Source organism: Solanum dulcamara, chromosome 2, assembly GCF_947179165.1.
Source record: "Solanum dulcamara chromosome 2, daSolDulc1.2, whole genome shotgun sequence".
Taxonomy (NCBI): domain Eukaryota; kingdom Viridiplantae; phylum Streptophyta; class Magnoliopsida; order Solanales; family Solanaceae; genus Solanum; species Solanum dulcamara.
Window position 1 is genome coordinate 74,779,185 of NC_077238.1, and position 59,720 is coordinate 74,838,904.

Here is a 59,720-nt window from a genome sequence, read left to right on the forward strand (position 1 = left end):
TGTGATGGTTGTCGGATAAGAGAAACTCCCATTTAGGTCTTAATAGTGCTCCGAGTCAGTTGAGTTGAGTGGCTTATGAGTTAGTCCCGTCTAAACTATTCTTGTTAGACTTAGGACACTTGAGTGAGTTGTCATTTATGTATGAGTTGAGACCCTGAGTTGATGTTGATGTTTCCTTGATGTTTGTTTCATCCGGCCATTTTACATACTCGTACATTCCATGTACTGACGTCATTTGGCCTACATCATTTCATGATGCAGAGACAGGTACTAGAGATCATCAACCGGCGCTCCGTTGAAGATCCACATACACTCCCAGCTAGTTGGTGAGTCCTCCTAGTTTCCGGAGGATGTTGAACTTTATTGTATAGCTTTGTTGTAGTTTCCTTTACTTTGATTTCTTGGTAGCCATGGGCTTGTCATTTGGCACCTCCTAGACTTTGATAGAGGCTTCATAGACTAGAGTGTGGGGAGGTTGAACTGTTATTTTGAGGAGTGCTATTATACTTATTTTGTTGAGTTAAATATGATTGGCCTTCGACCCCCACATTGTAAATAGCATGTTCCTTCCTTTGAGCGTATATGACTGAATGACGGAATGATTGAGTTAGGCGGTTCACTTGACGGTCAGAAATGACTTTCAAGTGCCGGTCACGTCCAGGGTACCCTCTCGGGGCGTGACATCAGCACTGAAGAATGTATTTATTACACTTTAAATTAATTCAGGGGGTAATAGAACTCATTTATACCTAACGATTTCGATTATAGTTGAAGGGGGTACTTGTGTATTATCCCTTAAATATATAATCAACTTTTTACTTTATTTGATTTTAAACTTATTAATTTGAATATTAAGTTTGATTTAACTTTGAAGCTATCGAACCAAATTTTGGTAATAAAAAAATGAAGAAGAGTATATTTCGTCCAATTTAAGTATATTTACATTTTCAAGTCAGCTTAATATATTTTTTTTGTCTAGATAAGAATAAAAAAATAATTTCTTTTTCAGCGAGTTATCTTCTTTATCATATTAATAAAAAAAAATGACAAATGTGTAGTTATAATTTTAAAAACTAAATAACCAATCAAAGGTGAAAAGAAAAAAATATTGAAATAAAGTAAAAATATATTGGCCCGCCTGTGCAACATCCTTGTCATTTTCCGAATCTGCCTTCTATCGATATTGAATATGTCTTTACCTTGTGGCTGACAGGAGTAGGACACTTCTGTTTTCACCTTTTGGCTTGTGTTGGACAGCTTACCATTCTTTCTTGCAACTTAGAGGAGAAATCAATCAGAGAAGAGAAAACTAATGAAACAAACTAGGTACCTAATTGTCTTGGATGACTTATCGGATATTGCAACATGGAATGAGCTAACAAAACCTTTTCAGAAAAGAAGTAGAATTATTTTAACAAGTCGGAAAAGGAAGTGGCTTTACAAAGGATGACACCACAGTGATCCTTTTTATCTTCTATTGCTCACACCAGAAGAAAGTTGGGATTTATTAGGGAAAAGGGTATTGCCCTGATTTCTCGCATAATTACAATCAGCAGATTCTAAGAGAAACTGAGAATCCATTGCACCCCCATTATTCAGCAGAGCAGATTTGTTTTCCAAGATTGGATGTCCTTAATGAACTCGAATAAGTTGATGCAAATTTTGCTGGTGAGGACTGGGGAACAAGTTGATGCAAATTTTGCTGGTGAGGACTGGGGAACAAGTTGATGAACTCGAACTCAGTGTGATCTGTACTTCCCTTTGAGCTTGAAAAAAATTGAAGCTTACAAAGTTTGATCTTTCATCCAATTCACTATCAGGAATTGCCACACTGCCCAACCTTGAAAACTTGAGTCTAAAAACAGCAATCATAGATGGAGGGAAAGAATGGAACATGGAAGAATTTTCAATTTAAGAAACTGAAAATTCTTAAATTGGAGAAGGTATCTTTTTCAGAATGGCAGGTTGGAGAGGAATCCTTTCCCGTGCACAAGGAATTACAAATGGAATTGTGTGATGAGCTTATGGAGATCCAGGACAGTTTAGGGGATATTTCTTATTTTTGGCTTTTGTGACATCTTTACATCTCCTCACAATCTCCAGAATGAGTACCATTTTCAAGAAAATCATGAATTTGTTTGCTGCTCCAAAAGTATAATAGTCCCAAATTAATGCATTTAGGGCAGAACTAGCCCAGAAAACAGCAAGATGGACACCGTCTTTTTGATGTTATACTGCGCATATTCTGTTACGTGAACTACAATGACTAATGCTAGAGCATACACTTGGTTACTAGAATTCAATTACAAAGCAAATTCAGATCAGCAGAATCGAGGTGTGAAGACGATAATATCAGCAAATTCAAGTAAAAACGCAGAAGAGGTTCTGTCTAAAGAAATATACAAACTGAGAGAATGTGCATGCTTGCTGTAATTAAATACCTTTCAAGAACGATACTACAAGATATTTTGGAAAAATTGTGATCAAAGAAGCTCGAGTTATCACAAGACATTCAAAACTGTACAAGTAATCAGTTCTTTGTTCATTCGTATTCAATTCTTAGGTATTGATCAGGCACTAAATTACAGACATTCAAGATTGGAAGCACAACATCTCCCATAGGATGAATTGAAACTCATCGAATAACAGATTAAGAAGACAAAATTTGGGTATGTGCAGAAATTATCATATATTCCAACTTTTTTGTCCTAATTCTTGAATCATTTACGGAATTTTCAACATTAAACTTGAAGATCTCCCAATTTATACAGGCCTAATTGAATCACGAACCTTACAAATTAATTTGAAAATAAACTTTGAAAACCTAGGATGCCAATATAGCCCAATTTCATCACCAACACCCAATTCGCGATCATTGATCAATCTCATGCATGATAGAGAATAGTTATCATTATGCAGCTTCCTAAAAGTAATACTTTCATCTTCATACTTCTTAGTGCCATTCTTCTCTGTTGAATCCCACAAGTCAACACGCACAACGTTCCCCTTCACCAAACTTCTTGCCAGCTCCAACTTCCAGTATGGAAGAATGCAGTCAAATGTTACAAAAATTGAAATCCGAAGCTCTCCAAAAACGAGATTTTCATAGGTAATCTTTTTCCTCATGATTTTATTTGAATGGATTATCAGGGTAGGGCCTGTCTCTATTAGCTCTCGAGTCACTACCCATGATGTGTTGTTAACTTCTTCTTCAGTTTTTGATGGGATGAAATTGTAAGAGAATGTCTTCTTCCTACAAACCTTAGAAAGCAATTTGAACACAAACTCTTGAAGCCTACGATCCCAACAAAGCGTAATTTCATCACCAACACCAGCATAGCGCATTTTTTTCCCCACCAACATTTACCCAGGGAAGTAAAAAAGAAAATTGCAACACTTAAGCAACTAATTAAGAGTAGTGCAGTTGTGATTAGCTGAAGTATATTAACAAAAATCCTAACATTGAGGAGAGTAACTCTCCCTTTAGGTTAATTTTTACCACTTTCTTCTTTTGTTTTACCGTGCATCTATGAGGACAATTACATAAACCTCCTCTTTTTTTTTTTTACTATGAAACATTATTAGCACTCAATTTACATAAAATTATATGAATTTACTATGATTAATTAATTTTTTAAAAATAAGTTCTAATTAATTATAATTGAATGAGATAACCCAAATGCAAACACATATCATGGACTAATTGATGCACACAGAATCTCCTCTTGCTAGCAAAACCAATTTGTGTATGTATGTTTAATATTATTTAGTCTATCGATCACATCAAGGATTGTGGTGAGATGGATAGGATCTCTCATTTCTTAATCAAAGATCTCGAGTTTCAACTGTGGAAATAGAACAAATTTTAATAAAGAACGTTTCACCTTCAATTGATCTTACACAAGTAATTCGATTAATTTGAGCTCCAAATCAGCTATCAGACAATAAATCAAATTTCTTTTTTATGTATGTCATTCTTTGAGTTAGACCAAGAGTAGTACAGTTGTGATTAGCTGAAGTATAGTAACAAAATCCTGAGGAGAGTAATCATTACCTGTGCTTTAGGTTAAGTTTTACCACTTTCTTTTTTTTGTTTTAAAGTGAAACCCAATTGTCTGTCTAACTATTTTAATCTCAAAGCAAGACAACATTTAGTCATAATATATGTAGTGCTTTTTTAATATCCGGTGTTTGATATTCGATATCGTATTGAAGTTCAACTAAATTGAACTCGTGTTGCATAGTGCCGATTATAGAGCCCATTCAAAGGAAGCCATTTTTACCAAGAATTTTCTGTATTCAAGACTCGAAATCAATATCTGGAAGAGCAACTCCTTTAATGGTTCATACGTAGTGCTTAAACTTAAGTTTATGTAGAAAATAGTTTAGTGACTCGAAATCAACATCTGGAGGAGCAACTCCTTTAATGGTTCATACGTAGTGCTTAAACTTAAGTTTATGTAGAAAATAGTTTAGTGACTCGAAATCAACATCTGGAGGAGCAACTCCTTTAATGGTTCACACGTAGTGCTTAAACTTAAGTTTATGTAGAAAATAGTTTAGTGGCTTTGTTAATCAACATCTGGTTAGAGGAGGAGTAACTCCTCCAATTTGTTGATTTACTTTAACTTTTTATCATAAGTTTAGCGACTTCGTGTGTGATTAACTAGCTAGTGGCAAATGATGAAAATACTGGCGGCAAGTATTTAGAGTGAAATTCCTAAAAATAAAAAAATGTATACACATACAAATGTGCATATATTTATATTTAAAATGTTTTTTTAATTTATATAAAAAAAATAACATATCTAATACATACGTGCAATAATTTAAGAAAAAAATATATTTTTACTACTTTACGAGAGATATCAGTGACGAAACTAGTTAGACATCATATAAGAGGATTTTTTTTTAAAAAAAAGGCATAATACATAAATATTCCATTTAACTTAGCCTCAGCTCACATTTATGCCCTCCAACTTTGGATGTGCACAAGTAGACACTTAAACTTGTATAAAGTTGAACAAATAAACATACGCTTCCTACATGACAATTTGAGTCCTATGTGGGGTCATACGTGTATTATGTCACGTAGGACACATGTGTTTACTTGTTCAACTTTATACAAGTTTAAGTGTCTACTTTTGCACACCCAATGTTGAAGGGCATAAATGTGAAATGAGGTCAAGTTAAAAGACATGCACATTTATGTATTATGCCAAAAAAAAATACATGTTACTTTCAATTTATTTATCCTGCGACAAAAGAGAAATTTAGTAACAATAAATTTTCCTTTCAGCAGCAATAGTTATTATCGTAAAAATATTTAGCGGCAATATAGTTAATGTCATTACCTCCAGAGTCGCTAAAGCCTTCATTTATATAGAGTGTTGGTTATAAAACTCATATATTTATTATTGTCGCTAAATTATATATATATATATATATATATATATATATATATATATTGTTAGCAAAAACGTGAAAATATAAAGAACAAGGAAGAACAATAATACTTAACGTGGTTCAGATCAGAATGATTCTATGTCTACCAGAGAACAACTGCATTTATATTAACAAAGAAAGGGGAGAGATCTCAAATACATCTAAGAGAATTGCTCTCTCAACTCTCTACTCTTCTAATGTATTTTACTATGAATTTTTGGATGATTTCAACAATGAAGAATGACCATCATTTTATAGAAGGCCAAACTTGGGCTCCAAGCACACAAAGAGAAAAAGAAAAAGAAATACAAAATTTAGCTTGCTCTCCAAGTTTAATTCCTAGCCAAGTAAATTGGCACATGAAATTTTCTTCCATTGGGTTTGACCCCACGAAGACCAAACCAACTCTTTCAATCTCCACCTTGATTTGCGTTTCGAGCATGCATATGAACAACTCCATCCAAAACTTCTAAGCTTACTAGTCAATCCCATTATAAGAAACAAAAAGAATTAAGCCTTTGTTGAACACACTAGCTCCACCTAGCAGTTGTTCTCCCAAAGTTGTATCAGTTGATGCATACTCCCCCAAATCCTTGCAGTATGCAAACTTGGCAAGCGGGACTATCTTGGTGAATATGTCTGCATCATTATCGTCTGTGATAACCTTCTAGACCTTGATAGCTCTCTCTTCAACAACATCTCGAATGAAATGGAATCTAACATCAATGTGTTTGGTGCGCTCATGAAATCTTTGATTTTTAATCAAATAAATAGAACTTTGACTATCACATCTTAGAGTTGATTCTACCGGAACCAAAATCAATTATGCCACCAACCTTTCAACCAGATAGCTTCTTTCACTGCCTCTATTACTTCCATATATTCTTCTTCTATTGTAGACAAAGCAACAATCAACTATAAATTCGATTTTCATTTAATGACACTGCAACGAGATTACAGATGTATCCAGTTGTGGACCTCCTTCTGTCAAGATCCTCAGCATAGTCAGAATCCACATAATCAAGAACTAAAACTCCTTCACTTTTCTAAAAGATTAGGCCAACATCAAATGCTCCTTTGAGATATTTCAATATCCACTTGACAGCTGCCCAATGCCTTTTCCTAGATTGGCCATGTACCTGCTTACCACACTTATAGATTGAACAATATCTGGATGTGTGCACACCATAGCATACATAATGCTACTAACTACGCTAGGATAAGGATCCTTTGACATATGCTCCTCCCCATTCTCTAATTAAGGCATTTGTAACTCTGAAAGCAAAAAACGAGAAGGTAACGGTGTACTTACAGACTTGATCATAATCATATTGAATCTCTTAAAAACCTTTTCGATGTACCTCTTCTGGGAAAGATATACGACACCGTCTTCTCTTGAAATCTATATTTCAAGAATTTTCTTTGAAGCTCCCAAATCATTCATGTCAAATTTCTTACTCAACAGTTTCTTCGAAATATTTATCTCTGTGATGTTGTTAGTAGCAATAATCATTTCATCAACATACAACAATAAATAAATCAGTAACCAAATGCATCCAGGTTGGTCATGTCCTCCAATTTTAATAGTGTTATCAAATGAAAATCCTATTTCTTTCTTGTCATGTTTTGACTATTGGAACTTAACTGACACTTTCAAGCAATCCATTAAATTCTCTCTACAGATTGCTAGAGGATTTCTTAGCAAAAAGAAGATTCAGCAGACAGCTAATGCGATAGAATAGGTTTTCAAAGCAACATCAAGAAAACATTTTTCAGAAGAGGAAGATGTGACTGATCTGGAAGAAAAGATCATTTAAAAGGTCCGTAGGCACCATGACCTCCGAATGCTTCTGATCGATTTCCTCTAGCTCTATTAACCCTTTTTGGTACAAGTTGTATATGTGAAAAAAGATAAAGTTGATTTTTTGAAATAGATTTTCTAGAATGTCCTAGTGTACAAACATAGATAATTATCTTGAAGAAATCTAGAATGTCCTAGTGTAGAAACATAGATAATTATCTTGAAGAAATATCTAGATATTCTAGAGAGTTGCTAGAAGATAAGTTTACTTGTAGATGTATCTAGAAGAATTTCTAGAACCATCCATAGACAAGAATAAATAGAGGATGGTCTTATACATTTGTACCAAAAACACCCAAAAAAATCTAAATCAAAGAGTTCTCTTCATAACCAAGTTCACCTATCCAAAATATTCCTTCTCCTTTCTAGCTTCCTATTCTTTAGTTGAATCTTTTGATCTTAATAAACGATCTTAGGCTAGCAGAAGATCTCCCTAATTATACTTTTCTTCTGCTATTCTCTACATGGTATCAGATCCATAGTCATACGTTGGCTTGTGTTATATTTCAAGATCCGGTTGGTGGTAGATTCTACTAGTTTGTGTACATGGATTTAAGTGGTCGTGTTAATGGGCTGGGAATGGAGTTGTTGAATCAGTACAATTATAAGGTATGGAAGACATGTATGGAATCATACCTTGTGGTTGAGGATTTGTGGGATATTGTTAATGGAAGTAACACAAGTCCTCCTGATGACAGACCGAAAAATAACAGTGCATACAAGAAGTGGAAGCAAGTTAATACGAAGGCGGAGATCATTCTGAAGAGAACAATCTCGTCTAGTTTATTCAATCATATTATAAAGTGTAAATTAGCTCATGAAATATGGAGGACCCTCGATTGTTTGTTAAACAAGAAGAATGAAGCTCGGCTGCAGATGTTGGAGAATGAATTGGTAAAAACCACTGTAGGTAATCTTTCTATCTCCGAGTATTTTTTAAAGATTAAGAACTTATGTTCTGAGATGTCTAATATCACGCCCCGAGAGGGTACCCTAGATGTGACCAGCACTCGAAGACCATTGTTGGTCCCCAAGTGAACCACTTGGTCCAATCACACATCCATTCACTATCAATCAAACAACAGAAAGTTTAAAATAATGAAATAATTTGGCGGGCAATCCAAATCGACGATCTAACTCAAGAAAGAAAGGCCATGGGCCAACAAATCGAATTCCAATCTTTGTCATTAATATACTTTGACAAGAATAATTCAAGGAAAGAAAATACTCAATCGACCCATCACTATCTAGTCTATGAAGCCTCTATCACTACTATCTAATTTGTGCCAATGACATGTTCATGGATACCTCAAATCAAAATGAAAAGGGCTAACTCGATGCAAGAATAATATAAACGGTATCCTCTGAAGGTAGGGGAGGACTCACCAATACGATCTCTTAAACCTATCTCTGCATCATGAAACAATGCAGGTCCAAATAGACGTCAGTACATGGAATGTCCGAGTATGTAATATGGCAGAATGAAACTGTGACACCCCAGAATTTTTTTCGCTAAGATTCGAACATTTTTTCACGTGAGTGTAGACTCGGACCGGAGGACTTGAAATTTTTCACATGAGTTAGGATGAGTTCCTAAGTAATTAAAGAGCGTTAGAGGTGATGTGGGGTCATGAAGGACCCCTAGGACCAAATCAAGCCAAAAGGTTCGTCGTGACTAAGTTAGAGGAGGAGTTTGCATGAGGGTTTGATTTCTAACGACCCTATCTTTTGATATATGATGATCTGGGTGGCCCACGACCTATTAAATTAAAGGTCTTCGAGTCTTCTTTCCAACGCCACAAAGAATGTAAATTTTGGAGTTCGGAGTCGAAGGATATGGCGATCCTAAGATGAACGAGCACAACAGAGATTTTCAGGCCTGGGATTCAACTACTGGAAATCTGGGCTTGGCGCCGTAGTGGCGGGATGCGCCACTATCGCGCCAGGAACATGCCTCAGTAGTTTGGCCCCTGGCGCGATGCGCCGATAAAAGTTGTGCAGGGTTTTTCAGGCCAATTTTCCAGAACCCAGAAATTTTGGCCTTGGCGCTGTAAGGGCGCGACGCGCCACTAGAAGCTTCTCTCTCTCTCTTCTTCTTCTTCTCCATTTCCAACAAGAAGAGTTCCAAGAGCTTCAAGGTTTGAGTCCTTCATTGAAGACCCAACCATAAGGTTTTCTTCAAAGTCTTCAAACAAGGTATGTAAGGCTAACCTAAAATATAGATTGAGTTCTTCCATATGCCCATAGATGTGTTGAATAGGAGTTGTGAAAGAGTTGAACCTTCTAAGAAGGTTTTCTTGAAAGTTTTTCTAAACTATAGAATGTTTTTAGATACTATTGGTTGATTGATGTTTTTAATGATTTGAGTTACTAAATAGTTATCTTTCATATTATTGATTATAAATGTATCTTTGTATATAGATGTTGACGATATTCTTGAGTTGAGTTTTGTTGAGAGTATGGGTTCATGTTTCACTCACATGAACCCAAGATGAGATTTCTTGTCATAAATGTCTTGAGGTTGAGATGGATAGTTGTGTGTATGTATGTATTGATTGGAATGAAAATAATGAATTGGATAGTTAAGAATGTCCTTTTTCTTCTATAAAATGAACATAGGACTAAAATAAGGATTTCGGAGTGGATGTTTGACGATTGATATGATGATGATATTTGACGATGATGTGAATGAAGAGGTTATGTTGATGAGGATGTTGTGTGATAAAGTGGATTAGAGTCTAATGTAATTTGTGGTATATGATGTGCATAATTTGAGTTGATAGGAGTCTTAGGAATATTTTGAAAATAAATAATCTTTTGAGGAGGATCTTTAAATAAATTATTTACGAACCTTTTTGCACAAACTATTTATACACTACTTTGAGTCTAAAGAATTATTAGTTTCATCTTTGATTTAGAGAGGAGTTTAAGTATGAGTTGAGTATGAGGAGCCTTTAAATGAGTTGAGTATTTTTACATTAAAGTATCCATTTTGAGTTTGAGTTGAGGAGTTGAATTATAGTTTAAAGTACATAATATTTTCTGCATTCATTGAGTTGAGATTGTATAAATTTTTAAAGAGAAGAGTTTGATGATTTGAGATGATTCGATTTGAAAGAAGGTCCAGTGAGGCTTGATTGAGTTGAAATGAGAACAGAGTTGATGAGGTGGCAATGTACCACATGAAACTAGCCGTGAGGGCTTGTTTGAGATGATTGGAGGAGTTTTATGAGCATGGAGTCATGGGAGGAGTATCGAGCACCGAATTGGGCAAGAGTATAGTCCATACTCGAACCCAATACCTATGTTGCCAAACGTAGGGGGATTGAACCATTAAAGTTGGATGCTTCCCCGAGAGATTTGTCCTGACATTATAGGACTTGGTTGGATTGGATCCATGATTGGTTGATTCGTTCATACCCTGGCAAGGTATGAACGGATGCGGCAATAACGTCGGTTTGTTGTACTTTCACTGGCTCATAAGTGATGGTTGTCGGTTAAGAGAAACTCCCATTTAGGTCATGATAGTGCTCTGAGTCAGTTGAGTTGAGTGAGTTGCTATATGCTTATGAGTTAGTCCTGTCTAAACTATTTCTTGTTAGACTTAGAACACTTGAGTGAGTTATTACATATTTATTGAGTTGAGTCCTTTGAGTTGAATTGTAAAACGTTGCATAATTTAATTTGCATATTTACTGAGTTGAGTCCTTTGAGCTGATTGTTGAGTTGAATATTGAGTAGATTGTATATGGTCGGATTGGAATAGATAAATTGTGATTTGGATTGAATAGAATGGTATGTGACTAGATTGGATTTGATTATTGAGTTGATTGTTGAGTTGAGTGTATATAATCAGATTGTACATGATTGAAAGGGGTCGAATTATAAATGATTTGATTGAACTATATTATACATAATTGGATTGGATTCTAGGGTATATGATTGGTCTCTGTCTAAACTGTATCCTTATTTTAAATTTATGACGATTTATTTGAGTCCCTCTTATCTTTCTGATTTGAGATATGTGGACCGATGTTATTCTTCCTCGAGGTATGTTTCATTCTGCCATTTTACATATCAGTACATTCCATGTACTGACGCTATTTGGCCTGCATCGTTTCATGATGCAGAGACTGGTTTATGAGATCGTCAATAGGAGCATCATTGGGGATCTATTTGCACTCAGCGTATTGGTGAGTCCTCCCCTATATTCGGAGGACACCGTTTGTGTATTCTTACATCGATTTAGCCCTTTTTATTTTTATTTGAGGTAGCCATGAACATGTCATCGGCACCAATTAGATAGTAGTAATAGAGGTTTCATAGACTAGATAGTGATGAGTCAATTGAGTATTCATATCCTTGAGTTATTCTTGTCAAATTATTTTAAATGACAAATATTTTAGTTGATCTGTCGGCCCATGGCCTTTATTCTTCGAGTTGGATGGGTGATTTGAGTTGCCCGCTAAATTATTCTTTATTTTTAAATTTTCCGCTGAATGAATGAATGAATGGATGTGTGATCAGGCTATGTGGTTCGCTTGGGAGCCAGAAATGGTTTCTGAGTGCCGGTTATGTCTAGGGTACCCTCTCGAGGCGTGACAAACATGGTATCAGAGCACAGAGTTCAAGTGTCCTAGGGAGTCTATGAAGCCGTGTCTAGTAGAGTCTTGCTTATGAGTGTGTTGTGCACCACACTTATAATCAGGAGGCTATAGGACATTAAGAATTTGTTTCCCTTCTTTCATATACTGAGTTCGTGCGATAGAGTTTAACCCTATGAATATTCCCTTCTAATTCGTGTGTTGCTCAAATCCATTTGACTACCCCTCATACTCAAGGTAGTTGAAACGGTAGATATGAGATTCTTATTGATGAGTTAAGATAAAGTCTTGAGGAAGGGAAGAGATGGCACAAGGCTTGAGAGGAGCCGATTATTGTGCTTAACTCTATTGATTTGGAAGGATGTACTCTCATTCGTATGGATCGTGCGTTGAGTCAGAGCGAGATGTATCGTAGAATCTTATCCCTACATCTTGATTCGAATGTCACCTTCGAGGGGGAAGTTGTGTATCTAAGTGATAAGTGTCACCATCCAATAGAGTGTAATCCGAGGCATGGATATCTATGGTTGATAGGATGATTGTAGAGTTAGAAAGAGGGAGTTAGAGGAGTAGAACTGAAGTAGTAAGAATGGTGGTTGATTGAGGCCTACAACTAGAGTGGAGCATCTATAGGGTGAGTAATGAGGTGTAATGAATGATTGTGATAGTTCTAGTTTTAAGCTTTTATTTAGTAGGCTTGACATGACGTATGCGAGAGATTAAGATATTAACTTGCGAGGAGTATGTGTTATGGATGGAGAGGTTATGTGACCCTCAGATGTAAATAGCGAATTGAGTCTAAGTCATATGGTAAGAAGAGGCTTAAGAGGTGTATGTGAAACAGTATAGAGTTATATGAGGTTCTAAATTGTGAGTTGCTCTAAGTGACTAGTTAGTATTCTTTAGTTGATGCCTTTAAGCTAAGGGGGAGATGATAGGGTAATGAGCCAAAGTAAGTCTTGAGCTTCCGATAGTGATGAGTTGTCCAAGATGATAGTGGACGGAGTTGAGCGAGAGTAGATGAGGGAGAGTGAGTGCTTCCCGATTGTGATAGTTGTATTGTACTTGTCTAGTTGAGGATAAATGTGTGGAGGAGGAGTGAGATGAGACCTTGTGATAAGCAATAGATAGGTAAGAGTATGTTATTGTGTCTCCGAGAAAGAGCTCATACGATGATGAGGGTATAAGTGTTGAAGTAAGCTTGGGAATTCTCAGATATGAGTGAGGTAGTTAGAGTGATAAGCGTGAGTGTATGGTTGTCACTGTGAGAGGGATGGTGGTAGGCTAATGATAGCATTTGGGGGAAAGATTGGAGGTACGTGAAGGGTGTTATGAGGCTTGTAAAGGAGGGGAAGTTTCGACACCGATATATTGAACTTATGAAATTGTGGAGAGGATTAGGAATGTCGCTCATGAGTTGGAGTTCGACAATTGACGATCTAGAGGTTAGAATGATTCGGTTGATAGAGTTTCGATGTTCTATTCGTGCCTAATGATGAGAATGTTGAGGGTAATGTTCCTATTCTTGACTTGAAGTGGTTTGCCTATTCTTGAGTCGAAATAGTTGATTGTCTAGATTGCTTAATATGATCGATTGGTTGATTTGATTGAGTCTCAATTTTTATTCGTGCCTCGATTCCACCATTGGTTTACTCATCATTCAAGGACGAATGATCCCAAGGGGGAGATAATGTGACACCCCGGAATTTTTTTCGCTAAGATTCGAACATTTCTTCACGTGAGTGTAGACTCGGACCGGAGGACTTGAAATTTTTCACATGAGTTAGGATGAGTTCCTAAGTAATTAAAGAGCGTTAGAGGTGATGTGGGGTCATGAAGGACCCCTAGGACCAAATCAAGCCAAAAGGTTCGTCGTGGCTAAGTTTGAGGAGGAGTTTGCATGAGGGGTTGACTTCTAACGACCCTATCTTTTGATATATGACAATTTGGGTGGCCCACGACCTATTAAATTAAAGGTCTTCGAGTCTTCTTTCCAACGCCACCAAGAATGTAAATTTTGGAGTTCGGAGTCGAAGGATATGGTGATCCTAAGATGAACGAGCACAACAGAGATTTTCAGGCCTGGGATTCAACTACTGGAAATCTGGGCTTGGCGCCGTAGTGGCGCAATGCGCCACTATCGCACTAGGAACATGCCTCAGTAGTTTGGCCCCTGGCGCGACGCGCCGCTAAAAGTTGTGTAGGGTTTTTCAGGCCAATTTTCCAGAACCCAGAAATTTTGGCCTTGGCGCTGTAAGGGCGCGACACGCCACTATCACGCCAGAAACATGCCTCAGTAGTTTGGTCTCTGGCGCGGCGCGCCACTGCGAGGTGTGCAGGTTTTAGGCGTAATTGGCCTGGCGCTGCAATGGCGCGACGCGCCACTATCGCGCCAGGTGCGTTTTTGCCTATTTTTCAGAATTTTTGAGGAGGGACAATTTGGGAACTTACCTAAATTATATATATTTTACCCTTGGTCTTTTGGGAACACATTTTGCAGCCTTACTCTCTCTCTAAAAAGACCTAGGAGCTTCTCTCTCTCTTCTTCTTCTTCTCCATTTCCAACAAGAAGAGTTCCAAGAGCTTCAAGGTTTGAGTCCTTCATTGAAGACCCAACCACAAGGTTTTCTTCAAAGTCTTCAAACAAGGTATGTAAGGCTAACCTAAAATATGGATTGAGTTCTTCCATATGCCCATAGATGTGTTGAATAGGAGTTGTGAAAGAGTTGAACCTTCTAAGAAGGTTTTCTTGAAAGTTTTCCTAAACTATAGAATATTTTTAGATACTATTGGTTGATTGATGTTTTTAATGATTTGAGTTACTAAATAGTTATCTTTCATATTATTGATTATAAATGTATCTTTGTATATAGATGTTGACGATATTCTTGAGTTGAGTTTTGTTGAGAGTATGGGTTCATGTTTCACTCACATGAACCCAAGATGAGATTTCTTGTCATAAATGTCTTGAGGTTGAGATGAATAGTTGTGTGTATGTATGTATTGATTGGAATGAAAAGAATGAATTGGATAGTTAAGAATGTCCTTTTTCTTCTATAAAATGAACATAGGACTAAAATAAGGATTTCGGAGTGGATGTTTGACGATTGATGTGATGATGATATTTGATGATGATGTGATGATAATGTTTGATGATGATGTGAATGATGATATATGATGATGATGTTTGATGATGATGTGAATGATGATATTTGACGATGATGCGAATGAAGAGGTTATGTTGATGAGGATGTTGTGTGATAAAGTGGATTGGAGTCTAATGTAATTTGTGGTATATGATGTGCATAATTTGAATTGATAGGAGTCTTAGGAAAATTTTGAAAATAAATAATCTTTTGAGGAGGATCTTTAAATAAATTATTTACGAACCTTTTTGCACAAACTATTTATACACTACTTTGAGTCTAAAGAATTATTAGTTTCATCTTTGATTTAGAGAGGAGTTTAAGTATGAGTTGAGTATGAGGAGCCTTTAAATGAGTTGTGTATTTTTACATTAAAGTATCCATTTTGAGTTTGAGTTGAGGAGTTGAATTATAGTTTAAAGTACATAATATTTTCTGCATTCATTGAGTTGAGATTGTATAAATTTTTAAAGAGAAGAGTTTGATGATTTGAGATGAGTCGATTTGAAAGAAGGTCCAATGAGGCTTGATTGAGTTGAAATAAGAACAGAGTTGATGAGGTAGCAATGTACCACATGAAACTAGCCGTGAGGTCTTGTTTGAGATGATTGGAGGAGTTTTATGAGCATGGAGTCATGGGAGGAGTATCGAGCACCGAATTGGGCAAGAGTATAGTCCATACTCGAACCCAATACCTATGGTGCCAAACGTAGGGGGGATTGAACCATTAAAGTCGGATGCTTCCCCGAGAGATTTATCCTGACATTATAGGACTTGGTTGGATTGGATCCATGATTGGTTGATTCGTTCATACCCTGGCAAGGTATGAACGGACGCGGCAATAACGTCGGTTTGTTGTTCTTTCACTGGCTCATAAGTGATGGTTGTCGGTTAAGAGAAACTCCCATTTATGTCTTGATAGTGCTCTGAGTCAGTTGAGTTGAGTGAGTTGCTATATGCTTATGAGTTAGTCCTGTCTAAACTATTTCTTGTTAGACTTAGAACACTTGAGTGAGTTATTACATATTTATTGAGTTGAGTCCTTTGAGTTGAATTGTAAAACGTTGCATAATTTAATTTGCATATTTACTGAGTTGAGTCCTTTGAGCTGATTGTTGAGTTGAATATTGAGTAGATTGTATATGGTCGGATTGGAATAGATAAATTGTGATTTGGATTGAATAGAATGGTATGTGACTAGATTGGATTTGATTATTGAGTTGATTGTTGAGTTGAGTGTATATAATCGGATTGTACATGATTGAAAGGGGTCGAATTATAAATGATTTGATTGAACTGTATTATACATAATTGGATTGGATTCTATGGTATATGATTGATCTCTGTCTAAACTGTATCCTTACTTTAAATTTACGACGCTTTATTTGAGTCCCTTTTATCTTTCTGATTTGAGATATGTGGACCGATGTTATTCTTCCTCGAGGTATGTTTCATTCTGCCATTTTACATACCAGTACATTCCATGTACTAACGCTATTTGGCCTGCATCGTTTCATGATGCAGAGACTGGTTTATGAGATCGTCAATAGGAGCATCATTGGGGATCTATTTGCACTCAGCGTATTGGTGAGTCCTCCCCTATATTCGGAGGACACCGTTTGTGTATTCTTACATCGATTTAGCCCCTTTTATTTTTATTTGAGGTAGCCATGAACATGTCATCGGCACCAATTAGATAGTAGTAATAGAGGCTTCATAGACTAGATAGTGATGAGTCGATTGAGTATTCCTATCCTTGAGTTATTCTTGTCAAATTATTTTAAATAATAAATATTTTAGTTGATCTATCGGCCCATGGCCTTTATTCTTCGAGTTGGATGGGTGATTTGAGTTGCCCGCTAAATTATTCTTTATTTTTAAATTTTTCGCTGAATGAATGAATGAACGGATGTGTGATCAGGCTATGTGGTTCGCTTGGGAGCCAGAAATGGTTTCTGAGTGCCGCTTACGTCTAGGGTACCCTCCCGGGGTGTGACAGAAACATACCTCAAGGAAGAATAACGTTGGTTCAACTATCTCAAATCAGAAAGGTAAGAGAGACTCAATCAAAGTGTCATAAGTCCAAAGTAAGAATACATTTTTTGACAAAGACCAATCATATATCATACAATCCAATCCAATCATGTACAATACAGTTCAATCAAATCATTTACAATTCGATCCCATCCAATCACGTACCACTCTATTCAACCCAATCACATATCATCTAATCTAATCTGATCTGATCCAATCGTACACTATCCAATCAAATATCATTAAACCCAATCCATCACATGTCACCTAATCCGATCCAATTATACACAATCCAATCACATATCATCCAGTCCAATCCAATCATATACAATCAACTCAACAATCAAGTCAAATGACTCAACTCAATAAATATGCAAATTAGAACTTAGTAATGTTATATAATCCAACTTAATTATCAACAAGCTCAATCAAACCAATTAAATCATGCACAATCCACTCAATTTGGGAGTTTCTCTAACCGACAACAATCCCACCACCTATAAGTAGGTGATGCACAATGAGCCACGTCATTTCCACATTCGTCCATACCTTGCCAGGGCATGAACGAATCAACCAATCATGGATTCCATCGATCAGTCAAGTCCTATCATTTCAGGACAATAAAATGGGAAACATCCAACTTTAACGGTTCGATCCCATGGGAAACATCCGACTTTAACGGTCCAATCCCTTCCTACGTTAGCGACGTAGTTTATGGGATTTGAGTATGGACTATACTCTTACCCAAATCGGTGTTCGATACTCCTCCCAAGACTCAATATGCACATATCTATCAAGTGAGTAAAATATTCAAAATACTCGTTTAGTCTCTTAGGACTTAGTTTCAAATCAACTCATTTAGTCTCATTGGACTCTTTTCAAAACTCGATCAATTTGGTCTCATTGGACCTTCTTTCACAATCAACTCATTTCAATCATCAAACTCTTCTTCCTGAATTTGATACCATCTCAACTCAATGAATACAGAAAATATTAGATGCCTTTAAAACATAATTCCAACTCCTCAACTCAAACTCAAAATAGACATTTTTATGTAAAAATACTCAACTCGTTTATACTCAAAATACTCATGTTCAAAAAAAAATAAAAGACTTCTCAAACTCAACTCATGCTTAAACTCTTTTTAAATCATAGATGAAAATAATTATTCTTTAAACTCAAAAATAGTGTATAAATAGTTTATGCAAAATGTTTACAATCATTTATTTAAAACTCCTTCTCAAAAGATCATTTATTTTCAAAATCAAATCAATTTATGCAAATCACATATCACATAATCACATTAGACTCCAATCCACTTCATCACATAATATCCTCATCAACATAACCTCTTCATTTACATCATCATCAAATATCATCATTCACATCATCATGAACATCATCATCAAATATCATCATTCACATCATCATCAAACATCTACTCCAAAATCCTTATTTAATTCTATGTTCAATTTATAGAAACAAAATGACATTCTAGCTCTACCAAGGTTTCGTTTCTTTTTATGCCCTTCACATTCATAACTATCCCAACATTCTCATATAACTCAAAAATCAATTTCATCAAACTCATGTAAAAGAATACCTCATTTCACTATGAAAATAATATTGTTTTTATTATACATAAAAACCATCAATCTCAACCTCAAGACAAATTATGACCAAAAAGAAAATCTTATCTTGGTTTCATGTGAATGAATACATGAATCCATAATCTCAACAAACTCAACTCAAGAATATTTTTAATATAGGGATTTATATACAAAAACAATTCAAGAAACATTCATAGAAGGTTCAAACTTTTCACAATTTTCATCCAACACATCTATGGGGCATATGGAAGAACCCAATCCATATTTTAGGTTAGCCTTACATACCTTAGAGTAGATTTTGAAGAAACTTTGTTGTTGGGTCTTCAATGGGAAGCTTGAATCCTTGAGCTTTTGAGGGCAAATCTTGTTGGAGATATTTGGAAGAGAAGAGGGGATGAAGATTAGGGTTTTTGGGAGGTGAGAAGGCTGAAAAATGATCCCAAAACGTTCCAAGTTAGGGTATATATGTTTAGGGAAAATGTCCAAGTTGCCCCTCTTCAAATCTGGAAAACTGGGCAAAAATCTTGCTGCGCTATAGTGGCGCATCGCGCCACTGCAGCGCCAAGCCAAAATAGGATTAAAACCCTGCACACCTAATAGTGGCGCGTCTCACCAAGGACCAAACTACTGAGGCTATTTTCTAGCGCTATAGTGACGTCGGGCGCCACTGGAGCGCCAGGCCTGAAATTCCTGCAGTGGTCGCCCAGGCCTGAAATTCCTGCAGTACTAGTCTGTAGAAAAAAGGTCATAACTTTGGACTCTGAACTCCAAAAATTACAATCTTAGTGGTGTTGGAAAGAAGACTCAAAGACCTTTACTTTGGTAGGTCGTGGGTCACCCAGTTTGTTATATTCAAAGAGATATGGTCGTTTGAAATTGATCTTTATACTAACTCATCCGAAAACTTAATCGATTGGAATTCTTTGGACTCGGCTTGGTGTCAGAGATGTCTTATGACCCTAAACCACGTATAATACCCTTCAAATACTTAGAAATTAATCCTAACTCATATATAGAATTGCAAGTCCTTCGGTTCGAGTCCACACACATGTGAAGAAATGTTCGAGTCTTTGCGAAAAAAATTTCGGGGTGTTACATCTAATGTCTTTATTAAATACATAAAAGGCTATCTCTAAAGAACAAATGAGAAGAATTATCATTCGTGGTTTGAAACCTGAATATATTCCATATGTGACGTCAATCAAGGATGGGATCAACAGCCATCCTTGGAGGAATTTGAGAATTTATTGTCGTCACAGGAGCTACTAGCCAAGAAGTTGGCTGGTATATTTGTCAAAGAAGGGGAAGGAAATGCTCTTGTTACCGACAAGAGGAACTTTAGAGGAAAATCACGAGATATGCCGCACTCTGGATTATCAGGTGGTTTAAGATCACCCGGAAGGAAGGAAGAATCTTCTAGTAATTACAGTAAGAAGCCTCTTAAATGTTACCGTTGTGGTGGAATAGGACACATAAAAAGATATTGGCGAGCTAAGGAGAGCAATATGGCTCAAGCTGAGAAAGTTGTTAAAGAAAAAGACTGGTTAAGGTGCTTCTTAGCTGAGGCTCGAGCAATAGATGCCATGGTTTCCATCAACCATGAAAGAGACTGAATTGAGGTTTCAGAATATAATACAGTCGATCATATGGAAAAGCAAGACACCGATGTGATCAGTATGAATCAAGAAACTTTCAAATATGTTCATACTAGTGATATGGTAGCTACTATAAAAGAAATCACGGAAGTAGATCATGAACATGCAGCGTCTGAAATTATTTATGCTAGTGGTGACCTTTACTGAAAAAGCATTGAGAGAGATGTATTAGAAGTTGAAGTCTCTAATCAATCTTTAGTCATATCGAGGTCAATCGTTGGCTTAGATCAAATGTTGGAAGCAAATGAAGAAGATGAAGATCAAATAGATGAAGAAGCTGGCCTTGAAGGCCAAATTTTAGGTGGAGAGAAAGATGACATATTTTTCGGAAGCTGTGAAGCTGATAAACAGGTTAGTAAAGAGATAGAAAGAGAATTCGGTGGTGGATCCTATTATGGTGCAGAGGATTCATATGAAATTGATGATCAGATAGTCACTGACTCAAATGAGGAGGCTGATACAAATGAAATCCCCTTCTGTTATGGAGTTGCATTAGAAGGAGTAAGTACCAGAATCTTGAACCCCGGAGTTTCGAACTTGCCCATCATTGATGTTTCTTCAGATAGTACAACAGTCAAAGCTAAGGGAAAGGGGAGTCCGAGAACTCAACAAGGAGATAATTTACATAGAGCAATTGACATTGAAGAATCTTCATCATTTGAAGAAGAAAGAGGAGTCCGGAAGAAACTTTTGAGAATTTCACCAAGACGAGGCTTAAAGCTTCGTTTGAGTTCTTCCACGACAAGTGTGGGGTAGTTTTCAAAAAATCACTTTAAAGGGGAGTGTGAAAAAAGATAAAGTTGATTTTGTGAAATAGATATTCTAGAATTTCCTAGTGTAGAAACATAGATAATTATCTTGAAGAAATATCTAGATATTCTAGAGAGTTGCTAGAAGATAAATTTACTTGTAGATGTATCTAGAAGAATTTCTAGAACCATCCATAGACAAGTATAAATAGAGGATGGTCTTATACATTTGAACCAAAAAAACGCAAAAAAAATAAACTAAATCAAAGAGTCTTCTTCGTAACCAAGTTCTCCTATCCAAAATATTCGTTCTTCTTTTTATAGCTTCTTATTCTTTAGTTGAATTTTTGATCTTAGTAAACGATCTTAGGCTAGCAGAAGGTCTCTCCAATTATACTTTTCTTCTGCTATTCTCGACAGTATACTACATCTGCATATTGATGGAGATATATGAGGAAAGCTCCAAGACTTTGGTCGACATAATTTTGGAATGTATAAGAGCTATGATGGTAAGTTTTCTTCATCAATGAACATAAGCTAAAACCTTTTTAAGTTTTTCTTTTATTTCATAACATGATATGATCTTCATGCAGAGAAATGATGCGACAGCAAAAGAGAAGGAAATTGCACTTTTAACCTTCAATGAAATCTCTCTGAAATGTAAAGAAGCTGCTAATAGGTAACTTGCATGATCTTGTCCATTGAACTCATTTGCATGTTGATATCTTGTATACTGTACACTATTAGTTTTCATTCAGGAATAGCAGTTTATGATTTCTCACTGAATTACATTTGTCAGGTTCTAAGAGACACCGATAATCTGGCCACAGAGCAACGGATGAAGGAATTCAAGAATCTTATACTATCATGTTCCTTGAGTTTTAAGAGTACCTACATCAGAAGCTGTTGTGACATATCACATGTTTAATCTTGTACATTCAGTAAGGGAATTATGGAAATATCTACCAATGCCTGGCTACTATTCCAAAACAGCTAAAATTACTTTCCTGTTGAGAACTTGTAAGGGTGTTTACATTTCAATGTGAAATGTCTTGATAGATGTAAAGTTTGTGACTCTTGTGTTGAAGCTGTATTCTTCAGTTACCGCGAATCATGAAACTAGTATTATGTGGAAACAGATTTTTTTGATAATAAGTGCAAGGATTCGAATAGTCTATTTAATGAATTTAGAAATCACATTTCTCTATTCAAACATTATTCAACACTTATTTGCTATAAATATCTATATAGTGCACTCTATTTAGGAGTATTAGTTCATGATTTCTTTCTCGCTTAATGACAATCAGCAGATTTTAAGAGAAACTGAGAATCTGGAATTCAAGAATCCATTAAATCCCCATTGTTCAGCGGAGCAGATTTGTTTTTCAAGATTGGATGTCCTTAAGGAACTCAAACAAGCTGATGCAAATTTTGCTGGTGAGGACTGGGAACAAGTTGATGAACTCGAACTCATTGTTATCTGTACTTCCCTTTGAGCTTGAAAAAATTGAAGCTTACAAAGTTTGATCTTTCATCCGATTCACTACCAGGAATTGCCACACTGCCCAACTTTGAAAATTTGAGTCTAAAAAAGCAATCATCCATGGAGGGAAGAATGGAACATGGAAGATGTCACCTTCGAGAAACTGAAAATTCTTAGATTGGATAAGGTGTCTTTGTCAGAATGGCAGGTTGCAGAGGAATCCTTTCCCGAGGAATTACAAATAGAATGGTGTGATGAGCTTATGGAGATCCCGGACAGTTTATGGGATATTTCTTCTTTTTGGATTTTGTGACATCTTTACACCTCCTCACAATCTCCATAGAATGAGTACCATTTTCAAGAAAATCATTTCTTTGCTGCTCCAAAAGTATACTCCCAACTTAATGCGTGTAGTGCAGTCACTAGCCCAGAAAACAGCAAAACGGACACCGTCTTTTTGATGTTATACTGCACATATTCTGTTAAGTGAGCTGCAATGACTAATGCTAGAGCATACACTTGGTTACTAGAATTCAAGTACAACGCAAATTCAGATCAGCAGAATCAAGGTGTGAAGACGATGGTATCAGCAAATTCAAGTAAAAACGCAGGAGAGGAAAGTTTTAGATCAAACAGCTCGAGTTATCACAAGGCATAAACAAAACATTCAAAACTGTACAACCATCTCTAATTATCACTTCTTTGTTCATTCTAATTCAATTCTTAGCTATTGATCAAGCACTAAGATACAGACATTCAAGATTGTATGACATCAAGAATGTGCTTGATGTACGACCTTTCAAGAACAATACTGGAAGATGTTTTGGGAAAACTGTAATCAAGCAGCTCGAGTTATCACAAGACATTCAAAACTGTACAAGTTATCACTTCTTTATTCATTCTAATTCAATTCTTAGGTATTGATCAGGCATTAAATTACAGACATTCAAGATTGTATAACCATGCATTGAAGCACAAGATCTTTCAAAGGATGAATTGAAACTCATCGAATAACAGATTGGGACAGAAATGTCAGCCAAATTTTTCTTGCAAATACAAGTACAGAAAAACAGATTAAGAAGACAAAATTTGGGTATCTGCAGAAATCATCATATATTCATACTCCATATATTCCAACTCTTTCGTCCTAATCCTTGAATCATTTACAGGATTTCAACATTAAACTTGAACATCTACTAATGTATACAGGCCTAATTCTTGAATCACGAACCTTAGAAATTAATTTGAAAATAAACTTTGAAACCGTAGGATCCCAATATAGCTCAATTTCATCACCAACACCCAATCCGCGATCATTGATCAATCTCATGCACGATAGAGAGTAGTCATCATTACGCAGCTTCCTAAACCTTCCACCTTCATACCTCTTAATGTCATTCTGCTCCGTTACATCCCACAACCCAACACGCACCACATTCGTGTTCACCAAACTTCTTGCCAGCTCCAACTTCCAGTATGGAAGAATGCACTCAAACATCTCTAAAAATGAAATCCCCAGCTCTCCAAAAGTGAGATCTTCACGGGTAATCGTTTTCCTCATGTGCCTCAAATTAGTCGAATGGCTTATCCGGGAAGGGCCTGTCTCTTTTAGCTCTTACAATGTCTTCTTCCTACAAACCTTAGAAAGTAAGCTGAATCTAAACTTTGAACACCTAGGATCCCAACATAGCGAAATTTCATCACCAACAGCCAATCCGCGATCATTGATCAATCTCATGCATGATAGAGAGTAGTCATCATTACGCAGCTTCCTAAAAGTAAAACTTCCACCTTTATACCTATTAGGCCTGCCATTCTGCTCCGTTACATCCCACAAGCCAACACGCACCATGTTCCCGTTCACCAAACTTGTTGCCAGCTCCAAATTCCAGTATGGAAGAATGTACTCAAACGTCGCGAAAAATGCAATCCGCAGCTCTCCAAAAGTGAGATCTTCAATGGTAATCTTTTTCATCATGTGCCTAACGTTATTCAAATGGATTCTCCGGGGAGGGTCTGTCTCTTTTAGCTCTCGAGTCACTACCCATGATGTGTTGTTTTCTTCTTCTTCAGTTCTTGATGGGATGAAATTGTAAGAGAATGTCTTCTTCCTACAAAGCTTAGAAAGTACTTTGAACATAAACTCTTGATCTTCAGGATTGAAACATAACCCAATTTCATCACCAACACCCAATCCTTGAACGTTGAATGATAGAGAATAGTCATCATCATGATTAGTCAGCTTCCAAAATCTAAATTTTGTATCTCCATAAAACTTAATATCATTCGATACGTCCCACGCACGAAAAAGACCCACGGACCCCTTCACCAATAGTTTGCCAGAGTTCAACGTCATGTATGGAAGAATGTACTCAAACGTCTCGAAATATGAAATGACCAGATTTCGTTGATGGAGAATTTGAGGGGTAATCTTTTTCTTGATCTTCCATGGGTTTTTCCAATCGAATATCAGGGGAGAGCCTGTCTCTACTAGCTCGGGAATCTTTAGCCGTGATGTGTTGTTAACTCTGACGGCTTCTTCTTCAGCGTTTGATGGCATGAAACTGTAAAGGATTATCTTCTTCCTCCATTTTGAAAGAGATTGCTCATTAGCCATTTCACGATCAAGATTTGGGAGAGAATTTTAGCGGGAAACAGAGAGAAATATATCTTTTTTCTTCTGGAAACAGAGAGAAATGTTTCTCAACTTTAGGTGTATACTGTCTATTTATAGGCGGCTATATCTATATCAAAATGGCACGTGATTAGCCATATATATAACAACATCCTTCATATAAAAGCACCCCCACTATAAAAGTCAATCTTTTCTCGAAATTAATTTTTTATGTTATATTATACCTCTCTATAAACATTTTAGCTATAACAATAACAATTATCTTTATGATAGTACGTTCTTTGTAAAATTACTCTCTATAACAACTATCTTCTCTTTTGGAAATACAAGTATTACGTACTCGAGCGATGCACGAATAATATTAAGATATTATTTTTAAGCATTTTAGATTTTGATATTTTATTCGGACATGTTAAATGATATTACCTTTAAAAAAGTCCAACTATCATATTGTTTTTCAGTGAAATGTACTCCCTCACTCCCCATACCCGACCTCACCCCACTCCCTATCCCCCATAATAAATATATATATATATGAATAGAGACAACAAATCATATTTTCAATTATTAATATTGATTTGTATTAGCTTAGCACTAGACTTAATATAATTATCAAGTTCTCTTCTTATTAATATAAAACAAATTTTTCGTGTATGAGTTAAATAACTCCATACACAAAAATCGTCTACTATATAAATAATGGACATGCATATTAACTCAATGATCTATTCAAATAAAGACTTTATTATATTAAATAAAATAAAATAAATAGTCTTTACAAGGGATTAAAATGTAATACTACATTCACATGCTTTAATCATACATTCACAACTTTAACACCCATTTCCTCCACATGCTTATCAAATGCCTTCTGAGGTAAGCCTTTTGTAAACGGGTTTGCCAGATTGTTCTTCGACTCAGTCTTCAAAACTCCCACATCTCCCCTTTAAGTTATATCACCAATCAAGTGATATTTTCTCTCAATGTGCTTACTCCTTTTATGGATTCGTGGTTCTTTTGAGTTAACAACTGCACCATTGTTATCACAATAAAGTGTGATTGGTGCTTCAACCAAAGAAAGTGTCACGCCCCGAGAGGGTACCCTAGGTGTGGTCGACACTCGGAGATCATTGTTGGCCCCAAGCGAACCACTTGTTCAGATTACTAGTTCAATAATTCAGCGGAAGACTCAACTCAATATAAATTTAACTCAAGTGTGCATTTAAAACATCTTCATCAATAAGTAAAGAATAGATTTAAAATACTCAAAGTATAATATACTCAATGTCATAAACTCAATAATAAAATTATGGTTTAAAAACAGATTCTGAAAGAATCCTTCTACTCAACTCTACTCTATCTATGAAGCCTATAACTGACTCATATGAAGGTGTCGAGACAAGTCCACGTTTACCTCAAAAAACTACTAAATAATAAAGGAACGACTGGAAAGAAAGGAGCTCCTCCGAATGCAAAGAGGTCTCACCAAAACTAGAGAAGTAAATCCTCAATGATACGTTTGTTGATAATCTCTAATACCAGTGTCTGCATCATAAAACGATCCAGGTCAATTGGCGTCAGTACATGAAATGTACGAGTATGTAACATAGCTGAAAGAAAACTTTGTCAATGATACTCAACTCAACTTAGAGGACTCACTCTGAAATGACTCAACTCAATAAAGCATGAAGTAGAATAATACAAATGCTTTAAATAATATGCAGTAAGAGATGCAACTCAATATATAAAAATATAATATTTTACTCTTAGGGAGTTTCTCTAATCGACAACCATCACTTATGAGCTAGTGATAATACAACGCTTAAAACTGTCATTGTTGCAGCCATCCAATACCTTGCCAGGGCAAAGGACGCTCAAACTCATGGATCCAATATAAAAGTCCTCTTTTGGGACAAGAGAGGCTTGGCTCTATCCTACGCTGGCTACGTAATTTATAGGCTCACCCCATATCGGTACTCAATACTACTCCCAAGATATTCTATTATGCTCATATACAATATGTGAGAGAATTTACTCAATTTACTCATTTAGTCTCTTTAGGACTTTAACTCAAGACTCAACTCATGTCAACTCAAATAATGCATTTAAAGCATAACTTAACTCCTCTACTCATCTTTTCTCTTTGAAATAGGTATAACCTTAACTCAGTGAATGCATTTAAAATAAGAATATAATTTAACTTGTCAACTCAATCTCAAAATAGATGTATTAATGTAATAGTGCTCAACTCGTTTATATTTAAAATACTCATGCTCAAGATAATAATTAAGGGATTTGTCAAACTCATGCTCAAACTCTTCCTCAATCAAAGGTGAAAATATTCACTCTTCAAACTCAAAATAGTGCAAAAAATATTTAATGCAAAACGTTCACAAATCATTCTTTAATAAAACTCCATCAATGCATAAAATATAAATGAAATCTCAATTAGGGTTTATGTGAATGAAAACACTAATTCATACTCTCAACAAGATTCAACTCAAGAAACTCATCAAGAAATATTGTAGCATATACAAGAACATAATGGGATTTATGTGCAAAACTCAATGGGGATTATAAAGATTCAAGAACTCAAGAAACTAAAGTTAAAACTCAACTCAACTGTTTAATGGTAGAATTTAGATGTAGGTCACTGGACGAATTCAATCCAATGCTATGATTAGCCTTACATACCTTAAAAGCTCCACAAATCTTGATGAAAAATCTTAACTTGAACTAGAACAATTAAGAGACCCTTTCTTGAAATTCTTGGATTCGTTTTCATGGAAACCCTATGGTTAGGATTTAAGATTTCTCTTATCGATTCATGAATAGATGAAGAAGTTTGGTTTGAAAAGCTTGAAATCTATGAAGAAGGACTTACCTTGTTGAAGAATCTTGAAAAAGAACCCTAGCTTGATGCTTTCTTAAAAATTCTTGAGCGTTAATGTTTAGGAATGAATGAGAGGGTTTTTAATGAGGAAAAACTGATTTCTACACGTTTAGGGACATTAAGATAACTCCCCAAAGAGTTAAAGGACAAAAATACCCTTAAATAAATAAAGGTGGCGGCGTTCGGCTTAGGCAGTGGAGTATGTGTCCTTTCCGTGTTGCGGATCCATCGTGGACTTCTTCTAGGATGGAGCATCTTGAGTAAAATGGTCATAACCTTTTGCTCTGAACTCCAAATTAGGAAAACATGGCGGCGTTGGAAAGAGTACACGTAGATCTTTAATATGATAGGTCATGGGCCACTTAAATCTTAATATTTGCAGAGATATAGTTATTTGAAGTTGATCCTTATATGATCTTATATGAAAACTCAATCGGTAAAGGATCTTTCAACTCGACTTAGTACTAGAGGTTCCTCATGACCCCAATTCACCTCATATACAATTTAAATACTTAGAAATTGATCCTAAGATATATATACAATTAGAAGTCATCGGATTCGGACCTATATGCATAAGAAGAATGACTCGAGTCTTAGCTTAAAAAATTTTGGGGTATAACAAGAAGCACTCCAAGCTCTTTTAAAAAGTTTCCCATCTAAACAGCCTCTTTAGCCACCTCAGAGGCAGCTACATATTCAGATTTCATGGTGAAATCAGCAACACGTGATTGCTTTATGCTCCAAACTATGGCTCCACCTCCTAAAGAAAATTCTTATTATGAGGTAGATTTTCTAGAATCTCTATCTAATTGGAAATCTAAATCTGTATATCCAGTAGGTACAAGATTGCCAGGATGCAAAACAAGCATGTAATCCCTAGTCCTTTTCAGGTACTTGATTATATGCTTAACTGTCGTCCATTGTTCTTGCTCAAAATTAGAGTGAAATCTGCTAACTATGCCTACAGAAAAACAGATATCTGGTTTAGTGCACAACATAGCATACATGAGACTCCCTACAGCAAAAGCATAGCAGATACAACAATTTACACACGAATACCAGAAACAAGGATAAAGTGCAATGTCATAGAGAGTGATGCATATTTTTCCTAATGGTACACACCCGTTAAATCTCAATCTGAGATCCCTGGGGAATACATCTGTCCATGTAATCTGTCACGAAGCATGTGGCCCGATCCCTCATGTAGAACCTACCACAGAATGTGTGGTCCGACCCCTGTTTCTCATAGAATCTGTTATGGAGCATGTGGCCGGTCCCTTATTTCTCATCATTTCTACAAAGTATCTCATCACTGTTGTGTCACAAAACCGATGCAAACAAGCATGTTCATATGTATAATGAGAAGATGAGAATGTCCATATCAATACATCATCAATAATGAATCAACCAAATCGCTTAAACCATTCACAATACATCACACATCATTATATCATCAAGTTGTCTTTTATTTCCCTTTTTTCTTTATTAGAATCATTCAATATGAACAAGTGACCACAATTTTCAAACCCTTAATCCCATTACTCCCTAGCACATACAAATAAGAATACATGATTCTATATACTTAACAAAGGGTCAAGAAGTCCACTTTCCTCAAGACAGTAACCAAATCACTATGGTACTTGAGCTTTTCCTCTCCGATGAGTCTCCAAATCAACACAATTTAATCAAATATGAATCACAACGAGAATACAAGAACAACAACACCCAAATCGTTAATTTTGAAGACCGGGCCAAAACAATCCAAAAATTCATTTCCGAAAAAGTAAGAATAAATCTAGAAATTTACAGAAAATCACGTTATCCAAAGGATTTGGAACTCGTCGGTGAAACCAATTCGAAAAAGAGTCAATACAAGTTTACAATCTCAATTTTACAAAAATCCAAGTTCTTGAGAAAAACCCACAAACTTTTTGAAGTTCAAAATCATTGATTAAAGGTTAAATAATGAAATAATTAGTGGGTAACGAAGGTTTGAAGTCAAAATTACATACCCAATCAAAAAATCTTGAAAGAAATCCTTAAAAAATCATCTCTACCGAGCTTACAAGACTCAAAAATGGTGAAATAGAGAAGGAATCCTAACTTTTAGAATTTTCATTAACTACCAAGGAGATACACCCGCGAACCATGTTTTGTGAACGCGGAGCCTAACCATGTAACCTTTTGCGAACGCGGAAGCTACTCCTCGAACACGAAGGTCAACGGCCCAACCCTTGGAGAACATGGTTGGGGCTCTGCGAACGCGAGGGTCTACCTCCTTGCCCTACATGAACGCGACCATGACTCGCAAACGCGAGTATCGCCCAAACTCCACGAACGCGGTCGATGCTCTACGATTACAGAGAAGGGAACCAGACACTAGAACACAATAACAAAACAAGGCTCAAGAATTCACTGTAAGGATCTTTGGGATTCATTTGGAATCCCGTGCACACAAACCAAACATGCTACCTAACAAAATTCGATGTTCCGGACTCAATGGAACCGCCAGAACATGGATTCAAGATCTCAATGACAAGAAATCCATTTAATCACAGTAAATAACTTAACACTCAATAATCGGAACCTCTGAAAATTCAACCGAGACCTCTCCTAGGCCTAGAATCATCCCCTGAATCTAATGGAATCATCGAAAATCCAATCTGAGCATCCGAACTCTAAATGTTGACCAAAGTCAACTCTTAGCTTAATTTCACTTAAACTTCCAACTCGAGGACTCTATTCCACGTCAAGACTTCAAAATTGAAACCGCTGACAGTACTAGATCAAATTTCGCCTTCTGGTGCTGATGGAACTAACATAATTTCATTCCAAGACTCGTAGCTCCAATTGTTACCAAAAATCACTTTTGAATAATTTAATCCTCCAAAACTCAAAAGCTTTCAAAAACTCAACTTTCCAATAAAACTTCAAAAACTAATTTTACAAACTAATCAAGCATGACTAGGGACAACTATCGGAAAGGGTAAAACAGTAATTTTTCAAAAATGACCTTCAGGGTCATTACAATAACAGAAGCCGCAATTGAAAGCCACGAAATCGATCTGATCAAAATCTGGTATTTGTGACGATAATTTCCATGACTCCGAACATGATCATGTATTGTGTGCTTGAAACATTGCAAGCAGCATGGTGACCATGGTTGTGGAAACAATTAGAGCTTTTGACAGCAACCATGCTAATAGAAGATGCAATGGTGTAGCCAATTACAACTCCAACAAGATTTACATATTGAATCACCCCACAAAACTTAACGTGAACCCCACCAAGATTGGCTCGGACAACATCCATATAAGTATAGTTAAATAATTTATCCGCATTCAATACAACAACAACAACCCAGTGAAATCCCACATCGTGGGGTCTGGGGAGGGTAGAGTGTACGCAGACCTGACTCCTACCAATGTAGGACGGCTGTTTCCGAAAGACCCTCGGCTCAATAAAAACATAGAACAAGGTCAGACAAGAATATTAGAGTAAATAAGTAGATAACGAAAACGGTCCAAACAATAGTATAATCAAAGCACAAAAAACAGTACATATTATTATTGGATAATAACATAAATACCATAAATAACATACAGCAGAGTACAAGAAATCATAGTGCGTTAATACGCCTACGAATAAGGGAGAATAAAACCAATATGTACTAGCCCTCTACCCTAATGTGTGTCCTCCACACCCTCCTATCCAGGGTCATGTCCTCGGTAAGTCGTAAATGCGTCATGTCCTGTCTGATCACCTCTCCCCAATATTTCTTCCGCATTCAATATTTAAAGAAAATCATATTATTTTACTATGACTAAGGTTATAACATATTAACTAACTATGGTTTAGCAATAAGAGTGTGTGATCCCCGTTCCAAAATAGTTTTCACGTTTCACTTTTCGAGAGTCAATTTGATCAATTTTCCAAACTAAATTATATTATATTACGTTAATATTTTAAAATTAAAATTTATATATTTAAAATTATATTAATAAAATACTATAAATCATAATTTTTCTCATATCAACACGATGAAAAAAAATACACTTTTAAAATATGTCTGTCATCATTTGACTCTAAAAAATAATAATTGTGACAATTATTTTGAAACGAAAGATGTAATAATTTTCAAAATAATAATATATGTATAAATTATATATTACAAAATAATTGTGTCGTCTTTATTCCAAGTTGGCAGTTGATAAAACGTTGCAACTGAAATATAAGCCCCCGCCAAAACCCCTCTTTCTCTTCTCTGTTTTCTCTGTTTCTCTGCAATGGCTTCTTCTTCTTCCTCCAAACCAAAAACTGAGATTCTCCGACTTGCAGGGGCAGATTTTCTTCCCAAACACAAAGGTCCCGAACTCCGGCCTCTAATATTGGAAGATGATGATCCTCCCCAGGAGAAAGAAAGAGTCCTTCCGAGCAGTGATTATATCAATCTTCGAGTGAAAGCCAGACAAATTCTTGATTCTCTAAATCATGCTGACATTCAACAACTCTTCGTTGACAAAACATTGTTACAATTCTGCAAATCCGAATACCCAAATGTATTGTGTGTGAAGCTATCACAGCTCCTCCTAGACTCTCAAAATAGCCCTGAAATCAAATCGAAATGCTCCATTCTCCTTCACTTTCTTCTTGATTCTCCCCGTCGTTCTACAAGTGTCTGGAGTTCCACCTCCTACATCATCAGGACTGAACTCAAAATCGCGATTCTTGAAATTCTTAAACAAGATAACCCCAAACAGATTTGCAAACAGATGTGGAAGACAGCATCTCAGATATTCAGCTGTGTTGTTATCGAGAAACAGGGGGGATGGCAGGGTATGCTCAGTTTATTTTGCGAGTCTCTAAATTCGGGTCCATTGTATGTTCAAGATTGCGCCCTTATGTTCTTTTTGGATTTGCCCACGTGTCTACGCGAAGAACTGAGTCAGTCTGTTGAAGATCTCCGTTTAAACTTGTTGAATAAGTTTAATTCTTCCAATGGAGAGAGAAAAGTTTATGCCTTGGCTGCTTTAGTTAATCTTGTTCAACATATGTCTAGTGATTATTACTCTATGTTTCATGATCTATTGATGCCAATGATAAAAGGGGTCTCAGATTTTCTCGATAATGACGTTGAGGAGGACAATGCACAGAGAAGTCTCAAGAAATTAGCAGAGTTAGTTGGGGCAGAGCCAAGGTTTTTCGACTCGTATTTGGATCAAGTGTTTGATGCAATGATTACAATTAGTGAAAATGATAAGTTGGGAGAAGAAACAAGATATCTTTCTGTAGAAATGATGTATGTTTTTGATGATATTTCGATAAAAAGGGTAGACAAGAGGATTCTAGGAAGGCTATGTTCTGAGTTGGCTCGGATGATTTCACTTATCCCTGATGGATCACGAAATTATCTTCTCGGAGAAACTTTTATGTTCAGGATTTCAATGGTAAGGAGTAATGAAATCCCTATGCCTTTTTTACTCGGGGAAATACCAAAGGATATGCCTTCATCAGAATGGCGGAAACGATATGCAGCAGTTCAAATCATTGGTGTCATTGCAAAAGGATGTGCAAAGGTTTGCGTATTATTAAATTTTTTACTACAAAAGCGTATATACATATATGTTTATGTATGTAAATAATCATAGTTATTCATGGTTTACCCAATGTTGAGCTTCCATGTTATGTTGTCCAAGCTCTGAAGTACGCGTGGAGGTGTTAGAGTGCCTTGAGGGAATGAATTGTTGTCTCGTTATGTGGTTTTAGATGATCCTCACCTAGTGAGTCAGCTCTTGAGCAGTTGGTTTTGGACGATCCTCACCTAAAATCGTATTGGATCAGAACTAATTTTCTCAATGTTTTTCTCAACTTTCAGCACTCACCTTTGACATGAGAAACTATCCAGCCTAATAACATGTTATATAGTTCTGCAACGCCTGAAATCTTCTGTGTATAATCTTCAATATTTTGCTTTCTACTTCTTTCTCTTTTTGGGTATTTGCAGCCTATTTTGGGGTTAATTCTTGATAAATTGTGACTTTATTTTCACCTGTTGTTATTTTCAGGCCATGAGCGATAATCTTACTAAAGTGAAGAAGGTGGTGTTGATAGCAACGCTAGATCCCTCTCCCACTGTCCGTGTTGCTGCTATTAGAACAGTAAAATCTATGAGTCTAGACCTATCCCCATATACACTGGATCCATGCGCTGACGTGCTTATTACTTCGCTATATTTAGCACTTGCAGATGGTGACAATCCCCTCAAACAGGTGATCAGCAAGAATGATGGACTTTTCATTTTAGTCAAATTCAAATATATTGTCTAAGTTACTTAAAATTCATATTATTTATGTTAATGAAATCTAATTGCTTTATTATATTTCATAGGCTGCTGCTGCTTCAGCGATGCGTTCTCTTTGTGAGAGATGCAGTTCATGCATATTAGAACCTCGCTTGCAAACAATTGTGAGCAAACTACTTGAACTCATCCAGGTAGAGCTATTTGACTTTAGACATCTTACAGTGTGATTTTAACGAATAACAAGATTTCTAAGAAAAGAAAACTAAGAGATACTACCATTTTGTGCTAATTTGAAGAAAACAGTTTATATTTGCATTGACATGTCCCTTTCCATTGGCATTTCCTTTAGCTTAATAGTGTTATTTTCTTTTGCTTAACATGATCACTCACGTACCTAACATTTGCTTCCCGTTAGAGTCCAAATCCTGAGGTGCAAGCCGAGTCCTTAATGACTCTAGCAACCGTTGCAAGATTATCAAAGGTCCGTCTTGATAGAAACTGACATAGTTTTTCATTCATGCTACTATATTTCCTTAATAATTTGTTGATGGTGGTGTCTGAAAAAATTACGCTTTATGGATAGGATCTCTTCTGTAAATGCTATGATTTGGTCATCACTTCTCTAAAAAAACTTCTAGCTGAATCAACAAGTATATCGGAGCAAGACAATGCTGTTGAGTTGCATTTGGACAAAGCTGTTGAGTGCATTTGGACAGTTGCAAGGGCTGTTGGAAAGGATATATTCAAGAAAGATGCTACAGAGGTGACGTTTCTTTGTTATATCTTTTATAAGCAGTTGAGTCTTACTTTTTAAAGCATATTAACATTATTGCTTAAAATTTTCTCCGCGATTCAATACTTGTGTTCATTTCATTAACTGATTAAAGAATCTATAATTTTCATGCATGTAAGGTTGTGGCCATTCTCGTGAATGTTCGATGGTATTTAGGGGAGGATGATCATAGTTTGAAAATTACCCTTCTACGAGTATGTATGATCCAAACAACTTGTAGAAAAATATGTGCACATAATCTTCTTGTAATTAACTGCTCCCAATATAACGGATGCTCTACTATTTGTGTTGAAGGCATGGAAGAAGCTTCTTAAATGTCTCGGATCTTGTTTTTATCCATATGTGAAAGATATTATGCCTGATTTGCTCCGCTCTGCTAGACTTGGCTCGAATAGGTATGCCCAAACTTCAAAAGTGCTTCATTACTAATTGAATGGTTTGTTTCCACACTTCTCAGCTGAAAGTTGACATTATACTAAATGAGATATGCACATATGCTTAATAAGCTGCAATTTGAAAGAACATGTTTCTTTAAGGTTCTTAGCAAACTTTGGCTTTTCCATTAACACACTGCATTTCTATACAGTGCCACAGAACGTGTTATTCTGACGGAGAAACTTAAGGCGTGTAAACTTTTACTTCGCTTAACTAGACAGTTCAAAGGGAAGTTCTTTCCATGGATCGATCAGGTTGGTTCTGAAGATTAGCAATTTCACTAGGCATATGCCTTTCCTATTCAAATTTGACATTAGGTAAACATTCCTTGTGCAGGTTTCTGACATAGTGGTACCACTTGTGAAATTTCATGATAAAGATACAAGAAAAATAGCTTTTTCAGGTACCTGTTTTACTTCATAAAGCCTTTCCCTTTCTTTCTTTTTTCTCTCATTCTCCCTAATCTTTTCCCTTCTGTTATGTATTTTTGATACCTAATTTTTGTTCAAGTCATGCCGAAGCTATTGCACTCAGCAAAACTTTCTATTGAGAACAAACAAGCTCATGACCCTACAAATTCCTCCTATCTGCATAAACTAGTGCCCCGAATTGTACCGTCTCTGCTGGAAGTTCTGGATGAGGTACCTCCAGTTTATATACTTTCCTTTTTCATTCCTTCTATTCTTTTGAGTAACCAAAGTTTTGAGTTACATTTTATATGCAGGAAACGGACAGTGAGATGTGCGCAAAGATATTGAAATCATTAACCAAATGTATCAAGGTTGGTCATGTTATCAAATGAAAATCCTGTTTCTTTCTTGTCATGTTTTGTCTTTTTGATATGTGGAACTTGCCTGAACCTCGGAACAATCCACTAAATTCTGTTTACAGATAGCTGGAGGATTTCTTAACGAAAAGAAGATTCAGCAGACAACTAATGCGATAGAGAAGGTTCTTAAAGCAACATCAAGAAAACATTTTTCACAAGAGGAAAATGTGAGTAAGCTGGAAAAAGAGATCATTAAACAGGTGTGTAGGTACCATCACTTCCGAATACTTGTGATCGATTTCCTGTAGGTTTGTTAAGCCTTTTTTGGTACAGGTTGTAACCTACTTCCGCGTATTGATCAAGATATACAAGGAAAACTCCGGTACTTTGGTCAACAAATTTTTGGAATGTATAAAAGCTATGATGGTAAGTTTTCTTCATCAATAAGCATAAGTAAAAAAAAAAAAACTTTTAAGTGTTTCTTTTAGTTCATAACATAATATGATCTTCATGCAGGAAGATGATGTGACAGCAAAAGAGAAGGAAATTGCACTTTTAACCTTCAATGAAGTCTATCTGAAATGTAAAGAAGCTTTTATTAGGTAATTTCTTGGAAGAGGAATATAAAACTGTCTAAAATTACTTTCCTGGTCCTGTAAGAATTAGTAGGCTTAGGATATTTTTAAAAAATCCAAACAGAAAAGTACTAAAAGAAAAATCTATTACACTAAATGTCTTTTTTTTTAGTACATATATATTGAAGTTTTTGATTTAATATGAACCAATTAATTACGGATTAAGCGATGTATTACTATATATTTCAGCCACTGCCAATTATGTATCTATAGTTATTCTTTTTTGTCGTTTTAGTATAATTTATACTCAGTAATTGCATAATTCTCTAATAATAAGTAAATCATTCATGTTCGAAAACTTCCAATCATTCATATGCCCTTGTGCAAGTCCCTCACACCTCACATTTATCATTATCACTAGTTTTAAATTTGAATTAACTACGCAAAATTTATTGGGCTTTACATAAACCAATCAGTGTTTAACGAGTGTTTGTTTGCAAGCGTTAACATTAATATGCTTTACGTTCCATTTTAATCGTCGCTTTTTCATTAAAAAATTAATTCCAAAATAATTTTGAGTATAAAAAATGACTCGATTCAAGTAGATTAGATTTGTATATATAGACTAATTTAGCTGGGTTATATGTGACGGATAATTAATATTTATGATGAGTCAACTTGAACTAACCCAAATCACGAGTAGTAAATTCAAAGTACAAATTATTTTTGTGTAGGCTTTTATACATTTTTCTCAACTTAGAAGTCCTAGGTATCATATTATTGATATCTCATTTCTGCGAGGCACCTAGCTAATTAATAAATATGTGATATATCATTTTTAAAGGGAATGCGACCATCAGTGTTAATTTAAACCTTAAATATTTAACTGCTTAATAAGAATATGAGCATTAAGAGCCCGTTTGGATGGGCTTATAAGTTGGTCAAACCAACTTATAAGCCATTTTTAGCCTATTGTGGTGTTTGCCTAATGCTAACTTTAAGCCATAAATTTCTTAAAGTCAGCCAAAAATGAAAAGTTAGGATTCCTAAACTTTTTTTTTCTAAGGGCTTACAGCCATTTTCTTTGACCATGAAAATTACTTTTATATCCCTTATATTTTAACTAAATTCCCAAACTACCTTTTTTATTCTTTTAACCCTAAAATTCACATCATTTTCCTCATTTCTTCGGCATAAACACTTTTATCCAAACACTCAACTGCTTATTTATAAAAATAATTTTCAGCACTTCAAAATTCTAAAAGCACTTCATACATAAAAGTTACTTTTTTTAAGCACATCCAAACAGACTCTAAATGTCTAACAAGGAAAATCTTGGAATTCAAGTCAAAAAATATTCATTATTCATCCGCTCAATGTAATCAAAGTAGTACTCCCTTCGTCCCAATTTTATGTTATTGTTGTTTGACTTGACACAAAATTTTAAAAAAGAATGGACTCTTGAAACTAGGTGATCCAAACAAGTAAGTCATAGATATTTATATGGTTATAAATCATCTCATTAAAATGAAAAGACATTTTAAAATTACAATTAAATTACTACTAAATATAAAAATGTATCATTCTTTTTTAAACCTTAGAAATATAAGTATATCACATAAACAGACAGAAGAACTAAAAGTAACTCTTACCAATTTTCAGGTTGCTTATAGTTTTGTTTTGTTTTTTTGGATGAGAAGTGGTTGCTTGTAGCTTTCACTAAAAGCCCCAAAACTAAGTATTGGAATAACATATTTAGCTTGGATATAACCATTTTAATATACCATCACACATCATTACAATTGGAAATTGTCCTAAAAAGAAGGGTGATGTACCCTAGTCTATAATCCTGATGAGCGGAAAATGGACCACGAAAAGTGGTCGTCGATGGGGAAATATAAATCAATCCTCCAACTGGTGTGAAGAAACAAGCTTACAAATGCTGTCATGGCGATATTTCGGGTACAAATTTCACCTGACAGATTGGCCAAGTTGCCTTTCATCAATGAAGAACAATGTTTCATAATTATCGCCAACTCCTCTGCTTCACCTGTCTCTACCATGACGAATTGTACATCAAAGCTACCTGGCAAGAATCATTACTGGCAGAAAATTTGATCTGTTCACAACATCATAACGGACTTTACTGTCAAGTCTTGTGGATCTTGAAACCGAACACCCTGGGGATAAAGTTTTGCGTTGGTTTTTGCGGCTTGAGGTGCCCGTAAGTCATCAAGAAGAGATGAGGAAATGTTGTCCCAAAGTAAGCTCCATCAATATCTTTAGCAGTTAAAGAAATTATATCCAAGGATAGAAATGTGCTCTACTCAAGCAACCAAACAAAGAGCAATATGCAATTTATGAGCAGACCTAATCTCAAAAATCAAAATTGATATGCGATTTAGAAGTGTGCGCTGTGTGCAGAGAGAGAGAGAGAGAGAGAGAGAGAGAGAGAGAGAGAGAGAGAGAGCAGAAAAGGATACTGCCTTGGTACTTTGATCGAGGGTAATAGATGTCTTCACACTTCGGACAGTATATTTTTACAGTACTTGCACGCGGAATATCTGATTGACCAACGGGGAGACAAGGCTGTCCACTGCAGTAAACTCGTGGGCATCTTCCAAAGTCGTAGTTTTTGTACTTCTCCAACTGAAAGGTTTGTCCCAGATATTAGGCACCACCACCATCTCATAGACAGGGTTAAATGTTACATAGTAAAATGAAACATCAAAAGGATGAAAATATGAAAGTTTACAAGAAAATGTGGACAAGCAATTACCATAGCAGCAATTCCCTTGCTAGTCAAAATGTACCGAACGTGAATCAAACCATACAACATCTCTGCTGCCGATTCAACCAATTCATTCTGCTCCTCTGTGAACATATCACCTATTCAAAGAAGGAATAAATTGACGAACTGCAATTGTCTTAATATGAAAGATGATACAGCATTTTGGATATAGGACAATATTCTTGGTTGCATAAAGACACAGACGGAAGTTTACTTAACACTATAATGGAGGATGTGTTTCTAACTTGAAAACATAAAACAGAAAAAATAAATGAATCATCATTAAGTTTGGTCTGCCCCAAAAGTCCAAGGATGTACTGGTAACAAAGACATTTTCAACTTGGGCATCTGAAAATAGATTCAAGACTTGCAACAAATAGCTTGTTTGATCATGCAACAGAAATTATTCAAAAGCATCACATATATCATTTTTTCCAAAACAACAGAATTATTTAAGAGCCATGATAACATATTAACCCCCCCACCCCACCCACCAAAACAAAGAAAAATAAAAGGATAACTCAGAATGTTTTATACAAAGAGATGGAACTGCAAAAGAAAATAGCACTTTGACATAAAATAATTAGGAAATAACACTAGTTTATTCAAAAACTCCGACCGACAAAAAAAAAATTGAAACATAAAACTCCAAAAGTTCCTAAGATGGGAATCTACATAAAAAAATGCAGAACTCATTTTTGAAAAATTACCCAATTTTCCAACTCAGTTCCCTTCAATGACTTTTTACTTTTTCCATGTTCTTAATGGAAAAAATAAAAACAAAACAACAGTCCTAAGAAAAATTAATAAAGGGTGGATTTTTAGAGGGATGTTGTCCACCCATAGAAGCTAAAACACCAACTTGCACCTTTAACAATTGTTTGCATCACAGGTTAAGTCTAGATCTATCTTAAACATGAGCACGAACCTCTCTCAATATTCAGAAGTTCCACATTATTTATACTAACTTTTCTAATTATGCCAACCTTGAAAAGCAGAAAACATTCACCAAAAGAGTATCAACTCAATAACTGAAATGCCTGCCTCCTCAGCACAGATTCCTCAGCTTTCAAGAAGGAAGTCAATTACCAATAGCCTCATCATAGCCCTCACCTAACACATCTACCCCTTCTTTCAATCCCTAGGCTCCAGCAAGCAGTGTCACCACCCATACATTATGTGTATGATACTTATTCATATGTTTTAAGATACATACAGGTTAGTTTTCTAATGCAATTATCGAGAACTGTAACAGATTTAAGTTTGCTGTGTGCTTCAGATGCTATAAGTCGATCACCAATTGCACTCTTTTATCAAACTAAGCATTGAGCTCCACACCACCCACTAAAGATCGACATTTAAATACAATCGACAACACCACAAAATTCTCCACTGTGATTGGAGCAAGTTGTTGCAAGAAATACCACTCTTTTTGTTTTGGATAATCTAAACTGATTTATTCCTGCTGATAGCTCCCATTGCATCATAACAATAACATAAAAGAGAGGTATTGTAATCAATTGTAGTTATACTCTCAGTTTCATTTTTTGTGATTTATTTGACTGGACAAATAGTTTAAGATAGTAGTTTGATTTAAATATTATTTTGGCTTTAGTGAAAAGAAAATATTACTAATAGTCGTTGAAAAGTTGAGTTGCAAAGATAGCATCGCATAAAATTTAAAATGTGAACTTCATGAAATTGAATTCTTGAAAGTAATGAATGTTGTAGATTGGTGTTTAGGGATGGAATGGGGCCGGGCCGGGCGGGTTTAGAACTATGCAGGGCAGGCGGGTTTAAAGTTATGCGGCGTGGGGCGGGTGCGGGACGGGTTGAAGTAATTATTTTTAAAATTAATGCGGTACGGGGCCGGGTGGGTTGTGGGTTTTTTGGGGTTTAAGGTACCAAATAATAGCCTAAAGAAAATTAAATCTTTGTAATTACTAAAAATCAAAGATATAAACTTTTTATATTAAACTTTGACTTTAGTTTTAACATTTTTTATTAAAAAAAAAATAAACTAGGCGTATAGCGGGAGCTTTAGTGCACCGGGCTGCCCTTTTTTATCCAATGAATTGTGAGTTGTTGAAATGCTAATTAGAAACAATTAATTAACGATTAAGAAATAATTGTTGAAATGTTAACTAGAAACAATTAATTAGTTGCTGATGTTGATTAGCAAAAAATGAAAAAAAAAATTATAAATTTTATTTTTCATATTAAACTCCATTAATAAAGAAAAAAACTTAAAAATTTATGCGGAGCGGGTCTATGCGGGGCGGGGCGGGTTGAAACTGAAATAAATTGTCATGTGGGGCAGGGCGGGGCAAGGCGGTTTAAAAAATTTGCAGGCTGAGCTCAACCCGCCCCGCACCCACCCCATTGCCATCCCTATTGGTGTTAAACATTTCCGGATGTCCAAAAATCAAAAGAACCATATACATTTGGAGTAGAAAGAGTATTATTTTCTAGTGCAAGTCATTAACTGGAAATGATAAGGTAGAAAACAGACTTAGAAACAAGATTTATCCATCCACAGAAGAAACTAAACTGAGAAAGAAAAAAAAAACTAAACCGAGAAAGAAAACAAAAAAGGTATCTCCATCTTTTGTCACCATCAAAAAAGCAAATACATGAAAGAGAAAGGAGTTAAAAGAGAAGACAAAAACTATATAACAATATTTATTGCAACACATGCCATAATACCAGAGGAAAATTGATCTCTTGATTGAAAAGAAGCAGCTCCTTTTAAGTTCTATCAGAAGTTAGCAGAGATAAACAGGAATTTCCGCCCTTTTCATCCCATCTTTCGAATTTTTGGCGAGGGCGGGTGGTTTCCTTTTTTACTTTCTGAGATGTGTGATAGAATACAATACACAATTAGACATAGGGGTGGCACCACAATTTCTACATATCCAGGTTCACTGGCTTAATCTGAAGTTGCTGCATTTGGCAAGAAGGTCACATCAAACATGTACAACCCTCTAAAACCCTACAACTTCCTCCGCCAATTTATGTGAAGGTTAAGAATGAAAGGAAGACTTTTGAAACTTGTGGTTTGAAACAAGCCATAAATATTTGAGATATTTAAATCATACCATTAAGGGTACAGTGGGAAGTTTTAAGTTAAATTGTTACTACATATAGAAAGATGTCATCTTTTGGGGACTAACAAAAAGAAGTATCACATAAATTAGGACAAAGGGAGTAGTATGTATGGGCTATAAAATGACTTAAAAATCATATGAACATAAGGATTTAAAATGACTACAAATAAGATTTATACACATATCTACCTACGGGCATTTCTACACATCATAATAAGATGGATGCAGCCTACACCAGTTGAATGAACCTGGTAGTGTGACTCAAAAAGTGTAACAACCCAACTCTAATTTGTAATTTCTAAGTTTAAGCGCCCTGTTTTAGGATCTGAGATTTTGTACAAGTCAAAATAACCATTTGAGGGGTTTGGGTTGGGAACCAAGGGAGGAAATCCACAAATGGACTGTGCAGATTTTTTTCTGGTACTGATTGCAGTCCTTCAGAACACGATCGCAGCAGGGGTATTTTGGGTCATCGCGATCGCATGGGGTTGAACTCAGTTTGGTGTGATTTTTGGAGAGGAAATCATTAAGTAAGTTCGGGTAAGTCTCTTAAACTTGTATTTGATTATATATTATGATTACCTATGAGATTCAAAACTTTAATCGTTGATTTTGAAGTGTAAAACTGAGGATTTTGTCCTAGATTCTAGAATGTGTATTTTAGGATTTGAAGGTCGAATTGATGCCAGATTGAGAATCTAATTATAGATTTAAACTTGGAAGTTTTGGGGTAACTGATTTTCAAATAAATTTTGGATTTTGACCCCGAGGATCGAATTTGAATTTTATCAACTTTAACTTAGACCATGCATTAAATTATAGGAATTGATTCCTTAGCTTTGTTTGACGTTGTTGAACATTCTTTTGGCTAGAGTTGAGTCATTTGGATGTGTTTGGGCATGGAAAGGTGGTCATAAAAGGTTGAAAGCTTGATTTAATCGAGGTACGTCAAGACTTTGACCTCAATAGGGTAATTATTCCCAACTTATGTTTTGTACATGACTTGTAATGTGAAGGGATAATGTATAAATGGTGTGATTAGTATATATACAACTATCAGGTGTAAAAGGGGAATTGAGCACTATATTTATGACATGTTGATGAAATCGAGCTAATTAAATACTAGAATAGCAAGTTCTATCTTCATATCTGTTGAAATTCATGTTTCAACTGCTATGTGGTGTACACTGTGTGATTGCCTTTTCAGCTCCTTATATAAGATTGATATAGTTGTAGAGCTGAGATGTGAAGGATTATGGACCATGAGATTCCGATATTGAAACAATATTCGGGAGTCTAATATTGATATACTGATGAGGACCGTGAGAGTCCAACGTTGAGATACTGATAAAGACCATGTGAGTCCATGATTGAGTTCCTAAGAGAGAGTCCAGTTTGATATAGAATGTGGGGACTATTGAGTTTGGATTGTGAAAGTAAATGTGGGGACTATTGAGTACATAAGATCATTGATATGATCATATGCGCTTGTGGATATGGACCAGTCCCTCATGAATCATCGACTTGGTACCTCCCTAGCGGTGTGCATGCTAATTATGAAAGAATTATCCAACAGAGTTGAGAAGTGAATTATGTGATAAAGCTTTTACCTTTACTGTCTTCTTTGTCTATTTTACCTTCTTTGATACATTATATGTATCGAACATGTCTACTCTGTTGGTTTGAATTGCAATAAATGCTTAAATGTCGTTAACTGTCAATTCATGTCTACATTCTTGTTAATTGCTCATTCCTTTATATCTCCATATAAAATGCATAGATTAAAGGTAAGGTGTCTTTTTAAGTAACACTTGTCACTACCCTGTAGGGAGCAGTCAATAAGACTTATTGGGTACACATTGGCTTTCACATGCATGCTACACTTCCTGCAATTTTTGGTACAACTTCAGATCCCAGTACCAACATGATCCACGCATGAGTTCCTGTTGTGATCCAGTCTTTCAGTAGTGTGTCATTTGCCTCTACCACAGTGATCATGACATGCTTTTATGTCATCATGTTGTTAACTTTTTCATTGTCGAAATATGTACTAGTTGAGACATTTGTACCTTTCTCTTTAGTTTGCTCATGACAATGCAACACCAGTTCAAGGGAATTTAGTTATGTGTTTTTAATTTGGCTTCCGTGTTGTATTAAATCTCTTTCATTTATGATTTTGTCGATTGTTAGCTTTTATTGTTAATGCTTCCGCATAATTAGATTTGGGGTAATAAATGATTTGGTTTCCCTAGCTTGGTATAGTCAATCACGACTAAGGGAGGATTGGATCATGATAAAAACTTATTCATTTATTCATTGAACTTGACCCAAAATTAACTTTCACGAATTTCTCCCAGCCTATATAAGAAATCGTCATCCCAATTGACCTAGAAACATCAAGTAAAGCTGACTAATTCTCCGCATCTTCCATTCACTAGATACTAATTTGTGGATATAGACCATAAGAAAGAAAAAAAAAAGGTGAACCCAATAGTTTCAAATACAAGAAAATTATATCCTTCAACTGAAAAGATAAGTCTAAAATCAATTCTCTGGAATTTCATAACAAAATATGAAGTAATCTAAACAAGAGAAAAAATATGTACCATGGGAGGATTCAACATCAAGGATGAGGTCAAGTGCATAGTCGTAGTAGGGAACTTGACTGCTCAATCCACATAGGTTAAAATCATCTTGAATGTAATCATCATCAACTTCACAGAAGAACTCATTACCACGCAGGTTACAAAACCAAGAAATCCATGAAGTATCATCCCCATCAGAACCACTAACATCAGACTCTTCACTGTCCGTTTCAGATTCCTCTACAAAGTAGATAAACATGAGAATGTACTCCTGTCGATTCTGAAATTCAATGATAGTGCATAATGGGTTGGCATAGTATGTCATACTATACCCCACCAAAAAAAAATGCACCTCGAGAAGACGAAAATATGTATGCTATTGAGAAAAGCATTGCTACATGCTTTCAACAACATAAGAACTAAGTATAAGTAAAAGACAAACTATTCTACTTAAAAGGCTAAAGTTTTTATTAATCAAAACATTAAAGGCCAAGTTAAAACAGGATAAAATAATTCAGGAACATAAATGGTAAATAATGTTAATAGGTTATGCTATATACTATACAAAAATATCAATTTTAACTTCATAACTTCTATCCAAGAACAATTGATTGATACTGCAGCTATATATATTGACCAGTATTAGCATAAAAAGACCACAAAAGTCTGTCCTGCACTTATGATTGCACATCACAACACAAACTATTTTAGAAAAAAAAGAACTCAACTTTGTAAGCCATTAACAAGAATTGAATATGTGTCAACCAAACAAATTACATATGATACCACAAGGATATCCTTCATTTCATCGTGTTGCCAATCTGAGAATATCAAAAATTCAATTTGCAAAGTTGCAACATCCACAAAGAACAAGAAGCAAAATAAGTAGATTCAGGCCACACTCATTTCATCCTTGTTCACCCTTTGTCACTTGATAAAGCTTTATCTGAATTCATTCCAGGATGCTTTTTGGATAAAAGGAACATTGCAATTACTTCCAAACAAGTACATTGTTTCAAAGACGGGGAAATGAAAGTTTTTACTATAAGAACAACTACAACGCGCCAAGAATGGATTAAGCTCCCAAAAATTTTACTAATTTCATATCAATGCAAAGGCACCCTTCCCCGGACCCCGCGCATAGCGGGAGCTTTAGTGCACCGGGCTGCCCCTTTATATCAATGCAAAGGCAAATGGATTAAGCTCTCAAAATACTTTACAGCCAAAGCCGCAATAAAAAGCATATGATATATCTTTCCTGCATCTAAGCATGACCAACAACAGTTGAAAACCATTATTTCAAAAAAAAACAATAAGAAGAAACTACATACTCCCTCCATTTTAATTTGTCTATCTCACTTTGACATGGCACAAAGTTCAGGAAACTAAAGAAAACATTTCAATTTTATGGTCTTAAACTAAGGATACGTAGAAAGAACCCAAAATATCGTTTAATCTTGTCTTCTTAAACATGTCATGTGAAATTAAAGAGTTGCCGAAAAAGTAAAGAGACAAGTTTTTGAAACAGACTAAAAAGGAAGGTAAACAAACAAATTGAAATGGGGAAGCAGTTAAAACCATGGTATTTATATTACACCTAAAGCCTAAAATGCTCATCTCCAGCAATTACTCCCAAAATCACATCTTTATTAAAACATGTTAAACCAAAACAGCTGGATCCTCTAATCTATCAGCAGCTGCAGAAATGATATGAATAGCTAATCACTAAATACTACAGTTTTTACCCGGTTTAAGCAAAATACAATTGGCTTTGTAGAAACGAAAAATATTTAATGGCGGAAGACGAAAAAAATAATCCTAACCATCGGAGCACTTGTTTTTGTTGGTATTGCGATGATCGAAATGCGATTTTCCAGCACCACCACCACCGGTAGACGTAGAGGGAACAGCTTTGTCCTTCAAAGGCCTGGATGTAGACGGTGACAACTTCTCTAAGTGTTTATCCAACGCATCGTTGATTCGTTTCCGATCCAGCGGTCCACCAACCATCTCCGACTTCGATGAACCACCACCACCTCCTCGATCTCTATACATTTCTATGAAGTATTTATCGAACCTTGCTACTATATCTATATGTGCATTCAGGAGATTACAGAAAGTTCAAGAAAATTGGAGAGAAATTGAAGCTGAGAAAGGGAAAGTGAGACGAAGATAACTAGGGTTTCGGTAACATTAGAGAAAGGGGAAAGTGGTAGAAGAAGACACAAAAGAGCTTCTATGAGGTTCCTTCTCTTTCTCTCTCCTTCCTTTTGGTTTTGTTATTGTTAGATCTTTGTTTTCTTTCTCCACCATGTTTTTCTTCATTTTTTTATTTTGTTTTTGACTTAATACTAGAGCTATGCATCGATCAGATCGGATTATTTTTGAAATTTATTAATTATTGATTTGTAGAAATGCTAAATTGTTATAAAATTATTATGATATTGACCTATCAGTTATTGGTTATTGATCATTATCGGCTCGATTATCTATTGGACACAAAAAAACATTGAAAATCACTTATAAATAAGGTGACAAACTAAATGAACCATGCGCATGTATTGATAGACTGCATCTTGCTCAAAAGCAAACACTATCATATTGTAGAATAACTGAGTATTTGAGATAATCAGAAATAAAAAATATGAAACTAAACTCTAACAGCTTGTTTGTGGTATGGTATGGTAAGTTGGTAAGAGAATCACGTTTGTTTTGATTGTTTCATTAATTACATGGTTTGGTGTCATGGTTTTGTAACCATGAAAACCCCCACTTTTTGAAACCACCAATTTGGTGGCATGTTGTTGTTTACTTTCTTTTTTTTCAACTATACTCTTACTTAATTTTAAATAATTTTAATTTACCCTTTATTCTTTATTAAACGTTACTCTAATATATCTACTACTTTCACCGTTATATTACTCATTCTCCCCCACAATAATTTTTGAAGCTTCTACACATTCTTGATATTCCTCGTCCATGAAATCCTCTTTTTGGAAACAATAATCTTCAAAGAGAGGTTGGGCCTTCTTTATGCTTCTGGGAGTTAGGATCATTTAATCCGATGACCCAATGGAAGCTTAAGATCCATGAGAAGGGTCCTCAATACCCTAGCCATCTATGAAAAGGTTTCTAGACAGCTCATTAATAAAAACAAGAGTTGCATCTCAATGAGCCCCAAAATCAAGCATGTCAGTATCAATAGAATGAGCAGAATCACAGGGATGAGATACCAAAAACTCCCCATTAAATATTTAGAGTGCCCCTAACCATAGGGAAGAAAAAAATAGAGTTTTTCTCTGATATTGTGAACAATATCACTACTAAAGATCAGGGGTTGGCATACTAAACTAATTTCAATGGGGGGTAAAGCTATCCTAATTAGGCATGTGCTCCTAACTCTCCCTAGTCATCTTTTGGTTGTTGTTAACCCCCCGAAAGGCATTATGGATCTTATAGAAAAATTAGTGGTGTGATTCTTTTGATCGGGATAGGAAAATGCTGGAAAATATCACTGGGCAGCCTGGAAAAATGATTGTTATTCTTATAATGAAGGAGGAGCCGGCTTTAGAAGCATTACATATTCTAGCAAAGCATTTAGAGCTAAAGGTGGAATATTAGAACTTCCAACTCCCTTTGGAGCTCTTTCATGTTGGCTAAATACTGTCATAATTCTCACCCTCTAATTCTTACCTAGAAAAAAGGTGACTCCCAAAACTAGAAAGCTATATGCGACATCAAAGACGAGATAGAATCTCATATTGAATGGAAGATTGGCAAAGATGATGTCTCCTTTTGGTTTGATAATTGGTGCTCACTAGGACCTATCTACAAGCTCATGCCTGTGAATTTTTCCCAATGTAAAGCTTAGAGAAGTCCTCAACCATACCACTTGGAATTGGGGCATCCTCACCTCTCAGCCTTCCAATGAGATCAAGGACAAGCTCTATTCCATAGGTCTTATGTTGGATGAAACAAGAAAGACAAGGTCATCTGGAAGCTATCTAACTCAGGACAATTCTCTTCTGTGTCTACTTGAGAAAATTTAAGGCAAAGAAAGAAAGTCAGCAATTCTATGGTAAACTGTGAAAAAAAGAAATTCCGTTTAAAATGGCTTTCCTAGTTTGGAGAGCCATCAACAATAAGCTTTCAACTGATGATAGAGTGGCCCAGATAGGCATAACCCTCGAACCCAAATGTTATTGCTGCAACACTGCTCATTCAAGAACTGATTTAAAGAACGTAAAATATCTTTTTTGTCAAGGTGATTTCACAAAGAGCACTTGACACATTTTGCTGGTCAGTTGGGCATAGGAATAAGGGAAAATAACCTTAAATTGACCCTCCTTAGCTGGTGGAATCACATATCCACCAATCATATTTTCAACTTCATTGCTAGAAATCTTCCTCAAGTTATTTGTTGGGAACTTTGAAAATCGAGATGGAGTAATAAATTTGAAGGAACTAGACCCTCAAGGTGCAAAACCAATTCTAATATTGTTAACTTCATTTTGCAGGTGACTCAAAAATAATTCAACAAAATTAATATTGGGAGATCCTGGAGAAGCATATGCAAAGCAAGCGAAGCCAATATCCAACAGATGACCAGTATCCCGATAACTTAGATCAAACTCCCTCCACTAAGAGTAAAACTAAACTGTGATAGTAGTTGTGCCGACGGATGAAGTGGAGGAAAGGGAATCATAAGAGACCAAGAGGGAGAGACTTCATCTATGCTTACTCCATCCCAATTGGCAATGGTACGAGCAACACGGATGAAGCAAATGCTTTACTCTTTTGGCTGCAATGGTGCGCAAACAAAGGCATGGAGATGGTTATAGGAGAAATTGATTCCTTACTTCTAGCCAAAAGTGTAAAAAAAGAGTGGAAACCTCCATGGAAAATCAACAACCAGGTGCAGGAGATTCAGAAGATGATTGAAGATAAAATAATTTAACATTGTCCACTGTTTTAAGGAAGCTAACAAGCCAACTGATGCTCTAGCCTCGCCAAGTCACACAATTGAGGAAATCAAGGTCTTCACCCTCTTCTCTAGTTTTCCTAGCAACATCCGAGGGTTAATTAATATGGACAAATGGTGTCTCCCCTCCTTTGGACAAAAAAAAATTACACCATCTCATATTGTCTATGATCCCCCATGAATTGACTATATTTTCTCCTTTTTGGTAGTATCTAGAGCTCTGGTCGCTACTCAATGAACATGTACAAAATTTGTGATGCCAAACTCAAAATTGTAAATTTTTACACATCAAAGATCAAAGGAGACTTCGTTTGAAAAAAAAATCTGATAACCAAAATTATCTTCTCCCTGATGCAATTTCCAACATTATTCGTGTTAACCTCTTGAGACTGTACCTCGAGAAGAGAACAACATTCTTCTTGGAAGTTCAATTCATTGGAGGAAAAGATTAGGCGAGAAAGCGTTTTTACAAGGTCAGGTTCATAATTAATCATACATATGTGAGAGAGAAAATTAGAACCTTAGTTAGGGGTGCTCACGGTTCGGTTTGGATCGGTTTTTATTTAAAAAATAACCAAACCAATTGAGTCGGTTTTTCAAATTGTCAAACCAAACCAAACCAAACTATATCAGTTTTTACTATTCGGTTTTTGTCGGTTTTTATCGGTTTTTTCGGTTTTTGTCGGTTTTTAAAATACCTTGTAGTCACTATTTGAATAAACAGAAAATAAATTTCAAAAGTATTTTCTTATTATAAATTTCATTGTAGCCAGTAGCTACTAGCCAAGATTGACGCATACATGTTTAATAATAGAGAATGACTCACCTAAAGTTTTACTATTTGTAATTGTGAGTAGCTTTTCTGCGTATGAAGTCCACATTTTATTTATTTTTACTTTATTTAGTATAATTCAAAAGAATGGCCCAAGATCAAAAATATAAAAACTCAATATAAATTATATTTTTTTCATAAAAAAATTAAAATACACACAAATATATATACAAATTTAATTTTTAAAATATGTATATATAAAGTCGGTTTGGTTCGGTTTTTTCGGTTTTTTTTAGACTTGAAACCAAAACCAAACCAAATATAGTCGGTTTTTAAATTTAAAAACCAAACCAAATCAAACCAAATAAATGTCGGATTTTTTTTCCGGTTTGGTTTGGTTACCGGTTTGGTTCAGTTTTTTGATTTTTCGTGTTCAGCCCTAACCTTAGTTATATATGCGAAGGACATTTTTGTAAATTTATCAGTTATGATACAGTACCATACAATCAAACCAAACAACAAAATTATCATTAAACAATAGTAATACATACAGTCTATCCAAACATAGTATTGTACTGTACACTATAGTACCATACCATACCAGACAATACGTACATTATGAAGCCATAGTAAACCAGCATCCAAACAGAGTGTAAGTCAATGGCTTTATATACCAAATGGAAAATGCTCAAATATACCATCGAACTTTGAGAAAAGGCTCATCTATGTCATCCGTTATAAGTTTGGCTCATTTATGCCATTTTCGTTTGAGAAAAGATTCATTCATTCTATTACAACCATCCGATATTCAAAAATAGCATTTTAAGGGTACGATCTCCGCTTATCTTAAACTTGAACACGAATAGTATTATCAATATGAATTGTGATGAAACGGTTAAAAAATTTATTAAAAGTTCTACCTCTACTGAACGTTGAATGGAAAAATTATTTTTCAAAAATACATATTTATTCCAAGAATAAATCCTCGCCAAATATTTTTAAATATTCTTTCCATCCAAAAAAAAATCCAACCACCAAAGTGGCATGCACATAGTTTCTCAATATTAGCATTGGATAGTTTATATTTTTATTTCATCTTTAAGAATACATCACAAGTATAACAAAATCATATATTTTGCAACACAAATTGCAAAGTATAATACTTATCTATTTACTATGTATACTCAATTCAATATTCACTTCAAATCAAATAATTTAATTTTATGAGAGCGAAAAAAAAACCAATTTATTAATTTCTGTATAAAGTGTCCCTTTGGTAACACCACAACAAACATTTGTGAGAGGTATTGATATCAAACAAATATATCATTCACATCTCAAAATTAAAAGATTAAGACGATTTTTCCCCGCCCAATAAAATCAACAAATTCTATGTAGAACTTAATGAATCAATAATGCCTAGAAATGACGATTGATCACAAATAAAATCATCCCCAGTAATATTTTTCTTGATTGAAAATTGTTGCAATCTCAATTGATCGCAAATAGTGTAATTATAACTTAATTCAATAGTCACCATAACCAATGAACTTGATCATAGTCTATCTTCTGCTATATGCATTCTCACCATATTTTCAATTACTTCTTCATAAATTTTCAATTGAAAGTTGAAAAAATATATTTTAAAAGTGACATTTCACATTAATTGTCTCCTCTCATTCTCCAACAAACCAAGCCATCCCACCCCCACCTCCACTCTTCAACATCTATAATGTTTACGTAGATAATATATAAATGCCCTTAGAAAAGTATTTTTTGTTTGCTTAATAAACATTAAAAAATAAGTATAAAAATTACTTATTTTATATGAAATTGTTTTTTTTTTAAAAACATTTTCCCTCATGACAAACACTCTCACAATGGATGGTCGTTATTTTCTTGAAGCTAGCCTTTATTCTTTTTGGAACTCGTGAAAGCTATACTAAACTATTGGAATTATTTTTGAAAAATCAATCGTGCTTTTTTTGTAGCACTTTCTGTGATTTATAAATGTCAATGAAATAATTTTATACGTCTAACTTGATTTTATGTTTTGTCCACTAGCAGAAAACACTTTATAATATTCAATTTTCATGTTTAAAAGTTAAAATAAAGGTATAGCCACACGTTGTGTCACCAAACAAGATGCTCTTTATCCCACATCGGTTTTAAACATTGTTTTATTTATTTTTATATGTAGAGATGAGAAGACACTCAATTGCAGAGCCGTGAGCTTGTAACTCGGGTGGGGCGACAATGTGGTGGAATGTTGGATTGTTTTTAATGTCTGGGCTTTGGTGGGCTTAATGTCCGGTCTGAGTTGAGTCACGTGGTCCAAACGAAAGTTTGGGTTGTTTGACTCTAAAGTGGGACATACTTGCGTGAGGCTGGGAATAAATTCGTCTGGGTTGCTTGGCTTCTAAAGTGGGACATACTAATGGGTTGTCTAATCATCGTTTTTTTGTCTAGCTAAAGCGTATTCAACTTATCGATTTATAGACAACCTTGACAATCTTAAGGTTGATGGGTTATCAAATTAGACCATCACTTTTTTGTCTAGCTAAAGCGTATTCAACTTATCGATTTATAGACAACCTTAAGGTTGATTGGTGAATACTAATACAATCGATGGATATGGTGAAATGATTGAAATCTCTAAAATTCACTTTTAACCAATGTCTGGTCTGCCCTATCCAAGCACAGAGTTGAGCCACGTGGTCCAAACGAAACTTTGGGTTGCTTGGCTCCTAAAGTGGAACTGACTACGTGAGGCTAGTTTTACAGACAAACGAATAGTTCCTGCTTCGTGTAGTGGAATAATTCATCTGGGTTGCTTGGCTCCTAAAGTGGGACATACTAATGGGCTATCAAATTAGACCATCACTTTTTTGTCTAGCTAAAGCGTATTCAACTTATCGATTTATAGACAACCTTAAGGTTGATTGGTGAATACTAACACAATCGATGGATATGCTGAAATGATTGAAATCTCTATAATTCACTTTTAACCAATGTCTGGTCTACCCTATCCAAGCACGGAGTTGAGCCACGTGGTCCAAACGAAACTTTGAGTTGCTTGGCTCCTAAAGTGGAACTGACTGTGTGAGGCTGGTTTTACAGAGCAACGAATAATTCTTGCTTCGTGTAGTGGAAGAATTCTTTTGGGTTGCTTGGCTCCTAAAGTGGAACATACTGCGTGAGGCTGATTTTACAGAGCAACGAATAGTTTCCGCTTCGTGCAGTGGAAGGATAATGTGCCAGTGCTTTCCAAGTTCAACAAAAACCTAATGGGCTATCAAATTAGACCACATTTTTTTGTCTAGCTAAAGCGTATTCAACTTATCGATTTATAGACAAATTTAAGGTTGATTGGTGATTACTAACACAATCAATGGATATGGTAAAATGATTGAAATCTCTATAATTCACTTTTAACCAATGTCTGGTCTGCCCTATCCAAGCACGGAGTTGAGTCCCGTGGTCCAAACGAAAGTTTTGGGTTTCTTGGCTCCTAAAGTGGGGCGGACTGCGTGAGGCTGATTTCACAGAGCAACGAATAGTTCCGGCTTTGTGCAGTTGAAGGATAATGGGCCAGTGCTTTCCAAGTTCAATAAAAACCTAATGGGCTATCAAATTAGACCACCACTCTTTTTTGTCTAGCTAAAGTGTATTCAACTTATCGGTTATTAATTTACAGATAAATTTATGGCCGATTGGTGAATACTAACACAATCGATGGATATGGTGAAATGATTAAAATCTCTATAATTCACTCTTAACCAAAGATTTCACGTTTTGCTCAGAAAATGAAAAACTTTTGATAGGGATTATTTATTTGAAGCAAATTCAAATTTAATCGGTTCAACAAACTTTGAATATCGAATGATTAAATAAAAATAAATAAATAATGCTAAGAGCTAAATAAATCTACCAAAGTAAGCAAAGGCCACACTGTTCATAGAGTGTTGCATATAACATGCTTTATTTAGTAGGACGAATTTTCCTTTATAGTACTATGATATCTTGGATCCCCTATTTATAGTGGCTAAAAGGGAGGCTTTTCTGTAAAAAAATAAAAAATAATCACCATCAGGTGTTTATACTAAATAAATAAATGTGTGACATGTATTTTGAACATTCACTTAATTATGTACTACTTAACCATTGTTTATTTGTTAGACATATTTTTACTTTATTAAATCACTTAATTATAATAAGTTAATTAATTGGACGGTAAAATATTTACCAGGCTTTTCTTACTTTGATGATATTGCTAAGAAGATAATTTTAAAGAACAAAGTTGAAGTATGAGAGCAAATAATCTTGATATCTCATCTTCTGTATCCTCCCAAGTCCTAAGGGTATCACTGGAAAAAAAATGTTCTTTTTGTCCTGAAGTAAATGTCACTTTAGCGGGAAAAAAATTGTCCCAAAATAAATATCTCCTTAAAAATTCAAGATAAAAAAAGTTATATGTTTTTTCAACTATATTCTTAATAATATTGATCAATTCTCAAGAAACATTATTAAACAAGAATAATTTAGTAAACTATACATTATTATATTTAGTGAGTTTTTAATGAACGTAATTTTTACTAAGGTGATACTTATATGCTTTAGAGATTGGTTTCTATTTTCTTTTTGTTTTTTTCACATGCATCTCACAAATAAAGTGGATCTCAAATCAAGTCAACCTAGCTATTATATATTTTTAAAATTTTATAAAACAAATAAAAGTTATATAATACATGCTAGAGCTTCCAAGATCTATAAATTAGGACAATAATAGAGTAATGAGATGCTCACACAAAAAGCTTTCACAAAGAAGCATGATGTTACTTAAGTTTATCGCTATATTTATCATAGCAATTTCAAGTTAGTATATATCCATCTCTCTTTTTATGTTTGTTAATATGTATAGGTATGTAAATACGTGACTTTTAACGTATTTCATACGTATGCATAGATGTGCATATTTTTTCATATTATATCTCTTGTGATTCTTCTGATATTTATATGATGATGAAAATTAATTTTCAGTCAATATACTATGGTTCTCAACGATAAAAGTCGAAGCTAGACCAGATATTGATCATGTTTTCTCAGGACTCAAGAGAAGACTGCTCCCACAACTTAATGGTTTGGTAACATGTTTTAGATCTTGTACTTTGAATAGTGATTGTAGTGATGGATGGACTTGTCTTACTTGTAAGAAATCGGCGTTTACTACTTGGGACCAATACATGTGTTTGGCTAATTGAATGTCAATTTACGGGGCATCTTATTTTGGTCGTCTCATGATTTAATTAGTACTTGCTTTGTATTTTATTTTACACAAATATTCAATATTAAGTAATTTTCAAGTAAAGGTACATTTTTTTTGGCTTCTTATACTTCTGCATTCAGACACAAATGATTGAAATTTAATTTCAACTAATTCTAACATGTAATATGTATTACTGAGCATATACATATATGAGAATTAAAAGGATGTTAAATAAGTTTGTTAGATAATTTGTTGTTATTTTGATTGTTTTTTTTTGATGATTGACTTTTTTTTTTTATAAGTCATGTAACTTATATTTTAAATTTGAGCTTATTTGGAGTAGATTTTGGGGGCTGAAATTGAAAGCCAAAAAAATATTTTAGACGCACATGACTGAAATATTAACTACTTTTAACATATGTGAAATCAAGATATTCATAAAAATAAAAAAAATTAAAACGCTACTAAATGAGTTTGTTAGATGTAATCAGATTTCAGTGGCAATCAAAAGATTTTTTTAAAAAAAACAATCTGGTTCATATGTTTCGGACAAAAAAAAGTTTGTCAAATTTGTTGTTGTTTTGACAAATTTTGTGTTTATTTAAAGTAAATTTGAGGGTAGAATTGTTGAAATTTGAAGAACAAAAAGACAAGAAATATGTCAAAACGTCATACATACATGACTAAAATTTTAAGACAAATTTTATATGTAAATCAAACACAAATTTTCAACTTCAATCACATACATTTAAATTACTTTTGAAACAAATAAACTTGTAAGAAAAATAGTTACACCCAATATTTATATATCAAATAAAATAATTTAACATTATAAAAACAGACAAAAAAAAAACAATTTATTGATTTCCCTACTAAATGTATCCCTGTGGTAACACCATAACATACATATGTGGGAGATATTGATTCAAAACAAATATCTCAACTTGTTGCAATCTCAATTGATCACAACTAACGCATATTTTATTTCAATTGTCACTATAATCATAAAATGGATCATAATCATAAATTTCCTTTGATTCAGAATTAATTTTCATGTTCTGCACAAGGATATCATCCCGTGCATAACGACATTTCCACTTTACTTTGGATTTGCGGATATCATCTGCATTTTTAATAAATTCAATCATTAACACGTTTCATAAGTGACAGTGAAAATCTACACTATTAATAGCAAGAAAATTGACCATTTTTATCCAACCATTATTAAGTTATTTTCTAAAAAAAGTTTATGTCTGCTGCTGCAAATTTAGGCTATATATGCTCCTCTAATCATATATAATTGCTTCTAGGTTATGTTTTGGGAAATTTTCATAAACATACTAAGAAGTGAAACATAATAGGACTTTCTTGGCCAAAGTTTGCCTATTTACCAAGCATAATGTTATACCCCAAAATTCTTTTAAGTTAAGACCCGAGCCTTTCTTCTTATGCGTATAGGTCCGAGCCCGATGACTTCTAATTGAACGTATGTTTTAGGATCAATTCCTAAGTATTTGAAGTGTATTAGAGGTGAATTAGGATCACGAGAAACTTCTAGTACTAAGTTGAGTTCAAAGATCATTTACCGATTGAGTTTTCGTATAAAATTATATAAGGGTCAACTTCAAACGACCATAACTTTCAGAATATTAAGATTTAGGTGGCCCATGACCTATCAAATTAAAGGTATTTGAGTCCTCTTTCCAACGCCACAAAATTTGCCTCATTCCGAGTTTGGAGTAAAAGTTATGACCATTTTATCAAATATTGTCACTGCAAAGCGCCCGAAATTAGCTGCAGTAGTTTGGGCCCTGGCGCGGCGCGCACTATCTCTTCAGCAGGCCCCTGGACCCATTTTTCAGATTTTTCTTGAGGAAGGACATTTCGGACTTTTTTCCACCCTTCCCAAACCTAATAACCTATTATGTTTTGAGACTAAAACTCCACCTTCTAGAGGTATTTTCTTCTCATTCACCCTTGGAACCTTGGAGAGAAGAGATTAGAAAGAAGAAGAAGAAGACCTAGGTTTCAAGCCATTATTTAAGTATTGATTTCCTTCTATTTTCAAGTATGTAAGGCTAACCACAACATTGGATTGAGTTCGTCCACGTGTCCTACATCTAATTCTCTCAATTGTTGAAAATGAGTTGAGTCTAACTTAGTTTCTTGAATTCTAATTGAGTTAATTCTTCTTCTATTGAGTTCCGTATAATTATGTAGTGAGATCATTGTTGTTTACTACCGCTCAATTGATTGGAATTGTTGTTCATGGATACTTTCCTTTGAACCCTAATTAATTTGATAATCATAATTTTTTCATACATATTTTTGAGTAAAAGGTGATAACTCTTATGCATTGATGAAGAGAATGATTTGAACTAATATTTTATATATTTTATAAAGTCTAAATGACCATGAGGATCGAACATGATAGATTGAAATCGAGAAGGAGTTTGACGAGATGTGAATGATTTTAAAAGCATATTTTGCACATTTTCACGGATTATTTTTTGGAATTCCCATTGCAGGCCCCAAAATTCTATTTTAGACTCAATTTTTAGAGTGAAAAACTATCGGAAAGTGGACTTGAAGTGCGCATGTTCGACTTTGAGGTAGGCTACGATCTCCCCCTTTTGACTCAACTTTATTAGATATTGTGTAGTATATTTTACATGTGACTTAAGTGAGTATTTTCCGAGATTAGCGTAAAGAACTTGATGGTTTGAGCATGAGCATTGATTTTAAATGAGTTTGAGTTTTCATATGAATTGAGTTCTTGAGTCATTTATAATTTTATTGAGTCTTAATGCATGATTTGTGAACGTCTTAAATAAGCATGAGTCGAGCATGAGTTGAGTTTGAAAGGTTCTTAAACTTCTATTATTTTGTACATGAGTATTTTGAGTATAAATGGTTGTTTGAGATGGAGATTTGATTGAGCTTGATAGCATGCTTTTATTTTTTAAAATGAAAAAGCATGATGATTTGAGACGAGATTGGGTTTTGAAAAGGGTCCAATGAGACCAGATGAGATAATTTGATTATTTTACCTGATCGATATGAGCATCATATATTTTGGGAGTAGTATCGAACACCAATTTGGATAAGAGTATACATAACTCAAATCCCATGAACTACGTAGCCAGCGTAGGATGAGGGTAAAATATCTTAAGTCCCAAAACGATGGACTTTGATTGATTGTGAATCCAATTATAGTGATTCGTCCCTTA

General features: G+C 35.1%; 3 protein-coding genes across 3 annotated transcripts; 1 reads left to right on the plus strand and 2 right to left on the minus strand.

The window, feature by feature from the left end:
* Positions 1 to 2,571: 2,571 nt before the first annotated feature.
* On the minus strand, positions 2,572 to 25,262 carry LOC129877051 (uncharacterized). Its single transcript, XM_055952531.1, has 2 exons — positions 24,227 to 25,262; positions 2,572 to 3,261 (listed from the first exon to the last, which is right to left on the minus strand). Exons 1-2 carry the CDS (start codon positions 25,202 to 25,204, stop codon positions 2,764 to 2,766), a joined length of 1,476 nt encoding a protein of 491 aa, XP_055808506.1. The 5' UTR covers positions 25,205 to 25,262; the 3' UTR covers positions 2,572 to 2,763.
* Positions 25,263 to 32,304: 7,042 nt separating this feature from the next.
* LOC129877062 (uncharacterized) lies at positions 32,305 to 37,057 on the plus strand. Its single transcript, XM_055952539.1, has 14 exons — positions 32,305 to 33,691; positions 34,181 to 34,384; positions 34,503 to 34,607; positions 34,832 to 34,897; positions 35,000 to 35,179; positions 35,329 to 35,403; positions 35,504 to 35,604; positions 35,796 to 35,898; positions 35,981 to 36,047; positions 36,155 to 36,285; positions 36,369 to 36,425; positions 36,536 to 36,673; positions 36,747 to 36,839; positions 36,930 to 37,057. The coding sequence occupies exons 1-14, from the start codon at positions 32,402 to 32,404 to the stop codon at positions 37,017 to 37,019; spliced, it is 2,700 nt and encodes an 899-aa protein (XP_055808514.1). The 5' UTR covers positions 32,305 to 32,401; the 3' UTR covers positions 37,020 to 37,057.
* A 1,672-nt stretch (positions 37,058 to 38,729) lies between these two features.
* LOC129880740 (putative casein kinase II subunit beta-4) lies at positions 38,730 to 47,776 on the minus strand. Its single transcript, XM_055954917.1, has 5 exons — positions 47,295 to 47,776; positions 45,493 to 45,711; positions 39,768 to 39,877; positions 39,472 to 39,637; positions 38,730 to 39,268 (listed from the first exon to the last, which is right to left on the minus strand). Exons 1-5 carry the CDS (start codon positions 47,524 to 47,526, stop codon positions 39,138 to 39,140), a joined length of 858 nt encoding a protein of 285 aa, XP_055810892.1. The 5' UTR covers positions 47,527 to 47,776; the 3' UTR covers positions 38,730 to 39,137.
* Positions 47,777 to 59,720: the final 11,944 nt, after the last annotated feature.

What these genes read in the sequence shown, in the direction of transcription:
- LOC129877051 (XM_055952531.1), bottom strand. Translation starts at nt 25,204, where the DNA reads ATGGCTAATGAGCAATCTCTTTCAAAATGGAGGAAGAAGATAATCCTT. An exon ending in GATTCAGCTTACTTTCTAAG is followed by an intron (nt 3,262 to 24,226) that starts GTTTGTAGGAAG and finishes TTGCTTTCTAAG; the next exon opens with GTTTGTAGGAAGAAGACATT.
- LOC129877062 (XM_055952539.1), top strand. Translation starts at nt 32,402, where the DNA reads ATGGCTTCTTCTTCTTCCTCCAAACCAAAAACTGAGATTCTCCGACTT. An exon ending in AACTACTTGAACTCATCCAG is followed by an intron (nt 34,608 to 34,831) that starts GTAGAGCTATTT and finishes GCTTCCCGTTAG; the next exon opens with AGTCCAAATCCTGAGGTGCA. An exon ending in AAAAAGAGATCATTAAACAG is followed by an intron (nt 36,674 to 36,746) that starts GTGTGTAGGTAC and finishes TTTTTGGTACAG; the next exon opens with GTTGTAACCTACTTCCGCGT.
- LOC129880740 (XM_055954917.1), bottom strand. Translation starts at nt 47,526, where the DNA reads ATGTATAGAGATCGAGGAGGTGGTGGTGGTTCATCGAAGTCGGAGATG. An exon ending in CAAAAACAAGTGCTCCGATG is followed by an intron (nt 45,712 to 47,294) that starts GTTAGGATTATT and finishes TCTACTTTGTAG; the next exon opens with AGGAATCTGAAACGGACAGT. An exon ending in TCGATCAAAGTACCAAGGCA is followed by an intron (nt 39,269 to 39,471) that starts GTATCCTTTTCT and finishes TAACTGCTAAAG; the next exon opens with ATATTGATGGAGCTTACTTT.